This window comes from Solanum verrucosum, unplaced genomic scaffold, assembly GCF_900185275.1.
Source record: "Solanum verrucosum unplaced genomic scaffold, falcon-dt-bn FXZP01000255.1, whole genome shotgun sequence".
Classification (NCBI taxonomy): Eukaryota; Viridiplantae; Streptophyta; class Magnoliopsida; order Solanales; family Solanaceae; genus Solanum; species Solanum verrucosum.
The window spans coordinates 462014-529973 of NW_026020006.1; the positions used below are offsets into that span (position 1 = coordinate 462014).

At 31.2% G+C, this 67960-nt stretch overlaps 6 protein-coding genes across 9 annotated transcripts; 1 reads left to right on the plus strand and 5 right to left on the minus strand.

Annotated features, from left to right (window-relative positions):
- The first annotated feature begins 5309 nt into the window (after positions 1-5309).
- On the plus strand, positions 5310-12260 carry LOC125819497 (two-component response regulator ARR2-like). The gene is made up of 6 exons (XM_049498931.1): positions 5310-5865; positions 7767-7919; positions 8039-8425; positions 10644-10720; positions 10880-11992; positions 12097-12260. Exons 1-6 carry the CDS (start codon positions 5544-5546, stop codon positions 12169-12171), a joined length of 2127 nt encoding a protein of 708 aa, XP_049354888.1. The 5' UTR covers positions 5310-5543; the 3' UTR covers positions 12172-12260.
- Positions 12261-13417: 1157 nt separating this feature from the next.
- Positions 13418-15731, minus strand: LOC125819549 (GATA transcription factor 15-like). 2 transcript variants are annotated; one of them, XM_049498992.1, is made up of 3 exons: positions 15503-15731; positions 14678-14806; positions 13418-14021 (listed from the first exon to the last, which is right to left on the minus strand). In XM_049498992.1, exons 1-3 carry the CDS (start codon positions 15521-15523, stop codon positions 13578-13580), a joined length of 594 nt encoding a protein of 197 aa, XP_049354949.1. In that variant the 5' UTR covers positions 15524-15731; the 3' UTR covers positions 13418-13577. The 2 variants fall into 2 exon arrangements, with proteins under 2 accessions (XP_049354949.1, XP_049354948.1); XM_049498991.1 differs by having other exon boundaries at positions 14678-14809; positions 15503-15723.
- A 2114-nt stretch (positions 15732-17845) lies between these two features.
- LOC125819684 (uncharacterized) lies at positions 17846-20585 on the minus strand. The gene is made up of 4 exons (XM_049499156.1): positions 20338-20585; positions 19913-20085; positions 18748-19104; positions 17846-18350 (listed from the first exon to the last, which is right to left on the minus strand). Exons 1-4 carry the CDS (start codon positions 20565-20567, stop codon positions 18013-18015), a joined length of 1098 nt encoding a protein of 365 aa, XP_049355113.1. The 5' UTR covers positions 20568-20585; the 3' UTR covers positions 17846-18012.
- Positions 20586-28149: 7564 nt separating this feature from the next.
- LOC125819419 (transcription factor MYB111-like) lies at positions 28150-31039 on the minus strand. The gene is made up of 4 exons (XM_049498850.1): positions 30907-31039; positions 30289-30418; positions 28682-29766; positions 28150-28301 (listed from the first exon to the last, which is right to left on the minus strand). Exons 1-4 carry the CDS (start codon positions 31037-31039, stop codon positions 28150-28152), a joined length of 1500 nt encoding a protein of 499 aa, XP_049354807.1.
- A 5663-nt stretch (positions 31040-36702) lies between these two features.
- On the minus strand, positions 36703-42001 carry LOC125819478 (telomere repeat-binding protein 3). Its single transcript, XM_049498908.1, has 10 exons — positions 41824-42001; positions 40671-40817; positions 39744-40575; positions 39421-39630; positions 39277-39327; positions 39092-39171; positions 38500-38741; positions 38040-38363; positions 37882-37945; positions 36703-37218 (listed from the first exon to the last, which is right to left on the minus strand). Exons 2-10 carry the CDS (start codon positions 40749-40751, stop codon positions 37033-37035), a joined length of 2070 nt encoding a protein of 689 aa, XP_049354865.1. The 5' UTR covers positions 40752-40817; positions 41824-42001; the 3' UTR covers positions 36703-37032.
- Positions 42002-49859: 7858 nt separating this feature from the next.
- LOC125819498 (protein INVOLVED IN DE NOVO 2-like) lies at positions 49860-63366 on the minus strand. 3 transcript variants are annotated; one of them, XM_049498932.1, is made up of 8 exons: positions 63268-63366; positions 55657-58261; positions 55394-55575; positions 54788-54877; positions 54417-54695; positions 53602-53811; positions 50515-50752; positions 49860-49916 (listed from the first exon to the last, which is right to left on the minus strand). In XM_049498932.1, exons 2-7 carry the CDS (start codon positions 58217-58219, stop codon positions 50525-50527), a joined length of 3552 nt encoding a protein of 1183 aa, XP_049354889.1. In that variant the 5' UTR covers positions 58220-58261; positions 63268-63366; the 3' UTR covers positions 49860-49916; positions 50515-50524. The 3 variants fall into 3 exon arrangements, with proteins under 3 accessions (XP_049354889.1, XP_049354890.1, XP_049354891.1); XM_049498933.1 differs by lacking the exon at positions 63268-63366 and adding an exon at positions 58983-59085; XM_049498934.1 differs by lacking the exon at positions 63268-63366 and having other exon boundaries at positions 49860-49911; positions 55657-58546.
- Positions 63367-67960: the final 4594 nt, after the last annotated feature.

The following is a 67960-nucleotide window of genomic DNA, read 5'->3' on the forward strand; positions in this document are numbered from 1 at the left end:
TATCTAACCAAACTCACATTCTACTAAATCTGAAATACTAAAACAAAATCACAAGAAAATTGAAAAAAAATATTTAAAAGACTAAAAATCTGAAACACATAAATATTTGATGATTATCTAACCAAACTCACATAAAAATCGAAAAAATTGACGGAAAATCCATAATATATAAAATCCGAAATACAAGATAATCGGTGATTTTAAAAATAAAATCAACATAAATATCACTAAATAATCGAAATTACTTTAACAATTGAGATATTTCTTGAGTTAAGTTAGAGATTTGTTGAACAAATTAGGAAAACCATTCATAATTTGTATTTCTTGACCTGCAAAGAAATTTGAAGAAAGAGAAAATATAAAAGTTGAATGACGGGGGGAAAAGAAACGTGAATGATGGGGAAAGAAGATTAATCGGTAGTTTTTTTTTCTTTTTTCCTTTTTTCCTTTTTTATTTGTTATTGGTTTAGAATTTGGTCCAATGATGGACTGTTTTGGGGGGAAAAAGGGTAAAATAAATAATAATATTTGAATACAATTATTTTGTAAAGTATTGACATTTTGACATTTTAAATAAATATTTTAAAGTGTAGTTATTTTGACTAATTATGTTAGGTATGTTGACTAGATTACTAATTTTCCCAAAAAAATGCTAATCATGTATAAATAATAATATTTTTCGCTGAAGAGGGTTCAGATAAACCCCCTAACTCTATGCTAGCTCCGCCTATGCTTATACTCCGAACAGTTTCGCATAATAAGGGATAAAAGGAGTATTTATTTTGTTTTGGTACATTGAGAAAGTGAATGTAACTTCTTATTTTTTCTTATTTTTCACCTGATATTCAATACTTACATTGTGATTCGACTAACTTGAATTTGAACTCGCACAAAAAATCTTGCTTTGACATTAAAGCGCTCTATTGAAAAACGATTTTATATTCAGAGTTTGAATTCGAGACCCGTCTACTTGGTTGATTAGTCAATGCTCTATAGTCTAGAGTATAATGATGGAGATGCTAGTATAGTGGGCCTACAAATGGGCCCATCTCAAAGTACTCTTGGGTCACTTGGCCCTGTTATAATTTCGGCTATGTTTTGAATCCTTACAATTGGTGTGGGCCCATTAACTTACCATTTACCGCACCACCACGTGTCCATTCTTATTTTGTGTTTGATTGATCATAAAATTTTAGAATGTTAATTTGATCTCGGAATAATTTCAGAGACTTTCCTTCGTGTTTAGTTCTATAACACTAATCTCTTTTTTGGTTTGTAATTTTACGTTTGCATTTCTTATTTTTAATTTTAATAGCTTATCAAAGTGTGAAATTGTGAATTTACTTTCTAGGCTAGGAAGGGGTATGGTCTTAAAAAAATAATTATAATCGATTTGATTAATCGTAGAACTGAAATGTACCCGAGTAAGTCTCTTCAGTTATATAGTTATAACCTAGATATTGCGACTCGAGTTTCTAAATTTTTTTACAATAATTCTTATATTCTGTAATTTACTTCTTATTTAGTGTTCGAAAAACTTGATGAAATAAATCAAGAATAGTCAATGTCATATATTATATAGCTTTTTTTAGCATTTGTGTTGTGATAGGTGACAAACGCACGCATATGCAATTTCTCCACTATCCAAAAAGCTTTTGGTGTAATTTTGGTGTTTGTGTCCTTTTAAACTTATTTGAATGGAGTTTTCTTATAATATATGTAGTTTCTCAATCTTTTCAATTATTAATATGTGACATTAATTATAACTTGGTTGGATATTTGTTACATATAGTATATTGCATATCGTATTATTACTTTAAATATTGTTATTTAAATTTTTATTGCATTGTATTATTAGATTTATTGTTATGTAAAGATGATACGTCTCAGTTTATGCAATAAATGATATAATGTGGTCGCATCGTTATTTTATTTTTTCTCATTTTGCTACTATTTATTTACTAATTTTATTTTATATTTTATACTATTTTTTTTCTTAATAATAATTTTATTTGTATCCTACTTTATATATATATATATATAATAATGTAGGCTTTACTTTTCATATTATTGGTGTGTAACTTTATATATCGACTAAAGACAATATTATCTATCCAAAAATTATATTCATCAAAACAATGTAATATAAGACATTATGAAACGATACGTAATAACTATCCACACAAGATGTTAATTAGATGTGTAAAATACGGTATACCATCAAGAGGTGTAATGAGATGTTCAATAACCTTTTTGATAAAAAGAGTAGTAACCCTTTAATGGACATATTCAACACAAATTTAAATTAATTGGATAGGTAAATTTCGAATGTAAATTTTTGGGATAAGGATCTGAAAAATATCTCAATTTTGGTCGAATTTGCTGTTGTGATACTAAACTTTCATGAGGACCTATTACCTCCCTAGACTATTTAATACCGTATTTTAAACATATATATTTGCCCACGTGGATATAAAAAATAATGTAAAATTATAAATAGTAATGTGACCACGTGGGCACATATATACCTTTAAAATACACTATTAAATAGTTCAAGGGGTAAAAAATACGGTATTAAATAGTCTAGGGAGGTAATAGGTCATCATGAAAGTTTAGTATCGCAACAGCAAATTCGACCAAAGTTGGGGTATTTTTTAGACCCTTATCCCTAATTTTTTTAAAAACATATCAATATATTTTTTTAATTTTGGCGTGAAGGCTCACTGCCACACATATTTGTTTTGTCCTTAAAAGCATATAAACATTCATAAAAAGCTAAGCCCTCAGACTCCTTTATGACTTCACTAATTAATTAAAATTTGTTAAAGTGAATTTTATTAAAAGATGAGAAGAAGTGTAATAAATTAAAATTAAAAGTGAAAAAAAAACATTTCTTTTTTTTACCTCATTATAGTTTTAACTGAACTATGCTGACGTGGAAGTCTATGAAAACAGGCTTTTTTGGGTATTTTATGGGAATTAATTCTTTTATAGTTATGTTTTTTACTTTACTCATTGGAATTGAGAAAAGATTAGTTTGAGAATATACTGTTGGTCTTCTGTTTGGCAATGATTTTTTTTTTCCGATCATAAATTTTTTAAATACAACTTAAAATTTCTTATCGTGATTATTGATGGGTTATTTTTATGCTTTGATCATCACATTATTTTATTGGTTTTATGATTTTTTAATATTTTCTTCAATATTTGTTTTATCTTTCTTATCACTATGTTCTTTTGTATGCATTATTTACGTCGGTGATTTTCTGAAAGCAACTTTTCTATCTACATAAGTTGTAGAAATAATTTTGTATACACTCTATATTTTCATACTTTATTTGCGGAATTTTACTAGATAAGTTGTTATTTTTTGTATAGATCTTCTTGTTTGGGAAGTAATATATATATCTTCAATAATGAAGTAATCCATCCTTTTCAATTTATTAGTCTTTTTTAGAGTCCATTGTAAGAAAGCATTTTCTATTGCTTTACTTAGTATTTTTAATTTTAAGTTTTCATATGGTATATTTAAGACCACACAATTATAGACATTTTGGTTCTACGTTTCTTTATTTAAGATTATAAGTTTTAAAATTTTTTTTACTGTTTAAATTTTTGTATTAAGTCAAAATTAGACCACCAAATTAAAATCGATGAAGTAATAACACTAGAACTATTCATCAAGTGACATCATAAAACGAAGTTGGTTTCAACTTTTTTTATGGGCTATTATTTTATTAATGTTAATTAACTATTTTATTCGTAAAATAAAAACGAAAAGAAGTTAGTTATCAACAGTTGCTAAATTAATATGTAAATAAAATTAACAATTGTTTATGTGGTATTAATTAGCTGTGATTTTGCTATTAGAATCAGATGAACAATCAAAATGGATTTGTCAAATCAGAGACAGCTAATAAATTATTTTATTAGGATAAAAAAAATAAAAAATCAATTCAATATCATTGTAGACCATAGTTTTAATTAATTTCCTTATTTATCCTGTTACTATCCTTATTTTATTATTGTTTTGCATATATAATATAGAGTTATGGACCATGAAGGTATTAATTAAAATCATAAAGAAGTTTGAGGAGATGTCACAACATGCAAAATAAAATAAAAACTCATTTGATATTCAATATGGATATTGAAGTCCGATTAAATTTGAATTCACACATTGCATGACTTATTTCTGAAGTCGACACTCTAAATATAATTTTGCTATTTAGACAGAAGAAATTTTAACCACTTTGCACAACCTGCGATATTACAAGAGTTTATGCTATGAAATATTCAAAATAATTATTTCTAGAATGATTAATTGTTTGTTACAAATGAACCACGTTACAAAATCTTTATATTATTGATTAAAGTTGTTTAATTTATTTATTTATTGGTTAATAATTTGGAAAAAATAAGTTGTAATAAGAACCAACCTACAAGTTTGACTTAGAGACATGTTGCTGAGTAATTAATGAGATCAAGATGCAATCAAGTGCTTAACAATAATTTAAACCTAATAACTAATTCAACTTACTCTTAACAACTATAAAGAAAAAAACTTATTTAGGAAAAAATAGAGTATAATTAGATGAACTAAAGAAAGAATTTGCAAATAAAGTGCATTTTTGGAAGTTCTTATTTCATTTTTTTTCCTAATAAAAATAACAACCTCCTTATTTATTAATTGACTTAAATAATACAACAAAATTTACTCTATCAACTTAAATATTAATTCACTTTGACACTATGTTTTCCTTCAAATAAAAATATGATTTTTTGGCTATAGTAAAACACTTTTACAACATCAAATTCAAAATTTAACCTTTATGAATTTCTTCAATAATTTCAAATTAACTTATACTAATAATTAAGTTCATATAAATATAAAATTTGAACAAAAACTATTAAATTCACATAAACCATAAGTTAAAAGCATACACTTTAATTAATTTTACGAGGTATATCCTAACATGGTAATAGTCTAATAGAACCTAAAGTTACAGCTAGATTTATTTTTTAGATAATGGTCTACTATTAAAAAAAATAAAATTCCCACAAACAATAATAAAATTATTACTCCATTATGATTTAAAAAATACAAAAAATAATTTTAGCTGGTGTGGGGTTATTTAAGCTCATATATGAGCTGGATCCACACTCAATGGAAAAGACCCCACAATAATTTATTACTATAAAAAAAATTATTCATTTTAAAAAAAATATAAAATTGGTAATACTAATAATTATTTAATTATTTTTATTTTTAATAATGTAACCAAGATAAACAAAAAAAAAAAAAAAGTTTGACAACTCCAAGCACAAACACCCATGTTCTTCGTACCAATATATATATATATATATATATATAAATTGTAATTCTCATCCCCTTGTTTCCTCTTTTTGTTCTTCTCTTCCTCTTAAAGCCAAAAAAAAATTAAAAAAAAGATTTTTTAAATTTATTTAATTTTTTTATAAAATTCTCCTTGTCTCTCTCTTGAAATTTTCTTTCAATAAGGTACTGATATGATTCCTTATGGATGTACCAATTAAGATATGTACTACTAACTTTTAAGATACTTTTGTTCTTGTTTTGGGGTATTTTTTTTTTTCCAATATTTTTTACTTATTTTTATGTAAATTTGTTGAAAAAATTTCAAAAATTTGAAGAAAGTATGAATCTTGGTGTTGGGTCAGTGGTGAAAACCATGTCTGGTGCTAGTTGTAGTGTTTCTTGGAAATCCGGTGGTAGTGATAAAGTTTCCGACCAGTTTCCGGCAGGTTTAAGAGTGCTTGTTGTAGATGATGATCCTACTTGTTTAATGATCTTGGAGAAGATGCTTAGGAATTGTCACTATGAAGGTACTAAAAATTTCATCTTTTTTGATGTGTAAATTATGTGTTTTGTAAATCAAGAATGGTACTTTAGATGTTTTTTCAAGAGTTGACCTTTTTATTGGTGCTTGTTAGTTAGTAAAGCTCAAGTCTTTGATGTTTTTTTGGCTTTTTTATGTTGAGTTTGAGCTTGTGGAGAGGATAGTGGATGTGTTTTTTTTAACTTAATTTGGTTGGTTTTGAGTATGATTGATGTGTAGAATTTGATTTTCATGAGATTTGGAAATGGTAAGTTAGGAATTCATGATGGAAAGAAGAGTTCTTTTTGGATCTCATATGGAAACTTCTCTTTCTGCTTCTTAGTTTATTAAAGTTGAAGTCTTTCTACTCCTTAGTGGATGTGTTTTTTTAGTTAATTTAGTTGGTTTCTTTGGATTTGAATGATAGGATTAACTAATAGAGAGTATGATTGATGTATAAGATTTGATTTTCATGAGATTTGGAAATGATATGTTGGGAATTCATGATTGAAAGAAGAGTTCTTTTTGGTTCTCCTATTGACCTTCTCTTTCTGCTCCTTAGTTTATTGAAGTTCGAGTCTTTGTTGTTCTTTTCATCGTTTGATGTTGAATTTGAGCTTGTGGAGAGGATAGTGGATGTGTTTTTTACTTAATTTAGTTGGTTTCTTTGGATTTGAATGATAGGATGAACCAACATAGAATATAATTGATGTATAGGATTTGATTTTCATGAGGTTTGGAAATGATAGGTTTTGAATTCATGGTGAAAGAAGAGTTCTTCTTGGTGCTCCTTAGTTTATTAAAGTTCAAGTCTTTGTTCTTCTTTTCTTGTTTTATGTTGATTTTTGAACTTGTGGAGAGGATAGTGGATGCACTTTTTTAGAACTTAATTTGGTTAGTTTCTTTGGATTTGAAGGATCGGATAAACCAATTGACTGTATGATTAATGTATAGAGTTTGATTTTCATGAGATTTGGAAATGATAGGTTTGGAACATGGTGAAAGAAGATTTCTTTTTGGATCTCCTATTGACCTTCTCTTGCTGCTCCTTAGTTTATTAAAGTACTTTTTGTTTTTTATGCTGAATTTGAGCTTGTGGAGAGGATAGTGTATATGTTTTTTTACTTAATTTGGTTGGTCTCTTTGGATTTGAAGGATAGGATAAACCAATATAGAGTATGATTGATGTGTAGGATTTGATTTTCATGAGATTTGGAAATGATAAGTTGGGAATTCATGATTAAAAGATGATCTCTTTTTGGATCTCGTATAAACTTTCTCATGGTGCTCCTTAGTTTATTAAAATCTTTGTTCTTTTTTCTTGTTTTATGTTGAATTTGAGTTTTGGAGAGGATAGAGGACGTGTTGTAGTGCTTAATTAGGTTGGTTGCTTTGGAGTTCAGAGGCGTGTAGGATTAAGGATTTGAAGGATTGGATAAATCAATAAAGAGTATGATTGATATAAGATTTGATTTACACGAGATTTGGAAATGATAGGTTGGGAAATTTCATGAAGAAAGAAAATTTGTTGTTGGATCTCCTATTTACATGTTTATCAGGAACCCTAAACTTCCTCAATTAACTTTTAGGGGTCATTTGGTACGAGGGATAATAATCCCGAGATAAAATGTTGGTTAGGGGTATTAGCTAGTTCCGGGATTATATACTAATAATGATGGGAGGAGTTAGTCCTATATATATGTTGGGATAACTAATCCCATGGGATAACTTTGTCTATCAACATCGCCCATACCAAACGACCCCTTAGGGTCAAGTGAAGTCTTTCATTTATGACCTTGGTCTGAAATAGAATGTTTTAGGCTTTTGAGAACTTGTTGTTGTTGTTTGTTGTTATTGACTATTCATTGTTTCCGCTCACAATTCATTCTAATTTTGTGATTCTTCCAGTCACCAAGTCTAATCGAGCGGAGCATGCATTATCAATGCTCCGGGAAAACAGAAATGGATTTGACATTGTTATAAGTGATGTGCACATGCCAGACATGGATGGTTTCAAACTTCTTGAGCATGTTGGTCTGGAAATGGACCTCCCTGTTATAAGTGAGTATCCCGTTTCATTTAGTAAAAACTGTATTATTTTATTTTTCAAGTTTTGTAACTGCTGAATGCTGATAGCGTACTAATTGATGGTATCTGATTTGGGATTTGTCATTGGCTAGTGATGTCTGCGGATGACAGTAAGGATGTTGTTATGAAAGGTGTTACTCATGGAGCATGTGATTATCTGATCAAACCGGTGCGTATTGAGGCTTTGAAGAACATTTGGCAACATGTGATTCGTAAAAAGAAGCACGAGTTGAAGGACAAAGATTTTGATCAATCAACAAGCGTGGAAGATGGAGATCAACAACAGAAACCTCCAGAAGATGTTGATTATTCATCTTCAGCTAATGAAGGGAACTGGAAAAGCTCAAAGAGAAGAAAGGAGGAAGAAGATGAAACTGAAGAAAGGGATGATTTATCTACATCAAAGAAGCCACGCGTAGTTTGGTCGGTGGAGCTTCATCAACAGTTTGTACAAGCTGTCAACCAACTTGGAATTGACAGTATGCATCTCTTGGCTATTTCTTTACCTTAATATTTCTATGTTGCTGTGGTTCCATATTGCTCGGAACTTGGGGTATTTCAGGTCCAGGGGAGTATATGCCTATTTATGATCTTTAAACCTGAAAAAGGAGTTCTTCCCAGCTCAGCTAACCTTGTGGTGTAACCAAACTTGATATACTCCCTCCATTTTAATTTGTTTGTTTGGTTTGACTTGACGTGTAATTTGAAAAAGAAAAGAAGATTTTTTAATCTTGTGGTCGTAAACTAGTGTACCAAAATGTCCTTTTATTTTGTGGTTTTAAACAAGCCATGTGGAAAGTTGAAATTAAACAACATACCAGTGTCATCCCACAAAGTGGGGTTTGGGAAGGGTAGAGTGTATGCAGACCTTACCCTTACCTTGGAAGGTAGAAAGGTTATTTCTGTTAGACCCTCGGCTCAAGGAAAAGCATGTCAAAGAAATAAGGGAGGTGAAGAACTCATGGCAAAATCCTATAGCTGCCAAAAGAAGAAAGAGACATTCTTTTTTAAACGGACTTTAAAAGGAAAGTAGTACTATTTTGCTAATGTTCCGTCCTTTCTTACATCACCAATTTCAGAAAAAAAAAGTTCCTTCTTTTCTTTTCTTTCCTTTTTTGGATTTTTGGCGTTGGGAGGGGAAGAGGATGTTTTTGAGTCAGAGACATCATTCCATTCATGTGATTCCTCATCAACGCAACTAGCTCCATCACTGAATTCCTGGTTTCATTCAAGTCTATTCATAAGATCTATAATTTGTTTCAAGTTGTTTAGCTTTTAGACCAGTTGTTTTATTCTAATTTCTGATTCCCTACTGCTAATTACCAAAAAAAAAAAAGATATTTATTGTTTTTAACAGTTAATAGCACTTTATCAACTATATTTATCGTCTAGTGCTGCCCTTTTAAAGACAGTATATGCCTTAATGCCTTGTTGTCTACATTAATGCACTCCCTAATCAACGTAAAACGCTGAACCTGGGGTTTGCCTAGCTTCAAGGGGACCTGACAGATGTGTTATTTTTTCCTTATTCTTCATACTGGGACTTGTACCATATTTACATGATTTTTCCATGTTTCTTGGGATGTTACCATGAATTTATGAATCTTTGTCCATTTCGCTCCCTCTCCAGAAGGGTGGAGGTTAAATTGACACCATTACGTTGTTAACATGCTATCTTTGTTCACGCCTTTTAGTTGGTCATCTTGAACCCTTGTAGAGACAAAGAAGGGGCACTTTGAACAGATTACTTTAATAACAATAAAGCACACATATGTTTAAGGACAGGGATTACTATTATTTCCAGTAGTTAGATTGAAGATTGAAAACTTTTTTGTAAGGACAGGATCAATTAAAACATTGGGCAGGCAAAATTGGGATTGTGGGAGAAAAGTGGAAACCGTGAGGTACATGAACTAGTCAAATTACCTTTGCTTAGTCAAAAGTTCCTAACATTGTCATCGCGTACACATATTTAGTGTTAATCAAAGGGGACATAATTTATGTTTGACATCCATGCTCCCGTCCTCACTCTTTCATAATGGGAAGGAGTACTTGATTCTTGTTGACCACTTAATTATAAGTGGTGTATGAAGACATTGGTAGCGGGTATTACAATAATATCATTCACTTCACACTCCAATGTCCTTAGTGTGTGGTTTAGTTCAAAATCTGTGACCGCTCTTTATCCAAAATGTGTCCAGGCCAACTTGTGCGCACCTCGACCATTCCACTGCATACCTGCTACCTCCCACTAGCACAATTACTGTGTTACTCTGCTCACCAAGGTTTAGGTACATGGGAAGATTCACCTAGTGGTTTTTTTTGTCTTTATTGGGATTTGAACCCTAGTTTTATTGCAGTTTCTTTTTACTCTCAACCATCGCTGATAAAATAAAATGTTCAAGATTCTATAATTCCTGGATATGATTTTGACTTGGTGATATCGGTAGTTGGTATCACAAGAATAACGTTCATCTCTTTCTCTCGGGTGTCCTTAATATTTGATAGTTCTCTAAATTTTTGCGCGAGGTTTAGTTCAACATATACAACTTTTCTTCATCCAAATTGCTTAGTCTAACTGTATTGAAGTGTCTATTACCTTAGAAATGGGTTCTGCTGAATAAGAAAAGAATGTTTGCCTATATTCTAGATACTTACTCGTATATTCTTCGTTGCTAATTCTGGCTTTGATTTCAGAGGCTGTTCCCAAGAAAATTCTTGAGCTGATGAATGTTCCTGGGCTAACCAGAGAAAATGTTGCTAGCCACCTACAGGTCTTGAGCAACTTTACTTCTTCCGTTTTCAAGAATATATGGTTTCATGCACAATTAGTTGATTAGTGGAAGACTTTATGTTTGTTTTGCAACATGTAGTTGATAATATTTCTTTAGTTTCTTAGTAAAGTGCTTATTGGTCGTAATCATGTACTGCAGAAATATCGGCTGTACCTAAGGAGGTTGAGTGGTGTATCACAGCATCAGAATGGACTGAATAACTCATTCATGGGACACCCGGAAGCAGCATATGGGACGATGACTTCTTTCAATGGGCTAGAGCTTCAAGCTTTAGCTGCCACGGGTCAACTGCCCGCACAAAGTCTTGCTACCCTCCAGGCGGCTGCACTAGGTAGGTCTGCGACAAAATCTGCAATATCTATGCCTCTAGTAGATCAAAGAAACCTTTTCAGCTTTGAAAATCCCAAGTTGAGATTTTCCGAGGGACAACAACAATTAAATAATAGCAAGAAGCAAATTAACTTGCTTCATGGGATCCCAACAACCATGGAACCGAAGCAGCTGGCTGATTTGCACCAGTCCTCACAGTCCTTTGTGGCTATGAATATGCAAGGGAATGCTAGAATGCAACAAAACAACGCTCTACTAATGCATATGTCTCAACAACAACAACAATCGTCTAGGGCTCAAATGCTAAATGAAACCAATAATGGTCAAGTTTCACGGCCGCCATTGTCCATGTCACAACCTGCTGCAGTCTTATCACGAAATAGCATTGTTGACAACGTACGAGGGCCAATATACAATCCAGTCTCCCAAACATCTTCAATGGTAGATTTTTCGCTGAATCAAACTACAGAGTTGCAAAACAACAGTTTTCCTCTTGTGAGTAGTAATTCAGGAATGTCAACTCTGACATCTAAAAGATTGCTTCAGGAAGAAGTTAACTCTGATATTAAAGGATCTAGAGGATTCCCTCCTGGTTACGATATATTTGAAGAGTTGCATCAGCAAAAAACGCCGGATTGGGGTTTACCGAATATCGGATCAAACTTCGGTGCCTCTGATCATTCAAGTATACCAGGAACTCTAGATGTCTCACCGTCCATGTTAGTTCAACAAGGTATTTCTTCAATGAAGAAGAATGGACTAAATGGAAATTCTCCTATGGGTGGACCGCAACTTAACCTATTTTCTGGCGGAAATTTGCTTCCTGTTAAAGCTGAACAACTTCCTGATACGAGCTATCAAAATACATTTTTTCCGGAGCAATTTGGACAGGATGATCTCATGAGTGCCCTTCTGAAGCAGGTTAAGTCTGTGTTCTTATCCTTAGTGTAGCTTGCTTCAGAATCTTAACTTTACTGATGCCATTCTATTTATTTGCTAATTTGCATTTTATGAATTTCCAACAGCAAGAAAGTGTCGGACAAGTTGAAACTGAATTTGGCTTTGATGGATATTCACCATTGGACAATCTTCCTGTGTAAGACGCGAAAAGAGCGTAGTTGCTGTAAGCTTACGCTTTGTAACATATAATTCTGAGTCACTAGTGTACATAGTTGTCTTTACAGCTGAAAATTGACTTCTGTGAACAAAAACGGTGGAGTTTCAGCTCGTCATTCAATTCTTGATGTTGGATTCTGGTCTGGCTGCATCTTCCGGTCTGATTCTTGATTATTGTGGAATTAGACAGCATTCATGAAGAAAAAAGGGTAATTTGTGTATGATACTTCTGCATGGTATCGCAAAGGCGTACATGCAAAGTTTTGACTTCTATATAGCTAGTTGAAATTTAGGACAATTTGCACATCCTAGAAGTTATTTTGTGGAGATGTTCTGTTTGTGGGATGCTACGCGTTTGGCGTAAGGATTCTCTTAAAACGTTCGAGTTATTTACTAACTGCAATAACCCAGTTTTATTTCTTCTATTTCACTTTCTGGAGTTGATCTTGATGTACAGACTAAATTTGGATTGCCATAAACTGCAGATTCTTTTAGTTGCTCATTTAGCTGATCCTTTGCTTACTTTCTTCTTTATATGAGTTGTTGATTTGAAAGGTATATTTTCTTTCTAAAGCTTGGCTTTCAACCTTATTCAGTTAATAAAACTAAAAATATGTTTTGATCTATTTACTACTCTTTTATGTGTTGTTGCTGCCATATGTGAAGAGGAGCCTCGAAACAATGGTAAAGTTGTCTTTCTATGACCTATAAGTCACGTGTATGAGCTGTGTAAGAAGTCACTAGTGCTTGCATAAGGATATGCCATCAACATTGCAGCACAAACTAGTGGCCGATCCATGTTTTTCATTAAGGTGGCCAAAATATGAAGAAGTAAACACGCAAACTAAGCTGAAGAAGTTGAAATTTCACAAGTGGGATTGGGAGAAGGTAGAAATTTGCACAAATCTTGCCAATCACTCGTGAGGGGGTTGTTTCCAAAAGATTCTTAGCTCAAATACTGCAAATTCTACTATATATATGTATACATAAAAATAAAGCACTTTCTCATGAAAGACAATGTCCTAATCACAAAACGAAAGGGATAAAAAAGCCATTTTTTAAATATCCCAATTTTGAGAATTGAGAATAAAAATGACGTCTAGGCAGGGGTAATATACGTATAGGCAATACTTAGGAAAACTATTTATTTTACTTTTTGTTTTGATTAAAACATATAAAGGTTGTTGTCATGCAATGAACATTAAGACATAACTTCATCAATCAACTCATGATTAGAAAATAATTTCATCAATGAACTAAAATAGTAGTATAAAATTAATGAAATGAAAACATAGAGCTCTCAACTTCTATCTACTCATAGTCTTCCAAATCGAATTAGCACTTCTCAAATCAAGCTGGACTTCTCCAAGCTGAAACAAATACCCACCATTCAACCAACCCACAAAGTACTACTACTTTTACTGCCAAGAGTACAACATTTCTCATTCTTTCTTTCCTTGTCCATTTTCATCCTTCCTTGAGTGTAAAAAGAGCCACAAGAAAGAGCCATCAACAAGAATGCTGCTTGTTCTACTTCTCCGAGCTTTCTCTTCTGAGTAGATCTTGATCTTGGTCTCTGCATAATGACTTCTTCTTTACCAAAAGGAAGTAATTTCTTTTTCAACGAAGAAGAAACAATGTTCTTCACAAAGTTACTGCTTTTACTATCTTCACTGTTGCTGCTGCTGCTACAACTTTGGTTCAAATGGTGCTGTGCTTCATTGTTTTTATGTCCAAGTGCCACTGATTTCTTTGATTTCTTCTCTTCGTTGTTCAACCCCAGAAAGGCTCTCCTCTTTTTCCTACTTTTGATCCCACAAGCATTGCATAGTGACTGCATTCACAATGATCATAATCATCAGATTTGAGCATCAAGAAATCGAAAACTAAAATGAGATGGTGTTCATTTTATATTAAACGATTACTCCACCTTCCCGTTTCATGCAACACATTATCATTCTAATCTGTTCCAAGGAAAATGAGACCTTTCTAGATTTGAAAACTCTTGAACTCTAAACATCATATTTAACTTCTAATGGTGTGTTATTACAACCAAGAAACATCACGACATGTTTAAAGAGGCATATGCAACATTGCAGCACCAATTTCATGATCATCTAAACCCAATACTTTAGATATGAAGCATGAATTTGAGTAAAATTACACTCAAATTGCAATGAATAATAGATATAAACAACTCATTATCATACAACACAACAATCTTTCTTTCTTAAACCATGTGTCAAACAAACAATGTACTTTTGACTATATTATCATGCAATTCTTTCAGATATTTTGTGAGACTACACCGCGTATGTTGTTATTCTATGGTGTTCAATCCAATTTGAACCAACATATACTATTCCACTATCTCTCAGATATTGTACAACTTATACGAACTTGTAATTCTATAACATGATTTATTCTTCTTTAATAAAAAAAATAGATCAATGTTCAACTTGAAGTCGTAAATAAGACGGTAGTACTAACCTTGGGACCAGCAGGTCCACCTCTCCAAAGAGGTGTTTTTGTGGTACCACAATCAGCACAAGTCTTAACATTACTTTGGCTAGTTTCCGGTGAAGTAACTCCACTACTCATTTCTTCAGATCCTAAACCCTGCTGCAACACAAGAAACAATTCAAATCAAACACTAATAAACTTCACAGAAACTCCCCTACTAAAAGAAACTGTAAACTAAGCAACAAGAACAATGTAGCTAACCAACTGAATGATTACAATTGAGAAAATTTCCCCACCAGTTACACAAGACCCATTACAGAAAACAAGCTGAAAAAACCCAAAACAAGCTCAATCACACTTGATTTAGACCTAATAACAAGAGGTTAAGCTAGTGATTTATCACTTAGATCCACCACTTTGGATCAATCACCTAATCAGAAGAATCCCAACTGAATGAGTAAACTTCACAAGACCCACTAAATGGAAAAGCTAAAATGACCCAAAACAAGCTCAATCACACTTGATTTTTAACTAAAATAAACGACGACTCAAACCAAGCAGAATGACACATGATTTAAACCTAATAAGAAAAGGGCAACTAGTGATCACTTAGATCCACCATTTTTATCGTCTTTTCAGAACAATCTCATCTAAATGATCACACAACAGAAAACCACTAAAAAGACACAAAAACAAGCTGAATAACTCTTCATTTTCGACCTCGACTGAATGATCACACTGAGTAAACTCAACCAACAATTACGCAAACACCCATTTAACGAATCGGCTAAAATGACCCAAATCAAACTTGATTTAGACCTAATAAGAAAAGGGTAACTAACGATCACTTACTTTATCACTTAGATCCACCATTTTCGATCACCTTTTCAGAAGAATCTTAACTGAATGTAAACTCCACCAGCAATTACTCAATAAACCACCAAAAATACCCAAAAAAAGCTCAATCACAGTGGATTTTTGAGCTCTATCAAGTAGAGAGAACAACAATTAAAATCCCACAACTCAAAAACGAAGAAGAAATTCGAGCTTAGTGTATAGATAAGAGAAGAAGAGTGAAAGTGGCGGAAAAAAAAAAAGGAATCTGTGGTTTATAAGGGAGTTGTATACGAAAAAAACCCTAGGTGCGCGGGAGTGTGAAAAGACGAAAATGTCCTTCTTTGACAACTTTTTTTACCCGCCAAAATATATGAGATTATAACTGAAAGTGCCGCCATTAAAATTTGGTTTTTGTATTTTTGAGACAATTTCATTTTTGCCGCTTTAATTTTTATGTATATATATATTTGGTTTTTGGTATGTGTTGTGTTCAAGTCGAGGGTAAATTGAAATTATCATCGCAAGATAGGAATAAGGCTATGTTGACACCATCTTATTCAGACCTTATATATGAGATTATACTGATATGTTGTGTCAATAACAATAATTTGCCACAATTATAAACAGTAATACAAGCTATAGATTCACGTGACTGTCACTAGAACGAATGCAATTTTATAGTATCAGTTCATTTGAATTCTGTGTTTTTTAATATGGGGTATAAATGTATGTGAACAAATTTACTAAGATTGCAATAGATCATAGGTATGAACTTATAATTCTAAAATTTTAATAGGTTTAATAATAAAAATATTAAGAAGTTGAATCAATAGAGTTTAAATTCTAGATTTGTTTCTATGTGACACAGTAATTTTTGTTTGAATCCTGATATATATATTAAGAAATTCACAAAATATTTTTAAAAAATTGACTCTAAAATATTATTATGTATATTCACTTGAGATTGTTATAAAGATACATAAACTTGAAATATTTTGGATATTTTAGCTTCCTTTATTCTTTTTATTGAATATAATAATGTGTATTGGGTTTATTGTATTTAATATATAACGTCAAACAATTTTGTGTTTCCCTTATCGATGATGTATCAAGAAGTGTGTGATTGGAACTTAAAACCAAACTATAATACCTCTTATTCTTATAATTGTTTTCGTAATCGATATCGTTATTTGAGAATCTATTGAAATGTTGGTAAAAATGGATCAAATGTCGTAAAATATGCTTAATTATATGTGTCCTTTTCTTCACGTGATGATACCAAAAGAAACAAAAATAGGAAATCACTTAACAATTCAATTTGTTACTAACCTTTAAGGACGAAAATAATAATAATAATAATACTATACACATATCCTACAAGTAAGAAGTAATTTACGCCATCAAAGGTTGTGGGTACACTCGTAAAGATGATTGAAATCAACACACCTTAACATGGATAAAATTCACAAATAGCGAGTTTAAAACCCAAGTTATTGAAATTAAAGCTATTTTCGTAAAGTTCTAAATTTCACACGTAAAACTCAAAAAATTGTAATGAAACTTGTGAAAATCATAATGACACGACAATGACTTTGAAAACTATATGATAGTCGATATATTTTTAGTAGCCAATTAGTGCTAAGGAGTAATTAGTGTGGCTAATTCCTCCATGTATTTTATAATACTCCTTTCGTCTATGTTTGATTCGACACATCTGGTAAGAAGTAATAAATAAAATAGTAATTTTATGGTATCATTCCTAATTATTAACTCATCTAAATGTTGGAAAATGAGTAATATTTAATGATGAAGATAAAATAATAAAATATCTATTAATTTTTTAAATTTAATAAATAAAAATAAATATCTATTTTTAATATAGTAAACAATGCAGAATACCAAAGGAAACAAAAATGGAAAATTCTCACATTTCTACAACTTGTTATGATAAAATATTGCACACAAATCCTACAAGTAAAATAAACAATTTAGCACTATATATTATAATAATAATAATAACACAAAAACCCTACCACGTTGAGCTACTCAAAACCATTCATAGAAACCTTATCACAACTTTTTGTTAGCTAGACATTAAATTTAATTCAACCAACACACCTAAATACAACATATCAACAAGCCCCAAAAAATTACAACAAAAAAAAAAAAAAAAAAGGGAGATCCCCTCAAACAAATTTAATCAAGTGACAGAGCCATAAATTCTAAGGGTCGGAATAAAAAAATGCAAAAATGCCACATGAAATTTGAACATGCAACCTAAAAATTTCAAACAGACCCTATTGCACACACAACATAACAACAAAGGAGATTCAATTGAACTCCTTCCGATACATGTAACTCTGACACTCATGAACCTAAATAGAGAGTGAAAAGACGGTTCATTGCACTAAGCTCCTGCTATGTGCGGAGTCCAGAAAAGGGTTGTCGAGCCACAAAAGGTCTATTGTACGCAGACTTACCGTGCAGTATACTTCTAATACTTTAGTTTTTTGTTGTGAGGTTGACTACATTTTGAGAAGAAATTTGCAAGAATTGCAAAAAAAGGCACCAATGCAACACAAGATCCATGTCAAAAATAGCACAATCCAATCCTTCAATTTCTTCTTTGGCTGATGATTTCTATCAGATTGCATTAGTGATCTATACACAGCTTCAGTTAGGGCAAATGCTGTTATTGGATCTGATTCTTCTGGTAATATTCCCTGTTCAGTCAAACACGCTACATCGTAGACCCCTGTCGTCTCCGGTATACCTAGAAATTCACATATTTTCAGCCGGCTATTGATCCTCTCCTCCGCGCTAATCGTGTCACCGTGTGTCAATATTAGCAATGGATTCTCATCTAATTGGAAAACAACAAAAACAATAGGTTATAAATAACTATAGAGCAGATTCAGATTCAACCAACAAGGCACACAAGTGTACACACTACATGTGTAGACATACATTTGTTTATTCTGTAAACAATTCTGAAACATCATATTTTATCGTTGCGATTCCTAGCTGTCCTATACAAGAATCTTTCACTAATTAGTGTGTAAACACCATTTGAAGAATTCGGCACACACTTAACAACATATTTGAAGAATTCGAACAACATAGGTTTTAGGCAGAGTTTTTGCATCTCTGGCAATGTTGCTCAAACGGTTCAAAGATAGTTGTCGCACACCTCTATCTAATTCAACATTCATCCGACAACATTTTTGAAAAGTACGACCAAAGTTTGAAAAAAAACTTACTTGATTTCCTTATAGAAGAATTGTTGAAAAGGCTCTTCAAGGCCACTACATCCTTCAAATCTCCAGAGATAAAAGCTTTGTTAATCTCTGATAAATCAGCCACAATTATTGCACAATCAACATTCCTCTTAGTGTACCTTTTATTCGTAATCTTATTATTATTATTATAATCATCATGTCGAAAACAAGGTTGATTATGTCGAACGCCACGTGTCATCCATGTAGAAACTTCATCTAATCCCTCAATCATATCATTAGTTTCTAATCCCCTTGTATCATACACACAAAATCCACTTCTCATTGATCTCAACACATTGTGTTCTTCCAAGAACATGGTTGTATAGTGTGAGTTCCCACCTATATAACAAGATTCAACAAAGTGTCAAAGGGTCGATAATCAGAGACATATTCAGAATTTAAAGTTAGCATATAAAAGAATACCGGCACTACATTATTATCTACCAATCTTGTTTTATATTTTTTTGAAACACGCATACATATGAGTTTAGCTAATATGATAATTGAGACTATTGAGCCTGAAATCATTTGGTATCTAAAACTCACTTAGCTCGATTAAGTAATACGAATTCGTATATCATAGAGCCTAATAAACTTAAAGAAAGAAACGTTCAATACACGAGTTCCTTTCATTTTCAGGACTCAAACTCGAGACATTACTCAGTGGGCCCTCCAAAGCAAGTTGCTCTAGTGGTGAAGTTCATAAATTTTTCACAACACAACCAAATGATGTATACATTTATTAAATTAGCCAACACCTCTACCCTCCTTGACAGCAAATTAATGGACCATCTTCACACTTGTGTTTAAATGTGGTAACCCCCCCCCCCCCCTCCACCTACCCAACCAATCTGAATTAATGCCAATAAACCTAAAGTGTTAATTTAGTTACCCCTAAACTATTCGAAATAGACAAAATAGGTTCGTTTTCCCTTGTTTCGGAACAACAATTAAAACGAAGGATATTTTTGAGCCAAAAACATAAGGTGGGGTAAATTTGACCAATTTTGAATAGTTCAGGAGTATTTCTAATCTTTTTTCCCCTCTCTAATATCTATTTCAAAGTCTTGATCAAAAGTTATTGAATTCACGTGAACGCGTAACTAACAGAAATGGTAATAGATAAGAGAATAATGAGTGAACATACTTGATGTTTGAGCAAAAGGGATGAGACCAGATCTACCAAGAACACTATACATGTAATTAACAAGTGAACTTTTTCCAGAAGCACATAATCCAACAAGTACAATTGTGATCACTGGTGCTATTTCCATATCTTCCTTCTTTACCCCTCCTACTGGTAACCAAAAATCCCCTGCCCTGTAATAACATTTATATTCAATTTCATTAGAAATTCGAAAGAAAGTCACTTTCTTCCCAAAAATACTGAAACAACAATAATAACCATTAATAAGCTGACTTGACTATCTCAGAAATCAAACTCCTGAATATCATCGTGGAATAAAAATAGAGTTTCTCACAATAATCATGACTATTCAGTTAAAAAAAGTTGATTTTCAAAATGAATATCGAACACCGAATAGAAAACCAAGTAGTAGTAGTAATAATTACCTGTAAGTAATAAGTTTGTGTCTAAGATCTTCAAGACCTTCAGTAGAAATAAAAGCTAATCTCTCCATTTCTCTAAGGATTTTAAGTCTTGGTGTGAGTTTTGATAGATCAGAAATATCAACTTTAAGATGACCATTTTCATCAAAATCTTGTGGTGTTCTCCACCATAAAGTGGCTGTTTTTGGCAATATATCACTTTGTTCTTCATCACTAAATGAAATATTTCTCATCTTTTTTTACAAAAAAAAGAAAAAAAAAAAACTTTTTTTGAAGATTTCTAAAAGATGGAGGGTTGAATTAGTTGAGGAATTATGTGTCTTTATGGATCTAGGGATTTATTTGGGACAAAATTACAAAAATGGTCCTTTATGTTTAATGATAGGTTCAAAGTAGTTTTCTAAATATACATTTGAGCAAAATTTGTCTTTTAAGAATATAAAAAATTACTCCATCTATCCCATTTTATATAAGTTAGTTTGATTTCGTACGAAATTTAAGAAAAAAAATAAAGATTTTTGAAATTTATGGTTAAGGATAAAATGGGTAATTCAAAGTTAAACTGTCACTTTATAGAAATGTGTCGTTTTCTTTTTTGAATTGACTAAAAAGAAAAATAAATCATATATATTGAGATAGAGGGAGTAACATATAGACTATGTCAAATATTTGATGATTTATGTTTGTTAAATTTGATAAATACAAATAGATAAAGAAAAAAAAGATTTAACCAAACATCAAGAAGGTTTTATCTCACCAAATCTTTAAGAATGAAACACAAACAATTGCATATTCTATTAAATCGATTATAAAAATCAACAGAAATGACGCCTAAAAAAATTGTATTAGACCATATCATTAAAATTTGTAGAAACTACAATAATTGTATTTTCAAATAAGAAAATTTTAGTAATTCAGTTGGTTGACTACTTATATTCCCTTTTTCTCTATCCTCAATTTAGGAAGAAAAAAAAGTACCGCTAAATATGAATTCTCACTAATTTCCTATTTTTCTATAATTTCCATTAGATTTGATAGTTAAAATTCTATAGAATAATTAGTAAGACTAAAAGTGCTATTTTTTATTTATTTTTAAATAAAAAACAAACTTACGCCTATTTTATGAATTATTTTAAATCTACCCTTGAACGCAAAGGACCATATTTGTCATTTTCTCATTTATATAGGATGGTGGGGTTTAATAAAATTAATTATATGAGACAAGTAGCTTCCACGATGTATAATATGATTAAGAAAATGATTATTATTTGCTTAGTGGAGAGATCGATGTTATTGCCATTTCTGCTTAGTTTATATAACATTATTTTTTTATTAATCCATTTTAAGAAAAGGTAATGTACTTTTTCTAGAATTTACTATTTTGATTAATTCGAATTTGTATTATGTAAGAAGAATCTTCCTAATATAAAATATTTTAGTTACAAAACTTGAATTTCGAGATTCTGATTAAGAAGAGATTGCATCTAACGCGCCATAGGTTGAAAATTGACAAATTCAAATATATAATGAACTTTGTATTTTTCTTTTTGGTTTTCACCCGGTGTCCGAAGTCCATATTAGAGCCCTGATTAAATTCGGATCGCACATTGCAGGATCCATTCAGGGGTGGCACTCGAAACAAGATTTTCTCCATACTCAGAGCTCGAACCCGAAACTTCTGATTAAAGATGAAGCACTCAACCAATGCACCACAGCCTACGTTGGTATGAACTTTGTATTTAGTATTGAATATACAATTGGCTAGTGTGTAGTGATTAGGTATATTTGACTTATTAATTGGATATAATGAACTAACGTCTAAACGATAGGAAGTAGGGTTACATGAAAGTATACAAAATTCGGATTTCGAATTTTTAAAAATCTGAATTTCCTAAATCAAAATCCAATAAAATATTTGAAAATTTTAAATCCAAAATCTCATGATATGAAAAGTCAAAATGTTTGGATTTTGATTTTATTCAAACTATATGCACACTCCTTTGATTAATATTGTCTGTTTTGTATTTAAAATTGCTAAGTTAAGACTACTCTAATCTATAAATTTTTATTAAAAATTATTATATTTGAAAATAAAAATTAAAGACCTTCTTAAAAATAAAGATAAATTTGTGGAAAAACTTGTTCTTTTTGTTTTATTTGGTCGAAGCAACTTCACAAGAGAAAGAAGAAATTTTACATTAATATACAAATAAAATTATTTTTGTCAAATAATTTTAAAAAGACCCAAAATTAACAAAAAGTTCAAATGAAAGAAAAGAAGAAAAAAACAAATAAAATAATAATAGAAATACGTACATAGAGGAAGCTTCTAGTTTCTAATCATTATGTGTGATTGACTACACATAGAAGAAAGCGTAGAAGGAACATATAATTTGTACATTTCTAAAATTACTAGATACATCAGCATGTGCTAGTACAGATATATTTATGTTACATTTTTTGTTTCAATTTATATGATAATGGATGAAACTTGAAGAGTCTGTCAAATTTGTTTTTTCTCAATATGAAGTTTTTATTATATGACTTATAATATTTTTTACGTTATTTTTAAATAATATGTGTTATTTTTTTTGTCCCAATTTATATAACACATAAATTTGAAGAGTCAATCAATTTTTTTTATATATAGTCTTAAATATTTTAAGTTATTAATTATTGTAATTTATAGTAATACTTTTTACATAAATTTTAAAATAATAGAGTATATGCTATTGCTTTTCTTTTAATTATGTGATGTCGATAGAATTTGAAGAGATAATTTTTTTCTATGTTATTTTTAAATATTTTAAGTTATTAATTATTGTGATTATAATAATTTTAACATAATTCTCAAATATGTAACCACAAAAAGAATAAGAGAAATAAATTAAAACAAAGAAAATACTAAATAGCAAATGAAAAATGAGGATTTGACATAGTAAAGTAAGCCCATGAGAAAAAGTACACCTCTAAAGCAAGAAGATACAAATGTTTAAGGAAGAAAAATAATAGAAAGTTCTCAAAATATCCTTGTCAAGCATGTTGACGAAGACAAGCCTACTTGTAGACTCTTCAAATAAGTAATAAAAATAATTATTATTTTGAGAAACTTTCGTAAATAATGTTATTTGTGTTTGAAAAAATAGTGAGAGATTTTACTTAAGTACGAAATAGAGTAATGTTATAGTTTCAAAATGTAGCAAAATATATTGTATCTATGACTAACTCAGTACACATAAAAAGTATATTTACGCGTATATTGTATTTGCCCTCACTATAAATATATCTGCATGTATATAATATTTCTATTCAATTATTTCCATGCGAATAATTAGTGTATCCGTATGTATCTGCTATAATTCTAAACAATCGTTATATTTGACAATCTTTTTAAACTACTTTTGTTTCGAGGAAATATATGCCTTAGTTTATCGTAGGGGTGTGCATTTGGTTTTTCGGTTTGGTTTTCCACTATTTGATTTAGATTTTTCGGTTTTTGGTTTTGTAAAAGTGTAACCCAATCGGTTTGGCTTTTTTTGATTTGGTTATTCGATTATGTCAATAATTAATAACATAACTAAAGTAATAATATTTAATCCCTTAAATATACTTTTTAATATAAATCATATGTAAAACTTAAAACACAATACTTATAAGTATACCTATTATAGATGTAGTTCAAACATAAAATATAAACGTAATCATCATGAAAGGCAATAACCAAAAAGGGACAAAATTGGTTAACTCCAACTTAATTCTAAACCTAAACATTATATATATATAATTCGGGGTTTTTCGGTTTTTCAGTTTTTATTTTTTAAAATCCGAAACCAAACAAAGTAATTTATTAATCCAAAACCAATCCAAAAAATCAAAAAACCAATCCAAATAAAAATTCGGTTTGATTTGGTTTGGTTATTCAGTTTAATCCGAATAGTGCACACCCCTAGTTTATTGTGTGACGTAATTTTTTTTATATAATATGTAAATTATGATTATTTTAATGAAAGAATGTCATTGATAATTACACCTGAAGTATAGTTCTTATGACCATGGTTAAGTCATTAATTTTAGCTTTATTTTATTTGAACATGTAAAATAGTTGGACATTTATTAATTATTCTAAATCTAAATACAATTATTTAATTATTAGCCACGCACTCAGAAAATAAATAAAAATATATTATTGAGCTGGTCATTTATAAAAAAATTAACAATATAGAATAATTGGAAAAGCAAGAAGTCGCAATATAATGACTTCTTTTCATATTGATCATTTCATTTATCTTGATTAATTTATTTTCATATTATATATACATCTCACCAATAAGGTAAAAATGGGGGAAGGAATTGCAAGGTAGAAAATCAAATTCACACGACAAGGTGAAAGTTCGGGTAATCAGTCATCAACTAAACTATTAAATTTTTTTAAATTAATATGAAAAAAATGATGATTTGTTTTCTGACAAAAAATATTCATCCATCAAAATAATAATTAATAAATAAATATTATTGTTTTTATATCTTTAATTAGCAAATTATAATTATATTTATCGATCGATCAACTGCGTAACTCATGAATTATGAGCTGATTTGCCTCCTGGGATGCAGAAGAGGTGAATGGATCCGAGCCCATCAGAGAGCCAGTTTGACCCAACGGCCCAACAGTGTGGGCTTGGGCCGATTATGGGCTAGGTTGTGTGGGTTCATTTCACTTGACCACTCTAAATGCAACGTAAAAATTTCACGGGGCATCTTATTTAGTCGCTCCGATTTAACTTGTATCTATTTTTGTTTGAAATATTATTCTGGTATTCAATATTTACGTAGCTTAAGATAAACTACTCTTTTTCTTAGCTATTGTATAATAGTATTGTTTTTGTATAGCAATTGAAGTATAATGTTTTGGAAAAGTGAATCTTGAATTTCGAATAATTAAAAGTGAATTTTAAATCAAATGAGTTATGTTTGAAAAAAAAACTTTAATTAAAACGCTGGCAATTATCATTATTATTAAATGAATTTGTTAGATTTATTGTTGTTTGGAGTTCAATGAACTATATAACTATCATAGAATAAAATAGCATGCAAAAACTTAGCTAGTAGCTACCAAACTATAATAATAGTAATAATAAACTCAATTAATCCTACAAGTGAGATCTAAAAATGATAGAATATATATAAATTTTATCTTTATTTGTATGAAATAAAAAAATTATTTTCAATATACAATTAACGACTGTCCAATTATGGAAAAAATCATGTCAAAACATGTGAAGATGAATTGAACATTTAAGAAGAAAGACCAAACATGTGCTTTCATACTCACATGATAGTTATATAGTTCATTCATAGGTCAAAATCAGAACTAAATAATTTAGTTGTCAAAAAATGACAACACTTACTGTACTTTAGCCACATATGACTGAAGTTTGTTTAATTTTTTTTTATAATTAATTCGAAGTTTGATAAAGTTAATCTTAACAAGTCATATCAAATTTCGAATAAAAACTCTAATGTTTGATCTTTATATAGCTACACTTTTGATAAAAATGTCCAAATTTTGTCAAAACTTCAAATGCGACACAACTTTTGTCGTAAATGTCTGAAGTTGTATCTGAATAAATTTGTAAAAATAATAATTAAAATTACAAATATAAATTAAATAACGACCTCAAAAATGAATATTTATACACTTCACCAAAAGCAACCAAATATACAATGAAAATGAAGTTTTTTAATATACATTTCTACTACTGATTTCTTGTGAAAGGGTCATACAATTCAAAATTGATTTAGAATTTGAACATTATAATTTCATATTAATCAGACTATAACTAGAAGCTGATTTTGAATTTGAATAATTATGATTTCATATTAATCAGTCTCTAGAGCGAATATCAGATATACGGCGGAAACAAAAAAAAATTCAATCACTCATTATTTATCCTTTTCATAACTCACTATGAATTTTGTTTTAGTCAAACAAAGTATAACAACCACTAGTAAGTTTGTTTTTCATTCCTTCAAACATTCCTCATTATATTCTTTTTACAATAAAACTTCAACTATTTACTTTCTCCTCCCTCCCTCTACCCTTCATCCATTATTATTGTATAAGAGAAATGAGAGCAATAAAATGAATAAAAATCCACATGCATATATCTTGTATCTATTATTTTTTTCAAAAATTTGAACCAAAATTTGAAATACTCAAATCAAATATGCAATTGAAAGAATTCAAATCTCATGATATTTATGATCATATGGATGATCCACAAAAGATTACAAGATCATCTTCAAAATCTAATACAAATTCATGTACATTACCAAAAAAACAATACAAGAAATTAGAAGATAAGAGGAGAAAACGTGTTGCTTCATACAAATCATATACTATTGAAGGTAAAATCAAGAATTCTATACGCGATAGCTTGCGTTGGATCAAGAATAAATATTCTTCTATAGTGCATCGTCATTAAAAATATAAATTTGTGACGGGATATTTATGACAGATAAGACTTGATCTATCGTAGAATTATCAATGTGGAAGAAATTGAATAACATAACCTTCATTTTTATTTTCTTGGATGAACTTTTTGTTTAGACATGAGGTATATAATTCTTTTCAATGTAAGGTTGTTTTGTAATTCATGTTTATTGTAATTACAATTGATTGGTGTTCAAAGATTTATGTTATGATGGAATTTGGACTTATGTTAATTGATTATAGTCTGGAAATTGAAGGATGGTGACTTGGCCATGGGTTGATAAAACAATAGTCCTGATTACTCTCTTCGTTTCAATTTATTTGTTCTATTTTAATTTTTAGTCTACTTAAAAAAAAGGAGAAACTATCTAATTATACAACCATTCCTACAATATTTTACTAATTCTCTCTATAGTTGAAATAATTACATTTATCTCACTAATTAATAATTTGATACCATATTTTAAAGTCAAATACACCTAAATACATATTTTTTGCTACAAGATACACTGAAATAAGGAGAGAGGTGATTGAGAACATGAGGAAAGCAAGCGAGATTTGTCTATGCATCACAAATATATGTGAATCATACAAAATACACATTAGCATACATGTATTTGGTGTGATTCACATGTATCTAAGATACCAAATATACGTGCGACAGAGGAGAGTGGCGAGCGAAATAGGAGGGAGGCAAGCGAGATTTGTCGATGTATCCCAGATACATGTAAATCCACTTACAGTGTATTTAGAACAAATTACACCTAATTTTAACCTCATGTATCCCGAGATACATGTATTTTGATGTATATGGACGCACCAAAATCTATAAAATTCGTAATATTACAAACTAGTGTGTATCTAAGTAATTAACTCCTAAACTAGTGAGATTTATGTAAGTTACCCTAAAAAGAATGTCTCTTCTTTTTGGTAATTTTGAAATTTCAACTTTCCATATAACATGTTTAAGACCACAAAATGAAAAGATATTTTAATACATTCTACATATTTGACAACAAAATTCAAAAATGTTCTATACTTTTTTAAACATCATATTAAATTAAATTTAAACAAACAAATTAAAATGGAGAGTACTAGAGTTCTATTTATCATTCCATAAGCAAAGTAACATGACATGTTCCCAAGATGTACACTCTTCAATGGTCCTAAACTCCATATTCTTCTTCAAAGAAATAATCAAAATTTATATCAGACCAATTATTATCAAATTTATGTAAACATTCATCATGTTGTTGTAGAAATACAATTTCATTTTGTTCATGTGGCCCTTGTTCCTCAAAGGTCCATACCCCATTACACACTTGTTATTTGGGTACAACATGAATGTCTTTGTTGTTCTTGTCTTCTACTTCTTCTTCTTCACTTCTTGGCTCATGTATCATTGATTTTGCATGATGTTCATGTTGCTGCATGGCTAGTCCTTTGATTTCGTCCGGCGGTGATAGAGTCAGAAATTCTAACAAGAAAATTTGAAAATAAAATGTTAAAAGAGTAACATAATTGAAATTCTACCATAAGTTTTGACTTTGTGTTAAAAGGAAATTCAACAATTTATATTAGCTCTATGTTATTTTATGTGATGTTCTTTCTTCTTTAATTATAGTTGTTTTAAACGAAGGATATTTTTTTATATTTTTGAAATAGTTTTAACTTTAGAATTTTCATTTGGTCTTTTTAATGACTTAATTTTATAATTAAATAAATATCACGACATGTTTATGATTAAAAGTTTTAAAAAATCTTTATTTATTTTTTCTTAGAATTATTACTCACTCGAGCACCTTCACATGAAATGAAATAGATGAGATCATATATAAATAAGATATATTGATTTACCTAGATCATCAATATATTTTTTCGTCAACAAGGATTCAATTGAACTCCCTTCTTCGGACGACATAGCTCCATCCTTGCCTCTTAGACATGAGAAGTTGGTTTCTCGATTAGAACCTTGATCAACAGAATAATTTTCCGTTAACGGGTATTCAATTGAACTCCCTTCTTCAGACCACATAGCGGGGTCTTCAAGATATGAGGAGTTGGTTTCTCGGTTACATACTATATCAACGATATAACTTTCTAACAAAAAAGATTCAATTGAACTCTCTTCAGACCATTTATGACATGCGGAGTTGGTTTCTATATTTTCTAGCAAAAGAGATTCAAATGAAACCCCTTCCTCAGACCACGTAGCATCGTCCTTGCCTTCAAGACATGAGGAGTTGGTTTCTTGATTAGAACCTATGTCAACGACATAATTTTCCACCAAAAGGGATTCAATTGAATTCTTTTCAAACCACGTAGCATTGCTCATGCCTCTAGAACATGAGAAGTTGGTTTCTATATCTTCCGACAAAAGGGATTCAATTAAACCCACTCCCGACCACGTAGCGTCGTCCTTGTCTCTAGGACATAAGGAGTTGGATTTTCGAAGGGAACCTATATCAACATTATAATTTTTCGGTAAAAGAGATTCAATTGAATTCCCTTCGGACCACATAGCTTCGTCTTTGCTTCCAAGACATGATGAGTCATTTTTCCCAGTGGAACCTCTATCAACAACAATATTATCTTCCGGCAAAAGAGATTCAATTGATCTCCCTTCAGACAACGTATTATCTCCCCGGCTATCATGACATAACGAGGAGTTGTTTTTTCGAGGGGAACCTATATCATCAACTATATTCTTTTCGGGTAAAAAAGATTCAATTGAACCCCCATCTGACCCTATAGTTGTGCCTTGTTTTATCGAGGATTCGCCACAACTGCCATCAACCACAATTTTCGGTACATTTGCAGTGGTTTTAATAAGCTTTTTGAGGTTTCTAAAGGTGTAAATTCTCCTACGTAAGTTGGAATTCCAATAGTTCTTTATATCATTATCTGTTCGTCCAGACAAAAGTTGGGCTATCGAAGACCACCTGTAACACATAATATGAAAGCGATCACGAAAAGTTTGACAATGTTTAACCAAATACCATATATATATCAATCTTTTTGAAACATATTAAAAATGTACATCTTAATTTCGAATAATATAATTCAAAATGTCAATAACAATTCTTTAAAAACATGAAATCCCCTAATTAATGTACATCATGCATCAATATTGGAATATATATTTCAATCAATAGTTTACTAGTTAATTAATACACTAGTTTTCTTTCGAACCAAAAAGAAAAGATTGGAATATATATATATATCACAAAAATAAAAGTGGGTAGATAAAATGTTGTACATATACAATCAGACCTCTCTATAATAAATATGGTTAAGGTTTTTTTGATCGGATTTTTTTTATATCATGTTATATTATATGTTTTTATAGCAATATTTCGTTATAGCAGGCAAAATACATCCAAACAAACGTCGTCACTTAAAAAGTTTGTCTAATTTTTTTTTCCTTGACAATTTTTTTTAAGAAAATAGAAATAAAAAACAACCTATTTCCCAAGGTGCTATGCAATTTGACAATGATTTCATCTTCTTCTGCAGTAAATTTGCCTCTCTTCAAATTTGGTCTCAAATAATTTGTCCATCTTAATCTGCAACTCTTTCCACATCTTGATAAACCTTCATTTAATCATGTAAAAATACTTGCATTAATTACTATAATTAGTAATTAATTATAATATATATTAATTAATGTAACACACTAGAAAAATAAACAAACTCTCATCTTTATGAGCTATTGTTGATCAAGCAAAACAAAATGTAATTATATAAAAAATATTTTAAAGAAATTAATCTATAAATTTCTTTCTAGCTAGACACTCTTTATATTTTATACTTTATTAGAGATATCTAACTGGTTCGAAATAAACAAATCAGTCAATAACATGATCTTTTTCAAAATAGATATTTTTTTTTACTTCCAAAATATTATAAAATAGCGAGAAAGATAGTCAGTCCTCTTAAGCTAGCTGCTAATAGTATTGGCATAAAAAATGTGATAAAGATGAAAAAAAAACTCCTTAAAAAACACGAGTGACATTCCTCCTTAATCAAGGGTCTCAAATTTGAATCCTACTGGATACGAAGTCTTTTTTTTAATTAATTACCAGCATTTTTGGGAAGAGACCTCCATGAACCTTCTCCATTAACTTGAATATACTTCACTAATAGTTCATCTTCTTCATATGTCCATTTTCCTTTTTTTAGCCCAAATTTTTCACAAGAAGGTGCCTTCACCATTTCCTTTTTTTTTTTTTTTTTTTTTTTTTTTGTATATGTTCAAAAATTTAAAGGTATAGATTAGGAGTGGATTTATAAAGAGATATTTGTGGTGGGGTAGGCCAGGGGCGGATCTACAATATCAATTATTTATTCGATATATTCAATCTATTAGCTTTATTTGCATGTACTATAAATAAATAATTTATTTCGAATTCAGCAAGTAAAAAGGATAATAAGTTTAGAATTAGTGAACTTAAAATTTTGATGGCGAGATTTTCATGTGATCAAGGATAATAAGTTTAGAATTAGTGAACTTAAAATTTTGATGACGAGATTTTCATGTGATCGAGGGCCTTTATAACCAAAACTTAACTTATAATATACACCATCAGTATAAAAAAAATTAATCCATATGAATTTTAGCATGTAAGAAAGTTTCATGCCTTATTATTAATGTTACGTATTTAATAATTGGAAAATATCTCAATATATGATACTGTAATTAATAAATTTAAAATACATGAACTTAAATTAAATTTGAATTCGCACAAGACAAGCAACAACAATAATAACAAACGTAATATTATAAATAGAGTTAGAAGAGGATAGTATATACTATATACATAGATCTTACTCGTACCTTAAAAGATAGAATGTTGGTTTCAATTGACTATCGACTTAATAATTATCCCACGAGACAAGCAAGAATTTTTTTTTAAAAAGCAAACAACCTTCAAAGTCATGATTATGACCACCAAAGAATGTGATGCAGTTGATGAAGTTTCTCATCTCTTAATCAAATATCTCGGATTCGAGCTTGAATATGAAAAAAATCTTTATAAAAAGCGTTTCCTCGGAATAGGGACTTACACACCACAAATTCAAAATAATGTCGATATCAAACAATAAATAATAATAAAAAAAGAATTCATTATTGTGAATCACTCCTCAAAAAGGCTACAATTATAAACACTTTTTCATTGCAGATTTTGTCACTACAATATGGCTATTGATCATAAATACGTTCTAAATAATAATGGTTAAAATGTGTACTTTATAATATAGAAAAATTGACACGTGTAACCCTAGTTGAGCTTGCATAATTTATATCTAGTTATTTTCAAGACAAGTGACTTAATTCAGAAAGGAATTTGTGTCCATTTGATAATAGCATAAACCTGTCGATCAATTTGAGCTCGATTGATATTTATATATGTTTTTTAATTTTGAATGTATATACGTATATATTTAAATTTGTATAAAATTAATAAGTATAAATATTTGCATCCTACCTGGCACTTTTTGTGTCGTTCAATTTGTCTGAGATGACATCATGTAGAATGTGTGTATCTATTTATTCAATTTTATATAAATTTAAGTGACTACTTATACATATACAAATTAAAAGATATAAATATCGTTTACGTATTGTACCAGAATATATGGACCACATAATTTAGTTATCTATGTTTTGGTTTGGTAAAAAGGATATTCTTTTGAACAAAAAATTACATTAAAAGAAAAAAAACATCTCAACCGTTATATGTCGTTGGTTTGGTAATAAGTAGTGCGGGTACAATTTTGTTCATCTCTTCATTCTTCTTTCTAAAGTTCCCCATAATTCAAATCCATAAAAGGATTTGCGGATCTTCTTGAAGTATTTGATTATCAAGAATAGTTTGGCATATTTTTATCTCTTTATAAATATCTCAAGAGTTTAGGGGATATTCGAGATCACTTTTTGATGTTTTCATGATTTCTTTGTGAATATCCAAGAATTTATGAGATATTCAAGATGTCGTACGTCATATTGAATATTAAAATAAAATAAATGGAAGTTAATTTGTATAAATGATTTATAATTGAGTTAAGCAATATATATCGTTATTAGGTTAAAAATATACATCTGTTCGTCATAAATTTTAAAGTAAACATAATTTTATTGATAAACATTGTGATTTGTGGGTACAAAAATGTTTATCTCTGTTAAAAATATATATTTGTTTTCCATAAATTTTAAAGTGATAAAAATTAAGCAGTCACCAAAAAAAATTATAATTTTATTTATAAACATTGTGATTTGTGGGTACAAAAATGTTTATATCTTGATTCTTTTTTCTTAAGATTTCTTCGTGATTCGACAGCTGTTAGTGGCGTATTTCTTGAACTAGAATAATATGGACCTTCAGTTGATCTCCACTGATATTTATGAATATTTCATTAACTCATGAAATTTTCGAGATTTCTTTTTAAGAGAATATATTACACTTAATAGAGACATGAAGTATAATTTAAAATAGGGTTTTTGGAGACTATTCTATTTTAAATTATACATCAATTAACATATTCTTATTTCTAAGATGGAGATAAATTTTGTAGCTCTAAATCATTGATGATCAAATCTTCAACTAAATAACTCTAAATAATTTTAACACTCTTTCAAAATTTAAATAATTTTAATTTATTCAGACTCGTAAATAAGTTAAATTGTAAAATAATAAATGCACTTAATAAGTTGTTGTTTGAGTCATTTAAATTATGGAAAAGGGTCAAAATTGCCCCTGAACTATGCGAAATAGACCACTTGTACCCTCCATTATATTTTGGGATCAAAAATACCCCCGCAATTATCCCAGGATACCACAAATACCCTCAAGAGTTAACACCCCAATTTTTTAGTGACGTGGCAAGCCACATGGGACTAATCCCTCCACCTAAGCATTGCCAACTAAGATTCACTACAAAAGAACTTGGCTTTGTCGCCACAAAATCCCAAAATATTGCCACTAAAGGTTATGAGTGATTTTTAGTGGCAACTAAGGCTCCAACAACTATTCGCTAGTAAAACCTATTTTTTCAACAAAAAAATATGATAATTAATTTTCGATAGCGATCTAATTTTCTAAAATAAATAACTTGCAATATCCATATTAAAAACATCCAATATTACTACGAAAAATAATCAAAATTACTTCTCGATTCAAATCTCCTATTATATATATATATATATAATGCATCATTGTACATTTTATACATTTACATATGACATAAAAATAAAACATATAGTGTCTTCAAACTCCTACTTAATCGATATCATATTTGGTTTTTTAAAAACAATGAAGAAAAAAACACAAAATTAGAATTTAATGTTAAAAACTTTTAGTGACGATTTTCTGGGCTTTTGTGGCGACTGTTGTTGCCGCTAAAGGTCTAGTTCTTTTGTAGTGAATCCTAGTTGGCAACGCTTAGGTGGAAGGATTAGTCCCACATGGCTTGCCACGTCAACAAAAATTTGGGGTGTTAACTCTTGAGGGTATTTGTGGTCTCTTAGGATAACAACAGGGGCATTTTTTATCCCAAAATGTAACGAAGGGTATAAATGATCTATTTCATATAATTCAGGGGCAATTTTGATCCTTTTCCGTTTAAATTAAGACCTATATGTCGTAGAACAAAAGTTTTAAAAGGAAAATCAGATCTGAGATTTAAAATTAAAAGGAAATATGAATAACACTGACAGACACTTTTCCAAGCTATCAATATAGATTATTTTTTACGGTCATTAATCAGAGATTTCAAATTTTCTTTCTAGATATATAAACAATTTGAAAGCGGCGTTCTCAAAATGAGTCAGTATACGAATTTGAATTAGTCAGGCTCTCATATGAATATCAAATGAAAAAAAATCAAACTATTAAATGACTTCACGCACAATGGCGAATCTAGATTTTTCATTTAGAAAATTCGAAAAATAAAAATGTATGAGCCTAAGATTTGAACTCCTAAACTACTAAATCAACCTTACATATTTCGGAGATTCAAAAATTTATATATACAGTGAAACTTTTTGTCGACAAGATCAGATGAACACTCCCCCGACCCTCTAGATCCGCCCCTATCACGTGTCAGTAAGGGTGAACATTTGCATGTGCATGGAGCTGTTGTTCTCTGTAACTAATTACTTTATACTATAAATAACTTAATTAAGTAAAAGTTACTAAGCTAGTTGTAACAACCAGTCTGTCTGTTTGGATGTATTGTAATTAATTGTAAAGACTAAAATTAAGGTATCCTATTAATTTGGGACCAAACTAATGATACCACGTGCATCTAGCTAACTAGTGAGCAATAATAAACATTGAATATATATATATATATAGCGGCGTAGCTACACTCATGTCAGGGTGTTCAATTAGACAATCTTCGTCGAAAATTTATATTGTATATACAAGTAAAATGATAAATAAAATTATTAAATAACATATTCCGAATAGTGGACACCCTTGACACAACAATATGATGTAACCCAATGGTTTCAAACGCATTGAAAGAGACACCCAAACTTAAAATATTCGTGTGTTTGAACATCACTAGTAGCAAATTTTCACTTTTTAAGAGGTTATACAAAGGATTAAGCATGCAGACCAAAATGAGGTTATAGAAAGGATTAAGCATACGCAGACCTTGAACCTATCTAGGTAGAATGCCTATTTCTGATAGATCCTGAGATCAAGGAAAAAACAGTCCAAAACAATATAAAGAAAGAAATAACAAAAATAAAAAAAGTCATGACAAAATACTATGGACAATCTAACAAATCATCCTCTAATAACAGTAATCAAAGTACAAAAAAGTAACAGACAACTATTAATAATACGACTATAATACAGAGATAGAAGTAATACAACACTTAACTATCTAACTAATGACCCGACTCGCCCCCCCCCCCCCCCACCACAACCCACACCCTAACCCACCCAAAAAAAAAAAGTCAAAAATGAGTTGCCTATCTTTAGAGTAAGTCATAAATCTCACATGGCGTAACGTGTTGTTTGGCTTTCCCATTGGATATATTAAATTAAATTAAGGGGAAAAAATGAATATATATGTATATATAATATTTTACCGACAACTATTATATTATATTCCTCAAAATCATGTGTGGATATTGAATTCCCTATCCTTTTCATTATCCTCTTTCTTATTTATTTATTCACTTTGTATTAATTAATTGATTTTCTAGTTTCTCATATGCTTTTTCTTTTTACCTCTCATCATTTTTTCCTCTTCTTGTAAGAAGAAAAAGCAATATGTGAAAATCATGAGGGGTGGAATAAGGGCGGAGCTAGAGGGGCGAAAAGTGTTCATCGTTGAAAAATGACATTATAGTTATAAGTTTTCTTTTTGGAGTAAATACAATATAAGTGATAATATCTTTTATGAAAATCATGTATCTGCCAATATAGCTTGAGAGGGCTTAGAGAAAGGGCGCCCGATAGGAGTAAGAAGTTTCTCCAAACCCATTTTCGGTAAAAAAAAATCACGGTATACAAGGTTAAAATTATGGATCTTCTTGATTTATTCGTGCATTTACTTCTTCATGTTTTAAACTTCCTTAGTGAAATTTTTTAACTACACCGCTCTACGCTTTGGTACAAAAATGTCATTGTTAGTGAAGTCATTCACCTCAATTTCATCTAAAGTTATTTTTCAACTAGTCCATTTTGAATTATCGGATGTATAAAGAATAAAAGACAGTCCGACGCACTAAACTTTCATTATATGAGGAGCTTGAAGAATATTAGAAGAATGAAATCGCATCGACTTTATTGTACGCAGTATTATCTTACATATGTACATAATAACAGAACACTTGAAATGAGATTCAACTAAATATCAGAAGTTGCATACAATAGTGAAATTACACTAGAAAATCAATTGGAACTACTACTAATGTACATATTTAATACATTTGATTCTTTCCATAACCCTAATAATACCAAATGAAAGAACCAACAGAAACAAAATAAACCCTAGAGAGACATGTGCTGCTACACAGCTTTATTACTGAGCAATTTACAAAGTCACAACTGTTGTAAGGCAACAAATCAGTGAGTCTAACCGAGTTGACGAGAAACAGAACGAATCCTTTTTTACAGTTTCCTCGTCGTGCTCTTCGTGTTACCTAATATAATAGTTTCTTTACATCATTGACAATTCGACGAATTCCTTCAAGCGCCAACTTTCTGTGCTTTTGCATCTGGAGTTTTGAGAGGTTCAGCATGATGTTTCCCCTGTTGTTGAGACCAGTAGGCATGGGCAGATAAGACTCTGTCCAGAAGTTCCTGGGGAACAGGCTCGCCTCTTCGTTGTTGCGGGGCAATGCTTGCTGTATGTACTAATGTCTTCCATTTATCCTATATAAACAAAGCACCACACATCACATGGATGATGGGAACAATCATTAGCATTTGCTAAATAAAGATTAAAAATTAGTGAGATCTATGCTTATCTAGAACAACTCATATGTTCCCCCTTTTGCTTTCTAGGCAATCATTCAGAGCTGTCATTAGATTCATTAAGCCATTATAATACAATTTACAATATAATAAAACTATGGATTGTCAAAATATGGAAAGCATCTTGTCATATGACGAGAGACCTTTTCTCGTGTTACTAAATACTCCTCCCATTTCATTTTATATAGCGGTATTTTATGGTCTTAAACATGTCATGACATACATATGGCTTTAAGAGCATATCTTCTAAAAGGTAAAACGGAAATTTTAAAGTTCCTAAGTTTCAAAATGTCTCGTTTCAAAATATAGAAAAGTAACATTCTTTTTGGACAGACTAAAAAGAATTTAGTGCCTTAAAATTGAAACAGAGCAAGTATCTAAGACGTGGGATGCGAAGTCCAAATGATAATGAAACCTTGACCATTATTTGCTAAGAACAATATGTAATAACATCAAGGATGTAAAAAAACTAATTTTCTCAAGAACTGGCATAATGCATGCAAAAGGAATTGCTACAATAGAATCCTCAGAAACAATAATGGCACCAATACGATGTCTAACCTTCAAGTCAACATAAGTTCGGTGATCAGCATTATCAAAAGCACGCATTTTAACATCACGCCACCTGCATTATCAGAAATTATTAGAAATGCAGTTCTCTAGTGGACAACAAACTCTAAACTGTTTTTGCTTGCAAGGAGGATCTAAAGTTCTCATACCTTCCAGTTCCAAGATGCTCCACAGCTTCAACTAGCGCTTCTACTTCTGCAACTGAGAATGGTCTCCGTATTCTACGTTGTGAAAGTTCAGAACGTTTACTTTTTTGGCTCAGCGGAACCATAGCAAGTGCCTCTGCAGTAACTGAAGGAACTATCACCAAGGCTCTAGAATCTGGAATAGATACATCAGTTGATGAATCAATAGGATTTGTAGGAGATAGCTCTGATGGATGGTTATTCTCATTGTACTTGCACATCTCAGTCTCTAGAGGGTCTGCTGAAGCGTTGTGAATCCCCAATTCCAATATAGGACTAGGTCGCCGCCTGAGCATAAATATAACTAATTAGTCTTAAACCCAGTCAATTTCCTAAATGGTAGGCAAAAAAAATTTGCAACTAGAATTTCTTTCCAGAGCAACACTATGCAAAAACATAGGAGTGCTAAACTCTTCGATCATACCTTGTTAGTTCCTGATCTGCAGCATATGTTGATGAAGCCAGAAGTTTATTAGGAGATGATGATGGAGAAACTTGGGTGAATCTAGGCTCCAAAGTGAAACCCAAATTATCGAGGTTGCCGTTCTGGGAAATGCCAGCCTGCTCCAGTGTTCTATTGTCATCTCTGACCTTCTTTCCCTGGAGAACCACCCCAACCCGTAATCCACTTTCCAGTATAGCGGTAACTGCCTCCATAACCGTTCTCTGCATAAGAAAATTAGCATTTAGCTTAGAGAACTTCCAATTCTACAACAGATAAAACTTTCTAACATCACCACAAATCAATTTAGTTACAACTGCCAACATTATCATTCCTTAATTTAATGCAAGCTTTCTGCATATCAGAGAATTCTTAATTAAGCGACTTCAGAGAGATATTAAATGACAAGAAAGATTAAATGAATAACTGTATTGACTGACAGATGCAGCAAGAACAATAATTTTCAACATTCAGCACAAGCATAAATCGTCAACTGAAGTTCCTTAGTCAACCTAGGGAGGTGGGGGATTATTGTATACAACAGAGCAGGAGGAAAAGAGGACACCCTGAATACCTTCAGCGAGCCAACTGTTGCAGTTTCAGGAACCTCAATATAAAGCTCCGGCACCTTGAAGGACTTGATGCTAAATTTTACTGAAAGGATAAATTGGACTCAAGTTAGATGTTTTATAGAAGATAAAAAAGCATGGTATCAAAGAGGGAAAATTGAAAAAACAAATGAAATCCAAAATCTCTTACCATTAGGGTCCTTCTTGTGATGATTGTTAACTGGAGCTGGATCAGTAGTTCCTGTAAAAAGCAATACAGAATATTACTTAGTATGACTACATAAACCACCAGGACCTTCAATTTCAATTTCAAGATCAATAGTAAAGTATTGACCTCTCGGTGGGATGGCATGGGAGGTATTAATGTCTCGTTTGATTTCCTTGTCAGGTGAATTTGTCACGCTTTCACTACTGGCCTCCTGGTAATATGCAACAGCAAAGCCATGGTTGCTCAATTTCCGTCTCTTGGAAGGAACTTCAAGTTGGCATCTCTTGCGTGCACGTACACTTTTCCTACTGAGGTAAAAGGACTCCACTCCGCCATCTAAACCACCAAATCCATGTAGTTAGAAAATGACATGAAGTGACAATAGAAACATGTATAAGAAAAGCTTAAGCTGGCAAATTATCAGAGGTGTCAGGTATATCCTAACTTACTTGTGTAAGATCGCTCATATTCCTTCAACTTAGGAGCTGCTTTCCAGTGTCGAGATTTCAGCATCTTCCTTATTCTTCTGTATCCAAGTCGTGATGTCGTCCTAAAGGCCCTTAACTTGGTGCTATATCTATAGCAGTCAAAAGAATTTTCGTCATCATCTCTAATACCTAACTTTACACTGTTCCTGTGCTTTACAAAAGAAGCACTAGGAACCGAATCCCTGTACAAGGGTAACTGTACACTACCGTCTGAGTTAAACAAACCACTGTTATTAACACATTCTTCAATTGGATTCTTTACACTACAAGTGTTAGTCACAGTTACGTCCTCTATCTGCTTGCTGTCATCATCTAAGTGCTTTTGAATTCCTGTCCTGATTTTACCATCACATGGAACTTCAAGACTAGAGGATCCACCTTCAATTTTGGGGTGGAATTTTCCATCAGGTATATTGACCTCCTTGCAGTTTTCCAACTTCAAGTCAGCGTCAGAGCCTATAACAGTAGAAGTATGCTCCAAGAAATAATTATTTTCTGCATGATGAGGTTTATCGAAACAATGTTTCAAATTCTGATCTTGGGCTGCAGTTTCGGATATATAATCGCTTTCTACACAACTCCCCTGGTCGAGGCACTCTGATTTCACAGCTTTACCTTCTTCCACTTGTTCACTTTTAATACCATCCCTGCCATCAGCAATTTCATTTTTCCCTTCTGCTGCATTACTGGAAGTGGAGCTTTCGCTCTCCAGTAAAAGCTTCCCGGCAACAGCCGCCAATAATTCAAATGCACAAATTTGATCATCATCCAATTTTTTACAGGAACGTCTCCTCTGAAATGATTCAGAATCGCAGACGATATTTAGAAAAGTATATAAATACAAGACTTGTAAAAGATCAGACAATTTAACAATTTCAGCATCCTTACTCTAACTGATCTAGGAGCTTTAGGTATAACTGGAACTTGAAAGCCATTGAAACCAAAATCTAACTTCTTCTTATACACCATATCTTCAGAAGCATGCCAACAAGTGATCACCCAATGCAATAAACCAATGTCACTAATTTCACCGATCTACACCAAAAAAAAAACAGTTTTTTATCAATCATACCATTAAAGCATTGACCAAAGACAGGATATACATCACTCCAATGTTCAAAAGTTAAGAACTTCAAGTGACTACAGATACAAAGGCACATAAAAAATGCAATATCATTACATAAAGCAAACATATTTTTCACATAAGCCGAGTGTCTATCGAACACAATCTCTCTACCCCACAAAGGAAGGAGTAAGGTCTGCGTACCTCCTACGCCTACCCAAACCCCGCTTGTGGGATTACACCAGATACATTGTTGTATTTTCCAAATGCACTTAGCTGATCCACAAATACAAGGAAACCATACATCTAAACGAACATCAATATATGCAGAATTCGAGATCCTTCCACTAGCCACGAGTATATATATGCTAAAATGCTTACTATACAACTCAAAAAAGATCAACCACTGTTCTTCAAGAAGTAATCAGCACTACAAAAATGCAACAACAAAAAAAAACCAAAACTTTCAACAGAACACTAAAGAAAAACCTCCCATTTTATATAAGAGATCCATCTCTACAAACCCAAATTCCAATCAGGCAACAATTCAGAAAGAAAACACAATTTCTTTCCCAGTTTCAAAATTTTGACTTTTAATCCAACCAACAAAACTACACCTCAATCAAAACTAACAATCAGCAATATCCATTCTACTTCATTTTCGATTCACCGATAATAACTATAAAATCAAACCCAGTTCCAATTCTCACTCAAATTCAATAATTTCAACAATTTTCGCTTAAAAACATCAAATTCCACACAATCAAACTGAAAACCGAACAAAATTCAGTAAATCCGATCAGATCTCCCCGTGATCAACCTGAATTTTCACCGTAAAACTCAACCAATCTCCATCACCATAAAAAACCCATCAAACCCTTGTTGAAAACAACACAAAAAACTGCATCTAACAAAATTTCAAAAAAAAATCCAAAAAACAGAGCATAAAAACCCCCAAAAAAAAATAGAAAAAATTACCTGAGAAGAAATCTATGTATTATGTATGAGAATTATGAATTTTCAAGCCATGAAAAAAAATGCTAAAGAAGAAGAAGAAGAATTTGTACTTGTTTGTTACAACATTTTTTATTTACTTTTTTTGTTGGGTAAGTGAAATTGTGGACAGGATTGAAAAACCTCTGGGTTTGGTAAAAACCTCCCTTCTCACTTCTCTCTCTTTTGTACTATTTCTCTCCCCCCTACCCCACTCCCCCCACCTTAGCCCCCCCACCCACCCCCACAATTAGTTTGTCTTAAAATTATTTTTAATAAAAATCCTTTTTTTTTTTTACGAAAGTGTTATCACGAATTTTTACTTGATGAAAGATGTTTTCTGTAAGGTGTTTTATATCGACAAGGCAAAGAGAAAGCGGTTTAATAAGAATAATTTCAAATCAAAATTGTCCTCCATCTCGTATGTAGAAATGATTGACAAACATGTCATTACATAATCATGATATCGAATATGAATGATCGTTATCAGGAATCTAAATTGATTTTAGGCTGTACATCTGATTTTCCTAGGATTGTAGTTCAATCGGTTAGAGTATCGCCCTGTCAAGGCGAAAGTTGCGGATTCGAGCCCCGTCAGTCCCGACGGATTCAATAAATATATTTATCTCTCAATTTTTTTGTGAAAAGGGGGCAGGGAGCGTTATTTCATTCCCAACAGGGGATCTTTCTTTTTTTCTTTTTTGTTTCACATTTCTTATCAAAGGAACTGAAAGCCCCATATATGTTATGCTAGGATGAGTTAGGCTTTTAACAGCATAAGTAAGGATACAGTAAAGTAGATGGGGTATGTCCTCTTTTAATCAACGAATCTCGATTTTGCCCCTTGGTTATTATGATATTATCTTTTAGTAAACTGATTTATTGTACTAAAAAAAATATTTTTTTAAGAATGAATTGATTGTTTACAGAAATATATTGTAAATGATATATAAAAAGGGTTTGAGTGAGTATTTTGTTACTTTAATTATTTTATTTCAGAATAATCTAATTCGAGATTATTATTCCATCAAGAGACAAGGAATATCTTATCTCAGTACTAATAATTATTAATCTTAGGATAAATTATAACACTCTTTGTAACCAAACAAGAAATTAAGGGGTATAAAAAATTTATCACAGGATTATCTCCCTTTCCATCATACGAAACGTGGTAGGAAGCGTTTTCTCTCATGTAGCATTGATCCAAATGAGTCAGAATCTAATATAAATATTGAATACCAATTTATTTATTTATTTTGAAAAAAACATAATACCATTAGTTATTTCTAAAATATAGTTAATATGACTAATTTAGTAAAATAACTTTATTCTAATAAAAGGGACACTCTCATTTTAATTGTTTAGGCGCATATATAGAAATATTATTTTATGTATTTATCTATCTTTTAAGAATATATAATCGTGTTATCTCATAAATCGCCGTGAGCTACTTGCCAAATTAAGTGGATTGAAGAAGATTAAACTCATTTTTATCTTAAATTTATCATCTTAAAAGTCCTTTATGAAAGCTCACATCTTTGATATGTGATAGCTACGTAATATTCTTAATTTATTTATTTAAATATATCAATTTTTGATCAAAATATAATTAATTGTTCTATTACAAAAGCTACATATTGATAGTGGTGAACTGGTGATAGATGATTTCTTAACGAAAGTGCTAAATCGTTAACGGACTATTAAAAGAAAATGAAAGGAATTATTTTTATATTTAAAAGTGATTTAATATTAGATGATTTAATTCACAAAAATATTTAAAATTTATTTTAGATCAAAATCTCAAAAAAAAAAATTATTTTTCCTTTTTTAAAATTCATGTTCAATCAAATAATATTACATATAAATTGAGATAACCACAATAAAAAATAATAATCATATTTGAGAGATCTCCCTTGATAAATTTTTTTGTGATACTAATTTCTTTTATAATTTATAATATTGTACTTATATCTTTTATTTTAATTTTATTATAATATAGTTACGAAGTACAATAACTTAAATTCAGCCTAAATTCTATTACTATTATCTTATTGAAAAGATCAAATTGACCATCAAATGTGATGCAACGAATTAACTAAAGATTTTGATTTCGAACCTTGAGTATAGAAAAATTCTCAATAAAAAATGATATTTCATATTCTATTCAATACAAATTTAAATTAATTAAACTCTAATACAAATCTCAAACCCTGAATATTTTTTTTTTTCATTTTTAATTTTAAAAAAAGAGGACAAAACCGGACCACTTTGGCTAAAAGGACATGAGTGTGGAATGAGTTAAAAGGGGTGTAGACCAACTATATCTTAACCCTTCTCCTTCACTCACCACCACTATTCTCTCATCATCCCATCTTTACTTTTTTTTTTTTCCGTTTCGTGCTCGATATTTATATTAAAGTTTGATTGTATTTTAATCGCGTATTATAAAGTTTATTCTTGGTATAGATGATTTCAATATCATTTTTTTTCTTTTCGAAAATTTGAATTTAAAATTTCTTATTAGAAATGGAGAAATTTCAATCATTCCACCGCAGTTAATATAGATATTCCAATTTCTTACCTAGTATAGGTTCTTCCTTCCACCACGTGTATATTTCTATTTTAAAAAATGGTCCTCTCTTATAATTTTTTCTTTTATTAAAGGTTCTCTCTTATAATTATAAAAAAAACATAAGTCTCTTAATTGATCAAATCATGTCAAATATCATGTATTTTTTAGTTTTCTTTATTTGTTGAGATTTGTAATTGATCAATTATATATACATAACCTAAGTAACCTTATTTCATATGATGCATTGTGTGTAATGCAATTACTCTCTTTGATCTATAATCAGTGATTTTTTAGCCTTTTAAAATTCGATTTAAAATAAGTGTTTTTTAAAAAATATATATTTTTTTAAAAAAACACTGTCTATTAATTCATAAATGATTCGAACAAGTATTTTAAACTTATATTCATATTTCTTGAATAAATTAAGCTGAAAAAATATAAAAAATATTTAGTGAGATAATATTCTTAATTAATGAGTATTATTAAAGTAATTATTTTTAATGGATGTCAAAATCATAAGAGGGGAAATACCAAAGAGTCCATTATGACCCACAAAAAGAAGAAAAGGATAGAATTAAATAACATAAGGTGGGACCACACTCACCAAATTAATTGGAATCTTATCAATTAGAAAACCAAAACAAACAATTTCTTACAATTTTTAACTCGTAAAAATGATTGAGTTGGTAAAATATATGATATTGTGTGATTTGCGAGTTATCCAGGGTGATTTTAAGAGGAGGCGAAGTTGTAAGTTTATACGATCCCGCTCAATAAAATATTACACTCTATATATAAGATACTTGAATCCTCTAAACACAAAATTAAAGACTGACTTAATAGTTAAAGAATTTAAAAATTCATCGATATTTATCTACTATAAGTTCAAATATTAGCGGTTGCGGGTTAAAAGATCCTTACAATAGAAAAAATAAGATATTATTACTTAAAGTTTATTGAATTAAGTAATTTAAATTTCCACCAATATGAATTTGGGGTGAAATAATTAATATGTTTCTACTTTTAATCAAAGATGCCTAATTAAATTAACTAATTTAAATTTCTGATAATAGCTGCCAATTTATTTATTTTTTATTCTTTGAAGAAGCAGATGACTCGTCAAAGGAGATAAATATTAGGTACGTCACCATTATTTTATTTCATGCCACGTTTATAATTTACAGCTGACTCAACACTTTTTTTTTTATAATGTTTCGAATCAATTTACGTACATGTTGATTAATTTTATATTTTACAAACTGTTTTTTATATTTTATGTATGATAAAACTTTATTTACTAAGTCATAAATAGCTATCAAAAACTCAAATATGAAATATCTGTTTAAGCATAAATCTCTAAATTCGTGATCAAATGGATTAGGATAAACACAAATTAGAAAAGAGTATAATCTTTTTTTTATTAAGGTGTGATAAGTAAATATAATTATATTTACATGACAGAGTATTTTTACACTATTAATAATTAATATGATCATAACAACTCATTCTGTATTTACTTACTCTAAATCATAAATTCGATTAGATTTGAATAATTATATAATGAGTTGTATTTAAGTAAAAAAAAAACAATGAATTTAATAGGCACGTGGTAGCTGAATTGACCTTTATGTACCTTTTTCTATTTTTCATTTTTGTGTATTTAATTTTGTCTTTCATATAAATTTAAAGAACTATCAATTATTGAGTTTTATTTTTATTTATAACATTGAGTTGATCGATGACACATTTTAAAAGAGCATGGATATACTCACATTTTGATATTAAACAAAAATTATGTAATAAACTATTTATAATATATGTCTTTCTCCATAAATGTTCAGCATAATTCTGGTGTTTGACTTTCATTTTTGACACCTGATTAATCTGAATTCTTATAGAAAAATGTAGCTTCACTTTAAAGAAATAAATTTAAAAGCTTTGATTAAAAATAAATAAATATTTAGCACATATAAAATTTATTCGCACTTAATATTTATAACAAACTATATTGATTTATCATAATCAAATTCTAAATTAATTATTATAATTTATATCATATATTATTTGATTTAATATTAATATCCTATATCATTTTTAAAAAAAAAACTATTTTTGAGGTCAATATAAAACCAATGAGGTCATGGTCTACCCCATCCAACCCATAAAAGTTTTTGTGGCATATAATTATGGACTTTAGAATATTCTCTTCTTTTGTTTTTATCTATTTTTGAGAATATAAATTTAGTGCCTTGGCAATAGATAATTTCCATTATCTCAAATTTTTATTTCATAAAATTAGTAAAAAAAAAAAATCCAATTTTTTAATCTGTAGTTGAATCGAAAAACTCCAAAAAGTTATTTTCACAAATTATTATTTTAAATCACTTGTAAAAAATAACAAGAACATTTTTCCAGATGATAAGCATCTCTCACCTTCAACCTGAAGATTGTAGATTTGAATCACTCGTAGAGGAAAGATAAAAAATAAAAAATCGTCGCTCAATGAAAATTCAAAGAGAAATTTTAATTTGTATTTATGTCCAAACACAAATTTTTAAAATATTATCTCCAACTTCAAAATAAGTACTATTTTATTTTTAAAAAAATTATAATTTTAATGTCCAAACGTCCATTTTAAAATAAGGCAAAAACAGGACAGGTGGAGCTAGCCATACCAATAATGAAAGAAAAAAAAAGAAACTATGGGATTTGGTCCATTTGGAAAGCATAAAAGAATACTTTACGTGAAGGTCTCAATCACATTTCATTGAAAAAGCATAAAAATAAAAAAATAATTATTTAAAATATTTCCGCTCAATATATGAATTCACGTAAAAGAATATCATATCAAACATAAAGCTAGATGTGTAAAAATCGAATCGATCGATAAATTAAACTAATAAAAGTGTTATTGGTTTATTGAGTTAACGGATTTTTAATGGTTTTATAAAAAAAAATATTGGATTATCAATTTGATATTGGTTTTTAATATTGAGATATTGGGTAAATTGATAACCTATTAAGACTAATAATTTACTACTTTTACTTGTATATAAATTTATATATTAATCTCAATACCTTAGTAGTTACCAACTTTGTCCTTTAGCCTTCAATTCACTTAACAATGACTTGAGTTCACAATTTCACATTATAAAAAATGTTAAAATCTAAAGTAAGAATCCTATTACTCTTAATTTCTCTTTGTGTTACTCTTGTATAGTTCTTTTCATGTTTGGTATTATTATTTCTATTTTATGAGTATTTATAAAGTTACATTATCGTGTTTTCGCATTAAATTAATTAGAAAAGTCATATATTTATTTTATAAGTATTTTTTTATTGGTTAAACCGAAACCGAACCGTTAAGAACCAAAATCGATAAACCGAAAACCGAAAACCGAAAACCGATAAAATATATCTTATTGGTTTGGTTATTAGTTTAACATATTTAAAAATCGAAAACTGATAAATCGAACTGATAATGCATAAAATCGAATCGAACCGAACCGAACCAACCGATTCACACCCCTACATAAAGTGTGTTTTTTGGAAAAAAAAAAACTTCATATACAAAATTCAAACTCAAGGCTTCTAATTAAGGATAAAGAAATATTTAACACCCTATTATAATCATTGTCAGTGAAATTAAAAAAACTCTGAATCTAGTTGTACCATTTATTTTCTATTTTTAATTTAATGTAAACTTTAAATTTATTTACAAAATTTTCAAATCATCAAAAATACCAATCCATTTAACTATTTAAAAATTAAACTTTCATAATATTCTATTTCTTCATTGTACGAATAAGTTAATTTATATTATAAGTTTTGTATTTTTGATTAAATAAGATCATATTTAAATAAAATAAATGAAAAAAATGTAATCCTATATTTTAAAAAAGTTTTCAATTATATAGAATTATATCCACCCACAAGCCTAGAAGCTACTAAAATAAATGAGTGGACAAAAGTGGCTATTAGTTCCATAGCTTACTTGCCCCTCTCTCCTTACTATTTCCTTTAAAATAAAGTATTTAAAAAGTGCACCAATCGTTATCGAAATTTACTAGCTTGATTAATCTGAATTTGTGTTAACAAAATTCTAATAGGGAAAAATTCTTGTCTTAGAACATCGAATTACTATTACTAATAAAAAGACTTGAGCTTCTATTTGACCATAAAATTTAACAATGAAATTTGAAATCTTGATTTGTATTGAGTGAAAATACCCGACCAGTTTTTGAAAAGTTGAAAATATTTGAGAATCAATAAAGTTTAATCAAGTTTCATGATCAAACATATATTTAAAGATATTTTAAATCAAACCTAATATAATTACACCACTAAAATTGCATCGCATGTAAAGAGTCTAAATAAAATAATTTATAAAAGAATAATTGAACCCAAAGACTTTTTAAGATAAGATTCTAAGTTAATTTGAGGAGAAGAAATAAAAAAAAAGGAAAAAAATCACTCACCTACCCACCAAAAACACTCACTTTCTTCTATGGTTTGCTCTATTTCCTATTGGAAAAAAAATAGTTCTTTCTAGTGTCTGAATCATCTTACACGCACCTTAATAAGTTTAAAAAAGAAGTAACTACTTATCAACATACAAATACCGAGTAACTATATTCATTAAGGCTTAGACAGATGGTAAGTTGTTGATATAGAATAGTAGCACATTTTCCTCTTTAAAGAAAAAAGCCAACTCGATGAACAAAGCATCCAACGTTAACAGAGTTTGGAAAAAGACCGCCGCATGACAACCTAACCTTTTCCTCTTTGATAGGCAAAAATGGAAAAGAGAAATGTGGTGCTTTTCTGAAGCTAAACCATAGAAAAGCCATTCATCCAAGTTTTCTACCAAAATCTTCCATCATTGATTTTAACATAAACATTTCAAATAGCAACAACCATACCTCAATCCCAATCATGTTCAAAGCATATCACGCTAGCATGGTCCATGAAAGGCCGCACTCCAAGGAGTGTGATGTAAACAATCTACCATAATGCAAAAGCATTAGTGGGATCGACCTTATGATACTCATTATCCATGTCGTCCCATTTGAACACATCTCAATCAAATATAACGAAAAAGATTATCTAGCACGAGACGTTCTCAACATTTTCTGCTGGCATATAAATCTCTAACAAGAACAAAATGATACTCCATAGATATTACACATTAAACGAGTTTGATAGAAATTATAAGACTAAAAAGATAAAGATCTATATTCCAATGGCAATTATTGAATGTTTTGAACTTCAACTTATGTTTGTAAATCATCCTCAATCAACTCTTTGTCTGGGTGCTGAACATCTATTTTTTCCTGCAACAAGAACCATAGTGTTGCTGTATCTCTATTCAAATTCATCTAATCAATCGATATATTAACACACTCGAATTAAGAAAACAACCAACTTGTGTTTAAGCAGCTCGAGCTTGAGTTCATGCTCCTCACCAACTTACGCTTCATATTTTCCAATGCTCCTCTAACCTTTACTAAAATGAAAAACAATACTGAGCTGATAAAAAAACCAGCCTATTCGAGACATTGTTATGCATTTATCTGAGCAAACACTTTCTTAAATATGGAGAACCAAAAACATGGCGAAGGATTTCTACCTTATGCAAATAAACGAGCTCTAATGCAAGGGTGGAGGTAGACCTCAAGTTACGGGTTTGGTAGAACCCAGTAACTTTGACTCAAACGTTGTATATATGTATTAGGAAATCCACTAAATATGTACACAAATTAAATTTCGAACTCAACTACTAGAACGGAGGTCACTATCCTACAATTCAAAACCCATACTGTCATACAGTTCAAATCCTAGATCCGTCTCTAGTCGAATGGAATGTAATTGTTCACATGACGTTCTGTCTAAGCAGAGCATTGGAGTATCCAGAAAACTAATAACATAGAGGAGCATATACAAAAAGAGAAAAGCAGAGTTTCAGTTGGAGATAAATGCTATGAAAATGATATTTTAATATTTCTAAATCAGGTATTCCACTATAATCATTTTCTCATTTTCTTTTTGTCTACTTTCGATATTTCTGTACCAATGAAGATATCATAGCAAGAGAGAGGTGGTACCTAATGACATTCAGTCGAGTGTCATTTTCTTTTTCCAGAGGTTTAGTAGCACAGTAACTCCGTCTTGCAGAGTAGCTTTCTCACCAGCTTCATAATTCCACAACTTCGAAATGATGTATCCTCCACTTGGGTTGTATACATTAATCTCAGTCAAAGCGGTTGTAACAGCTTTATACACATCCTCACCGTAAGTTTTCTTCAAGTCTTTCAGTTTTTCATCTTCATCGTCTATTACAGCCTGAAACAGCATCAACAGTATTTCAATATTTAAACCACTCGGTATAGAAAAAACTGGTGAAAAGTAGATTAAGTAAGAAATTGAAGTGTGTTTGTTTGCTTTTTTTAGTCAGACAGTAACAAATGCATACAGTGTACACTCTTGAAAATTCTAACCTATAAAGATGCATGATACATATATACACACCAGATGGTAGATATAGGGGGCCGTAGTTACTCTTTTGTCCCAATTTATGTGGCACAGATGAAATTTCGGAACTTAACCAAGTTTTTCTTTGACCGTTTAAATAATTTAAGTTATTAGTTATTGTGATTTTTAGTACTTTTTACATAATTTTAAATTTATAAATTATTTGGAAAAAAGTAAAAAGCAGGCTAATTTATTTCCTCAACTGTAAATACATTAAATTAATTAGATCACAAAAATACAATTAGTCATGCTATCTAGTTATACTTATTTCTTCCCCCAACAACTTCACTCAGGAGGAATTGCATATTCTTACGTGAGAAGATCAAACTCTTATAATTGTATTTTCATTGCTTACACGGATTCTGCATATAGGGAGACGGGTCAAAAATACCACTAAAACTTTCGTTTAATGGTTATGCTATACTATGCGGCTATTCATACCCCGTCGTCTGCAAACTTGTCACCGAACCCCTACTTGGACGAGAACCCTAAATCAGCCCAAATTAGCATAAATTTCTTTAAAACAACCCATTCCCAACCTTCTATCTATCTTAAGCCAAACAAATTTAACCCATTTCCAAAAGAACTTCCAAAGACTTCAATCGTCACTTGAGAACTTCCAAAGGATCTGGTCTACATAGATGGACATTTGATCCCTTTTTTTTCCCTCTGAATCCCTTCTAGACACTGTAAAGGTACCAAATTTATCTAAGCTTCTTCAATTATGTGTCTTTCTATATGAGTTAGTATTTCTGGAATTCAGCCAGCTTTAGGTCAAGATTGGGACAGGATCAGATTTCCAAGCACTTCAACCCTTTAAGCAAGAATTAGTTGATCCAAAAGGGTTCTTGAGAAGCTGGAATGACAGTGGGTTTGGAGCTTGTTCTGGTGGTTGGCTTGGTATTAAATGTGCTCAAGGACGAATCAGTGTAACTCAGCTTCAACGGAGAGGTCTAGGTGGAAGCATTACTGAAAGAATTGGACAATTTCAATCTCTTAGAAAACTCAGCCTACATGATAATGCCATTGGTGGTTCAATTCCTTCTACGCATACCCAATCTTAGAGGACTTCAACTCTTCAACAATAGGTTCTCTGGTTCTATCCCTGCTTCTCTTCGTTTATGTCCTCTTCTACAAACACTTGATCTCAGCAATAACTAATTCTCTGGTACAATTCCAGCTAGTCTTGTTAATTCAACTAAGCTTTATAGGCTTAATCTTTTGGAAATGGGTAAAATTTGGTTGGGTTTAAGATAGATAGAGGGTCGGGCATGGGTTTCAATTTGGGAATGGATCGTTTTTAAGAAATTCGGGTTGATTTGGGGGTTTCCGTCCAAGTAGACGTATGAGCAGGGGCGGATCTACATGGAGTTCAGGGGGTTCACCCAAACCCCCAGAATCGAAAAAATTATATTGAGTATATAGGATCAAATCTGTATTTTATGTCTATATATTTGATATTGACCCGCCTCAAAACAAGTAAGGGGCTTGATTCAGCGGCTATGGGAGTTCAGAAACTAGTAGACGTGCGAGTTCGAAACTGGCTATCAACATTTTTCAATGTTTTAACTTGAAATCTGGTATAGTTTATTTGTCAGCACTATTTAGCATTTTTTTTAACCCCCTTAACGGGTGACAAATTTGCAGGCGGCGGCGGGGGTCTAAATAGCCGCATAGTATAATGGATGGTAAACCTAACTATTAAACGAAAGTTGAGGGGTATTTTTTACCCTTCTTCCTTTGTTTTTATTATGTTCTTTGTGACGACCCGAAACCTCTTCATTTTCTTTTCAAATCCCACGTATCCTCAATCTCTCTCTCGATGGGGAAAATCGCTAAATGTTTAAGAAGAAAATGTGTTTCTCTATCTATTTAGTACTCTCATCTGTTTGATTTATTAATCTTACTTTCCTTTTTAGTCTGTTTGAAAGAGATTATCTCTTTTTTTATGGAAACTCTTTACTTCTAGTTTTCTACACGGTATGTTAAGACAACTAACTTTTTTGAATTTGTTTTTTGTAACGGACCTTATTTGTCTTTAACAAAAAGCAAAAAGAATTCCACAATTGCTACTGTGAATTTCCTGTGTGCTTGTAGCATCTTATTAATAGTAGTAATACATCATTACTTTAGAATTTAGATCAACTAGTATGAGATGCATGATAAAATTAGAAAGTTCTGCAGCCAAACTGTTTAGAATGTTAAAAGAGAATTCATAGAAATTTGGATCCTAATGTAAATTACATCAAATCTCCCTACAAATGACTGATTAACATTTTTACATCAATATAATCCATCCATAGTCAACATCTAATTACAGGTTTGCGACAAATTGAAATGCATAATTTGACGTCCAACAATATCCAATAGTAGCCTTTATATGTTAATGCCACAGATGAGACAAAAGAACTAAAATCAAGTTCCAAACAGATTGCAATAGGAACAAGAGAAGACACACAGAACGCTATATTTATGAGGTGTCCACTACACTGGTCATATATCAAATAGATTCTCACAAAATGATCAGACTCCCAAAGTACACATCACAACATATCCGTGGTAGAAACTAAAACAAATGGAAGCCAAATTATTTTTCTTCTTATTAGTAAAAATGAGTTTAAACAGACTCGATGTCATGAACCAGAATAAAAAAAGCATACCTTATGTTTCCCATTTACGGCAACAACTTTAATGGGATGCCACTCAGGGTCTCTAAGGTACTCCTCCCACAACGAGCACAACTCAGAAGCTATCTGCTCCGCTTCTACCTCATTATATCTCCTCTTCACTGCTTCAAAGAATGGTCTGCTGTCGAGCTCTCCCATCCTCTTAACACCAATAGGACCTTTTCTAGGTAATTCCTTCAAGCCCTATAGAGAAATTTAATTGTCAATTCCTCAAATCTTCTTCAGTAAATGCTGAAGCCAGCCAAACTCCTCAACCCACCAAAAAGAGATTTTGATCCAGAAAAAGGAAAGCTAAATTGCAGTATACTACCATGTCAAATATTTTTTAAGTAATTCTTTAAACCATTTTGGGCTAGTGTATAATGTGCATGTATCTTCAAGTAGATGGAATGAGCTCATAATGAAGGACATGAGTTGTTACACTACTCCCTCACCTAAACCCTCAAAAACACACTACAATATATCATTAATAGTCTTTGTATTTTTTATTGAATCATGCTATTCACAGTTTCAATCAGATACATTCCTCAATATCATATGCCCCCAAGGCCTAGCTTGAGTGGCAAAAGGTGGAGGATTTGCGGCTTAGGTCGCAGGTTCAAGCCCCATACCACGCAAAGCGAAGCCCGGTATTTAAGTGGAGAAGGGTAGAGGGGCGGGACCATTATCCACCGAGTTTAAAAGGCTGTGATTGGTCCAAAGGGCGGGTCATTTCTCGGTTATCAAAAAAAAAAAACATTCCTCAATATCATGGAAAACAACAAGCCATAGTAGGCCTCCTTACATACATTAACCAATTCTTTAAGTGCTTCCTGCAGCTCATCATTGCTCTTTCGCTCCTTCACAATCAAGGTTTGGTTCAATGACACTAAATCTTCAAATTTTTCTTCCTTTTCTCTTAAACTTTTAAGCAGTGTGTCAACGTTTTCCAGAACTTCCTGATCGCCTTCCTCTTCAATGTGCTTAATAATCACTCGCAATCGCTCAACTTCTGTTTCACTTGCTTGTTTTGCATTGAGTTGTTTCTCAAGCCTAATAATTCTCTTATGGAGTTCCTCCTTTTGTTTCTGCAGACAGCAAAATGGCAACTTAGCGATATGTTAACATAAGCATTAAGATAATGTCAATAACAAGCAAAAGAGAAACCTGAAAGACAGACCTTCAGTTCTTCTGCCAATTTCAGTACTTTTTCATCAACACTCCTTTGCTCTTCAACCACAGCACTAAGGGATGTTTTTAGGATAGCATTCTGGAGTAACAACAAGAAGACTTCATGATAACTATCTTCAGTTCAAATAAAGATCGGCACATAAGAGTCCTCGGTTCTTTAGGTGACGCTTCAAATTATTCCATAAAGGTGCTTCTTTGAAAAGCATTTTTTTTTCAATTAACATGCAAATAAAACAAAGAACAGCATATACATATCAAACAGTGCCTGCCTATTACTCTTTTAAGTACGAGGAAATGGAAAGAAGAAAATAAAGAAAATGAGTGGAGAGAAATGGATGCCATGAACCAGAATAAGTATTTTAAATTTGAATGTTAAGTAATTGTTATAACCATGCATGCATTACTTCTTACTCGGTGTTGTGAACACTAACTAGAATATTTAAAGAAAGTTTCAACTAGCACATCCACCCACATAGACGAACATTAAACCATCACCTAAGTTTTCAGCCTTTGTGAAAAATTAATCCTTTAGTTTTTGCAAATGATAAATCAAACCAAAATCGAATTCAGCATAGAAACAATTAAACAAGTATACCTGCTCATGTTCTTCAGATAGTTTTTTCCTATCAATTTCATTTTGGGCTTCACGTTTCTGCAGTTCTTCATGTCGGAGATCAAGCTCCTTTTTTTGAGTTTCCATTTGCAACTTCAACTTTTCATGATTAATAAATGTCTGCTGGAAATGATCACGCGCACTTGACTGGATCTTTTTTATTTCTAATCATACAAACAAGCATGTTAGGGCATCCAATATACAGTGTCCAAAGTTTCTAATAGCACGCACATGCAATCACTAACCTTCATTGTTTGCTTGACGAAGTTTAGCATTCACCACAATCAACTGTTCGACAGACTGGATAGTCTCCTGTAATTTGTCCTCCAACACCTTTATGTGCAACTTCTTGACTTCAATGGCATTGGTTAAACTAGAAACAAGTATACAATTCTTGCGAGATTCTTCTTCCATGATACTAGAAACAGTTCTAAGGTCTCCAACTTTGCGGAGCTTTTCACCAACAACATTAGTGGCCTGATAATCATCAGCTCGAGCTATCCAAGCATACAAATCAGATTTTTTGTCATTATTGGCTTCCCAATTCTTCTTCCCATGATCATCGGCCTCATAGGCCTTCTCAAATGATATGGCATTACTGAACCCAAACCAATCTTTCTTGAATTCAAAAAGAGCAATTCCAGAATGGCCTAGGTCATTCCAAAGAATGCGCACTCGTGCTGGATTGAAACCTTTCCTTATCAACTGATCCTTCAGATTAGAACCACTTTCTCCTACATAGCGACCATCCTTAAATTCAGTGGGAAGGTTCACAACAACCCCAATCCACGGCCACACAAACATTTCCGAAAGATCGTGATCTGCAAGAGAATCAACCTGAGGATTACCCAGAGTATCAGGCTTTGATGGACTAGCAGCACCTGCTACATCGTTTCCGAAAGACTTGGCAAATGTAATATCTTTTGCAGTTCGCTTATTGGAGCTACAGCTTCCTGCTTCACTGACATGCAGCATGAGATCCTTATACAAACAATCTTGCTTTCTTTTCTTTGGACAATAGGCAAAAGTATAAGCCCCATTTGGTATGCTGAAAGAGTTATTTCCGCTCTTCAACTCTTCATAAGATATTGATTTACCAGGACCACCTGCAACATCACTTGACAAGTACTTGGCCAATGCAAGATGATTGGCCTTATCTCTTGCAGTTCGCTTCTTAGAGTTACAGCTTCCTACTCCACCAGCATGCTGCAAGAGATCCTTATATGAAAAATCTTTGTTTCTAGTATCTGGACAATAAGGGCAAGCAAAAGCCACATCTGAATTGTTAAAAGAATGATTACCACTCTTCAATCTTTCATAGGGCATTGATGTATTGGCAGCACTCGATACATCATCTTCCGAGTACTTGGCAAAATTTTGCAAGTGCTTGGACAAGGAAAGATGGTTAGCCTTATCCGTTGCAGTTCGTTTCTTAGAGTCACAGCTTCCTACTCCAAGTGCATGCTGCCAGAGATCATTGTACGAAAAATCTCTGTTTCTCGTCTCTGGACAATAGGCACAAGCATAAGTCCTATCTGACATGTTAAAAGAGTGTTTTCCACTTGCTGACTCTTCATAAGATTTTGATGCACCAACAGCACCTGCTACATCACTTTCCAAGTACTTGGCATATGCAAGATGGTTGCCTTTATCCCTTGCAGTTTGCTTCTTAGAGTTACTGCTTCCTACTCCACTTGCCTGCTGCAACAGATCCTTGTACGAAGAATCTCCGTTTCTTGTCTCTGGATAGGCACAAACAGAAGTCATATCTGATATCTTTAAAGAGTTATTTCCACTCTTCAACCCTTCATAAGATTTTAATTTACCAGCTGCTACATCATTTTCCAAGGACTTGGCTAATGCAAGATGCTTGGCCCTATCACTTGCAGTTCGCGTTATAGAGTTACAGGTTCCTACACTATTTACATGCTGAAAGAGATCTATGTACGAAAAATGTCTGTTTCTTGTTTCTGGACAGTAGGGGCAAGCAAAAGCCATATTTGATATCTTAAGAGAACCACTCCTCCACTCTTCATAAGATTTTGATGAACTGGCAGAACCTGCTACATCATTTTCCAAGTGCTTGACTAATGCAAGATGGTTTGCCTTATCTCTTGCAGTTCGCTTGAAAGAGTTGGAGCTTCCTATTCCATTTGCATGCTGCAAGAGATCCTTATAAGAAAATTTTCTTTCTCTTGTCTCCGGACAATAGGGACAAGCAAAAGTCCTATTTGATATCTTAGGTTGATTTCTACTCATCAACTCTTCATAAGATTTTGCTGAACTGGTAGAACCTGCTACATCATTTTCCAAGTGTTTGAATAATGCAAGATGGTTCGCCTTATCTCTTGCAGTTCGCTTCATAGAGTTGCAGCTTCCTATTCCATTTGCATGCTGCAAGAGATCCTTATAGGAAAAATCTCTTTTTGTTGTCTCCGGACAATAGGGGCAAGCAAAAGCTACATCTGATATCCTAAAAGAGTGACTTCCACTCTTCAACTCTTTACTAGAGTTTGATGGACCAACTGCACCTGCTACGTCGCTTTCCAAGTACTTGGCCAATGCAAGATGCTTGGCCCTATCTCTTGCAGTTCGTATCGTAGACTTTCCTATTCCACTTGCATGCTGCAAGAGATCTTCATAGAAAAGGTGACGCCCTCTTTTCTCTGGACAATAGGGACAAGTGTAAGCCACATCTGATATCTTAAAAGATTGATTTCCACACTTCAGCTTCACATAAGATTTTTCTTTATAGTCGTCAATCTCCCATTCAGTTATATCAGCATTTTCTCCAGAACAATGCTCCATTAAAGATCCTTCTTGATATATTTGAACTCATGAGAATGGAACCTAGAGATCAAAAGGCATAGTTCATCAATTGTCAGTCGAAACCGGCATCGTTGACAATATACCAAATTAGTAATAAGAGATTTTTGAATTAAATGTGAATTCAATCCAAAAGGCAACAGTCTGACTGAGATTAACCCCAATATATACATGTATACATAGAGAGAGGAGACATAACCATTAATGAGCATTGACAAAACAAAGCATTAATAGTGCTTTTCTTGTTTAGTTACCTAGTGACCATCTTAACCAGTAATAGAACTCAACAAATATCATCCAAAATTGTGGAGATGAATATGTCGATTTTCCGGTGGATATTCTTATCCTCCCATGGCATGAAGAGGAGGTTCTTAATTCCAAAGGGAGATCAAATTGTGAAGATGTTTCAAGATGGGTGCAGATGAATATGTTACAAATGTGTAAACAACTTCCAAAAGAAATAACTTGCTGGTCTATCATTATGAATTGAAAGAAATAGGGTCTGCAAAATGGAGTCAAGTTCCAAAAGCCCTTCAATGAAGAATAAGAGTCGGAGGGAATTGAAGAATCTGCTCGAATTCAATGTTAGCTTTGGTGGGGTAACAGGTCCATGGAGAGAGGAAACAAGTCAATGAAAGATAAGATATGAAGCTTAAAATTATCTGTTGGAACGTTAGGGAGTTAATGAAAAGAAGAAACAAAGATTACTTAGGCTGATGGTTAGAGAATGGGACACATACATTACCTGTTTTGAGGAAACAAAACTGCAGTCTGCTGACTACTCCTTTTTGAGGCAGACATGGGGTAGCAGGTAGATAGAATGTATGGAGATAGAAGCTCAAGGCAATCGTGGGGGCATCCTGTTGTTTAGGATAAAAGGAGATGGAAATGCAATGATAAGCTAATGGTTTTGCATTCTGACACTGGCTTCCTGGAAGAATTGAATACGGGTTTTATGTTAATGTTTACAGGAGTTTATGGGCCATGTGATAGTAAAAAGAGGAGGGAGCTTTGGCAAAAATTGGGTGCTATAAGAGGATTGGAAGCATTGCCATGGGTTTGGGGAGGGATTGATTTCAATGTTGTTAGAATAGGAATATGTTTATACAATCCTATTTGAATAAGAATAGGTTTATACAATCCTATTAGAATAGGAATAGTAATAGAAATAGAAATAGGAATACTAAATAGTATCCTACTTGGTAAAGGATTGTATTCTAGGGTCTATAAATAGGGTTTCAATGTAATAATGTTAACAACACAACAATTCAATAATATTCTTCTCATATATTTCTCACATGGTATCAGAGCCTCTACGATCTTGGTAGAAAATCTAAGAGCTTCCGCTGCCGGCGGGCGGCTATTACTCATATATGCCGCCCATCTGGCCAACAATTATGTTAGCAAAAGTTGGGTCACCGTGTATCTTTCTGGTGACTATTTTCTCACATCTAATTTGTATAGCACCGTGCCATCATTACGGTGACTACTTTCTTATATTTAATTTGTGTAGCACCGTGCCATCATTCCGGTGACTACTTTTTCATATTTAATTTTTGTAGCACTGTGTCATCATTCCGGTGACTACTTTTTCATATTTAATTTATGTAGCACTATGTCATCATTCCAGTGACTACTTTTTCATATATAATTTGTGTAGCGCCGTGACATCCTTCCGGTGACTACCTTTTTTTTGCATATCTGATTTGCGTAGCACTGTGCATCTCTCCGAACTACTTTTCATATTTAATTTGTGTAGTACCGTGGATTTTTCCGAACTATTTTCTCATATCTGAGTTGCATAGCATCATGTGTCTTTTCAGTGACTCCTCAAATTTGATTTGCATAGTTTCATTCGTCTTTCTAGTGACTCCTCAAATCTGATTTGCGTAGGGTTGTGCCATCATTCCAACCCTACCCGTATAATTTTTCTTTTTCAGCAGGGTTGTGCCATCATTCCGACCCTACCCATATTATTTCTCTTTTTCAATAGGGTTGTTCCATCAATTCGAACTATCCTATATTATTTCTATTTTCTAGTTGGGTTGTGGCATCATTCTGACCCTACCCATGTAATTTTATTTCTTAGATTGTGACCACTTTTAGCCATCAAATCTAATACTCCGACATATGAGCATGTTCTGGCCAGTTTTTCGGTGACTTGTTTGATATCAACTCGTCTATTGATTTCAACATGATCCATATACTTTATACTAGATTTTGAGCACTTACAACGACCGTTGCATTGTGAAGAAGTCTATTAGAGCAACCACCTAATTTTGTTGCTCAGGGGGAGTTTAGTAGCCTTGTATGTTGATTACGTAAGTCACTCTATGGTCTGAAACAGTCCTTGCAAGCTTGGCTTGGGAAGTTCCAACACTGTAATTTTATCACTCAGTGTTTTATCGGCATTATGTATCAAATTCAGTATTTCATGAGAAGACCAAACACATTGAGATTGATTGTCAATTTTGTGAAGTCGAGTGATCAACTTGCAGATATCTCACCAAGCCCCTCATCAGTCCTCGTGTTAATTACATTTGTAACAAGCTAGGTACATGAATTGTATGCACTAGCTTGAGGGGGAGTGTTAGAATAGGAATAGGTTTATACAATCCTATTAAAATAGGAATATGTTTATACAATCCTATTTGATGTTTATACAATCTTATTTGAATAGGAATAGGTTTATACACTCCTATTAGAATAGGAATAGTAATAAAAATAGAAATAGGAATACTAAATAGTATCCTACTTGGGAAAGGATTGTATTCTAGGGTCTATAAATAGGGTCTCAATGTAATAATGTTAACAACACAACAATTCAATAATATTCTTCTCATATATTTCTCACAAATGTCACGAGGTTCAGTGATAAAAGAAGTGGAAGAGATAACAACACCAAATCTATGTTCTTGAACCTTGTTAGTAATGTGGGTTATGCCTGGAGATGTTAAAGAGTTTACTACAGAGTTGAAAGGGTCAATGGGTTGATAAGAGACTGAAGATTCTATGGAAGAGAATCCCTCTCCATATTTCGTGGATGTTTTGAGGGAAAGATAGAGAAAATTCCTTTTTCTTAAAACAAATGTTTACAAAATAGGACCAAGACAATTTGCAAACGGATATTTGTTACAGGGTGTTTTTGTTTCCCAGTTAAACCATCTTTCCCCCCAAAATAATATAAACTTTGGTTACTCCAAAACGTCGAAAATTCCTCTAGGTAATGCTATGGAATGGAAGTGAATTAAACCAAATGTTCAGTGACAACACTCAAATAAAACTAGCTAAATTGCGCAATAGCCTCATAATACCGCACACCACAACTCAATCCCAAACAAGTTAGGGTCGACTACATGAATCCTCATTATCCATATCACTCCATTTCCAATCCGTCCCAATACCCCAATGAAACACGACGAAGCAACAATTATCCATCTTTCCTTATCTTATTGAGTACCCGATAAACCAAATAACATAACCACCAACACCAATGTTCAGTGACAAGACTCAGATAAGACTAGCTAAATTGCGCAATAGCCACATAATACCACAGACCACACCTCAATCCCAAACAAGTTAGAATCGACTATACGAATCCTCATTATCCATATCACTCCATTTTCAATCCGTCCCAATACCCCAATGAAACACAACGAAGCAACAATTATCCATCTTTCCTTATCTTATTGAGTACCCAATAAACCAAATAACATAACCACCAACACCAATGTTCAGTGACAAGATTCAGATGAGACTAGCTAAATTGCGCAATAGCCACATAATACCACAGACCACACCTCAATCTCAAACAAGTTAGAATCGACTATACGAATCCTCATTATCCATATCACTCCATTTTCAACCCGTCCTAATCCAATATTCAAAAAGTTAGATTCTTTAACACTAGAACTTCTCCAGATTTTCCACTAGCACATAAATCAATACTAGAACATGAAAAATCATTTATTTCACTGTATTTCCTCAATTTACTGAACCCAAACGAAACCCGATGAAGCAACAATTATTCATCTTTACCATCTTATTGAGCACCCAAAAAAACAAATAACATAACCCCAACCAATGTTCAGTGACAAGACTCAAATAAGACTAGCTAAATTAGCAATAGCCTCATAACCCCATACACCACACCTCAATCCCAAACAAGTTATAATCAACTATACAAATCCTCATTATCCATATCACTCCATTTTCAACCCCTCCCAATCCAACACTCAAATAGTTAGATTCTTTACCACTAAAACTTCTCTACATTCTCTATTAGCACATAAACCAAGACTAGAACATGAATTTTTTTTTATCCATTTTCCTGTCTTTTCTCAGCTAATTGAGCACCCAATTAGCCAAATAACACAACCCGCAACACCAATCAAACTATAAAAACATTCAATTGAACACCTCAATCCCAACAAGTTTTAATCGACTATGCAAATCCTCATTATCCATATCACTCCATTTTCAAACCTTCCCTATCCAACAGTCATAACGTTAGATTCTTTACCACTAAAACTTCTCTATATTCTCTATTAGCACATAAACCAAGACCAGAACATGATTTTTTTAAAATCCATTTTCCTGTCTTTTCTCAGCTAATTGAGCACCCAATTTGCCAAATAACATAACCCACAACACCAATCAAACTATACAACACTCAATTGAACACCTCAATCCCACACACCACACTTGAATCCCAAACAAGTTAGAATGGACTATACGAATCCTCACTATCCATATCACTCCATTTTCAACCATTCCCAATCCAACATTCAAATAGTTAGATTCTTTACCACTAAAACTTCTCTACATTTTCTACTAGCACCACATAAACCAAGACTAGAACATGAAATATTTTTTTTAATCCATTTTCCTGTTTTTCTCAGCTAATTGAGCACCCAATAAACCAAATAACATAACCCACAACACCAATTAAACTATAAAAAACTCAATTGAACAGATACACCAGTAATTCTCAGCTAAAAACATGAAAACAAGCAGAGACGGAAAAAAACCTTGTTGTTCATCGAATTGATCGAAACTTTTCCCAGTAAACTTCAATGAGCAAAAACACTAAAGGGTACAGATTTTCTTGAAATCCAGTAAGCAGAATTGGAATTAAAGGGGAAATTGAATTGGGCTTTTGATGAACAAGAGAGCTATGCAGTAGAACACATACATGTTGGTACAACTATATTTGCTGTCTAGTGGTTTCCGCCTATGTGTTCGGAATCGAAATTCGATTAAATTTGAATTTATGAGATTTATTTTTAAAGGCGATACTCTGAATGTGAATTTTTAAAAAAAAGCTAATAGCCAATGAAAAAGTTAAATAATGTAGTTTCATTATACAATAAAATTAAAAAGATCAAAATCAATAAAGATAAAAAATAATAATTAAATGGACATTTGTAATATGCATTTGATATTTATATTAGAAATTATATTAATACGGTAGTAATTTCATCTCTATTTTACATTAAATTGATATACTATATTGTGATTAATAATAAATAAAATAAAAAAATATGATAATTATATATTCTTCATTATCGCTCCTCTCTTTGTAATCTTCATCTTTAAAGTTTGTAAATCGCATCCAAATCTCCTCTTCTTCAATAACTCTTCAATTTGGACGAATTATTTTATTTAAGCATTGGACTCAAAATTTAGACAACCTGCATAACAAAAAATAAAATAAAATTATGCATTAAAGTACAGAATTAGAATCAATTTATTTTATGTTAAAAATAAATAAATAATATATATATGAAAAATAAGAGATGTTACATCTCAATGCGCATCAAACAAAAGATCAAATATCATGATACACATTTTTTCTTTCTCTTCCGACGGGAGAGAAGAAAGTAAAAAATTCAATTTAATTAATTAAAAAATTAAAAAGAAACTCAAGAGAAAAATTTACATGAATCGAACAAATAATTTTTGTATTGAGTAAAGAATGATATGCTTAGTTACTATTTCTTTGATTTTTTTCAAAATTATAACTAATAATATTTTTTCAAATGATATTAACGATGTTCCTGATATCATGTGTTTAAAAAAAAACTCGTTGATAATACTAAAAGATCTATCACAAACTTATTTGTGAACACTTCTTTCACACAGGTATATAACATATATTTGATGTATTGCAGATCTCTAATAACAAAAAAAATTAGATAATTACTATATGATTTATCAAGTGATTATATTATATAAAAATTCTAATAAAAACACATGAATAAAATTTTAAAAATACTTTTCTTTTTGTTAGAGATCTGCAAAAAAATCAAGATAATTATATACTTGTGTGCCAAAAATGTTCACAATCAAATTTGGCAATAAGCCTTCTAATGTTATCAACAATTTTTTCTAAACAAATAATGCAATAAAAAACATCATTAATCACTTTAAAAAAAAAACATTATTAGCCATAGCCTTGAAAAAGAAAAAAAAAAACACTTTGAGAAATATGATTAAAAAGAATGAGGTGAAGAAAGAGGCTGATTTTAATAGTATTTATAGGAAAAATTTAATTACTGATTAATTAACTTTCTAAGATTGTAATCTTGTAAAGGATTACATTACTATATGAATTATGGCAATGTTTAAATGGCAACATGGACTGTAAATAAATATATGATCTATATTATTTATGGTTTGTTGTTTATTTTTAAAAAAGGAAAACAAATTTGATTTACTTACTAAAATTGCACTTTTGTGTTAGATTCTCTTACTATAATAATAAATTGTTTTGGTGTTCAAATAGTAAGATAATACAAAAATAAAAAATTAATATTTGCTCTTTATGACTAGTTTTCCCCAGTGATTAAAACTTTAAATTGTGTGAAAATATTTTTAAAAACTCTCAAGAAAATCATCAAATCAAAATTTCAAATATAGTGACATTGAGATTAGAATTTCCCAAAATGCGGTTCTTAATTATCACTATTCCTCTATTTTAATTTTCTTATTTTATTTTACAAAGGACACTTTCTAGAAAAAAATTAAAGGAAATGTCTTCTTTTAAGATTTTAGTTACATTTTAAAAGGCACGTCTTTATATTGAGAATTATATTATTATAAATACTTTATTTTTCTTAGAGATATTCTCTTGTTTGATATAAATATGTAATGAATAGTTGAAAATTGCAAGTTCTTTAGAAATTTCCACATTGAATAAAATTCATTTATTTATTAAATAGTATTGTTTGTTTTCATCAATATACTTATACCTTATTTGTTTGCAACTAACAGTGTCAAATATGAATGGTTGAAATCTCAATTCACTGATTATATTTATTTTATAAAGATTCAATTATATAATATCTCTGATTACATTTGATTTGATCAAATTTTTTTATCTTTGAATTTGAATTTTTAAAGAAAGTTTTTTTTTTGTGAAATTCGAATATTAAAATTTGGTGGTGGATACTCGAAGGTTATGACAGTGACAAAGTTTTGACGTCATCAATGTTGAAGACATTTCAAAGCTTTTTTTAAAATTATGTTTATTTGTAATTTGAAAATAAAATAAAATAACATTCATTTAAATGTTAAAAATCAAAGAATCTTTAATCATTATAGTTTGAGTTGAGGAATAACAACTTAACCATTCAGATTCAGACATTTTAATATTAATGAAAACAAATAAAGCATGGATATCAAGTTATAGATACATAAATCAGTAACTTTAATTTAAAATATTATACTTATATTAAAAGACCAACTAAATAAGTATAAATAATAACTTTAGTTCAAGATTAATTTTGAAATTAGATCTATGTTATGTTTAATTAATTGTATAAACTTATCTCAAGACATTTCAAGATGAACAGATTTATATTATCTTTGAAGTAAACTTATCCTGATAACTAAACATAGAATAACTCTAATTTTAATTAACTATATAAACTTATCTCGAGATATTTCAAAATTCTATTACTATGAATTATGTTAATGTTCAAATGATACCATTGAATTTAAATACAAACTGATTTTGTATTATTTATGATTAATTTTCTACTTTTAAAAAGGCAAAGAAATAATTTTAAAGTTAATAGACATACTAAAATGTACCTTTTGTGTTAGATATTCTTACTATGATATTAATTTTCTATTTTTAAAAAGGCAAAGAAATAATTTTAAAGTTAATAGACATACTAAAATGCACCTTTTGTGTTAGATTTACTTACTATAATATTACTTTTCTATTTTTTTAAAAGGTAAAGAAATAATTTTAAAATTAATATACATACTAAAATTGGTACTTTTTCTGTTAGATTTTCTTACTATGGTTATTGTTTGTGTTGATTTGGCAGGTCAACATTAGTCAACTGGGATAAAATAGGATATTTCAATATTAAGTTTGAAATTAGACTTATATTATTATATTTAATTGATAGTGTATTTTTATTTTAAAATATTTCAAAGTTAAGTTTGGTATATGATTGTTGGTAAATTTTTTACATGAGTGTGTTTGGTATGGAGGAAACAACAACATACCCAGTGAAATCCCACTAGGTGGGGTCTGGATTGGTATGAGGAAAATATTTTTGAATTTTCTATTTTTTTATATTTGATTTTCTAGGAAATAAATTTCTTGAAAATGAGAAAATTAATTAATTTTTAGGGATAAGAGTCTGAAAAATACCTCAATTTTGGTCTTATTTGTTGAAAAATACCTCAATTTTTAGGGAAAATAAATTTTATAAGTAATATTCTATGTTTATTATATCCTCTCACCTACATGACGTACTCAACTCCTACACTTTAACCATACCACACCCTCGCACCCCTATAGTTTTTATATAAATATTTTCGGAATGCGTTTTTCTTTTAGCAAATTTACCACTAGACAGGGTGTAAATGACATAATTAAAAAAACTTTCGGAATATGACATAACAAATTATTGGGGTTTCTATATTTTATACTTATGATCTTAAAATAATATTTTAAAACTTTATTATCAAACGTTAGAAAATAAGTAAGACATCAATTTATCGTAAAAATATCAAACTTTATTATCAAACGTTTAAGCCTCACACCATGCAAAGCGAAACCCGATATTTAAGTGGAGAAGGGTAGAGGGGCGGGCTACACCGAATTTAGAAGGTTGTGATTGGTCCAAAGGGCGACAGGTGTCACGACCCAAAAATGGATGTGATGGCACTCGTCGTATCCCACCAAGACAAGTCAGCCTAAAACCCAATCATTTCGATAAAGTGCGGAAATAAAGCAAAGTTCAATAGCAATTACTATTACGAAAACAAGTCAACTTAATTCAATCCCCAAAACCTGGTTGTCACGTGCACAAGCCTCTAATGTAAATACTAGAATTGAAAGAAAATACGCAAGTCTCAAATGACGTTGTCTTTCAAGTAAAAACAAAATCATAAACAGGAGTAAGAAGGTTCGCTGAGATGACAAACAGCTACCTCTCAGATCTCCACAGAAAACCTCGGAAACGAAGAGAATTGAAGGTATCACGAAGATCCGGGCTCGTAACCTACAAAAGATTGTAGAAGCAAGGGGTGAGTACCAAACCACACGGTACTCAACAAGCAAACCTCTAAACACAAGCTAAGAGTACAGAATACGGGTACTCCTTACACCCCATCCTAACCTCCATAACTACAACCTGCATAAAACCAACCCAACTTAACAATTTACAATTTACAAAGCATACAACTCAACAATAGCAC

Excerpts from the sequence above, each read along its gene's own strand:
- LOC125819497 (XM_049498931.1), top strand. The coding sequence starts at position 5,544 with ATGTACCAATTAAGATATGTACTACTAACTTTTAAGATACTTTTGTTC. Across the intron at positions 5,866-7,766 it reads TAGGAATTGTCACTATGAAG|TCACCAAGTCTAATCGAGCG; the intron begins GTACTAAAAATT and ends TGATTCTTCCAG. Across the intron at positions 7,920-8,038 it reads AATGGACCTCCCTGTTATAA|TGATGTCTGCGGATGACAGT; the intron begins GTGAGTATCCCG and ends GTCATTGGCTAG.
- LOC125819549 (XM_049498991.1), bottom strand. The coding sequence starts at position 15,523 with ATGGTGGATCTAAGTGATAAA. Across the intron at positions 14,810-15,502 it reads TGGTGGATCTAAGTGATAAA|CAGGGTTTAGGATCTGAAGA; the intron begins GTAAGTGATCGT and ends CTTGTGTTGCAG. Across the intron at positions 14,022-14,677 it reads GTGGACCTGCTGGTCCCAAG|TCACTATGCAATGCTTGTGG; the intron begins GTTAGTACTACC and ends TTGTGAATGCAG.
- LOC125819684 (XM_049499156.1), bottom strand. The coding sequence starts at position 20,567 with ATGAGAAATATTTCATTTAGTGATGAAGAACAAAGTGATATATTGCCA. Across the intron at positions 20,086-20,337 it reads CACAAACTTATTACTTACAG|GGCAGGGGATTTTTGGTTAC; the intron begins GTAATTATTACT and ends ATGTTATTACAG. Across the intron at positions 18,351-18,747 it reads TTCTTCTATAAGGAAATCAA|ATGAGAATCCATTGCTAATA; the intron begins GTAAGTTTTTTT and ends TTTTCCAATTAG.
- LOC125819419 (XM_049498850.1), bottom strand. The coding sequence starts at position 31,039 with ATGGTGAAGGCACCTTCTTGTGAAAAATTTGGGCTAAAAAAAGGAAAA. Across the intron at positions 29,767-30,288 it reads CATAGCACCTTGGGAAATAG|GTGGTCTTCGATAGCCCAAC; the intron begins GTTGTTTTTTAT and ends TATGTGTTACAG. Across the intron at positions 28,302-28,681 it reads AAAATATATTGATGATCTAG|AATTTCTGACTCTATCACCG; the intron begins GTAAATCAATAT and ends TTTTCTTGTTAG.
- LOC125819478 (XM_049498908.1), bottom strand. The coding sequence starts at position 40,751 with ATGGTGTATAAGAAGAAGTTAGATTTTGGTTTCAATGGCTTTCAAGTT. Across the intron at positions 40,576-40,670 it reads AAGCTCCTAGATCAGTTAGA|AGGAGACGTTCCTGTAAAAA; the intron begins GTAAGGATGCTG and ends GAATCATTTCAG. Across the intron at positions 39,631-39,743 it reads ATATGAGCGATCTTACACAA|ATGGCGGAGTGGAGTCCTTT; the intron begins GTAAGTTAGGAT and ends TTGGTGGTTTAG.
- LOC125819498 (XM_049498932.1), bottom strand. The coding sequence starts at position 58,219 with ATGGAGCATTGTTCTGGAGAAAATGCTGATATAACTGAATGGGAGATT. Across the intron at positions 55,576-55,656 it reads TCGTCAAGCAAACAATGAAG|AAATAAAAAAGATCCAGTCA; the intron begins GTTAGTGATTGC and ends TTGTATGATTAG. Across the intron at positions 50,753-53,601 it reads CCGTAAATGGGAAACATAAG|GCTGTAATAGACGATGAAGA; the intron begins GTATGCTTTTTT and ends ATGCTGTTTCAG.